The following is a 72,089-nucleotide window of genomic DNA, read 5'->3' as shown; positions in this document are numbered from 1 at the left end:
TAACATTTTATATCCAGTGGGATGAATAAATCCACAAAGAGAAGCCAGGTTACCCAAGAAAACTGGTTTCTACTCATTTCCAAAGACAATTAGGCTCTGAATAAAGCAAGAACAACAATTACTCAACTGAAATTATTTAGAAGGCATCACTTCGGAACCTTTCAAAGATAGACAACGAAAATCTAGTAGGCCTCGCTTATGAAAATTAACTGTATCGCTGCCTTAAGATGGGAACTGGTCTTTTTAAAGGCTGTAAAAGCACAAGGAGGAAATCCTGTGGTTATGAACAATGAGCGAATAGTCCCAGTAGTTTCAATTTTCATGTTTACCAATGAGTCATTCTGATTTCCTGTTATTTTTACCAATATACGCTAGATTGTACAGACATATACTGAGGAACCTGCATTTGTAGAGGAATGCAATTTCATTTTCAGCCGAAAAGCATTTGTGCCTACACAGATGACAGAAGCGTGCCACGCTGGAAGTGTTGCTAAACCCCATAATCTTTGAAAGTAGCTATTTTCGAAGAAATTGGTCTTTTGTGCAGCGCCATTCACTTTCCTCCTATCAGCTCATTTAGCCCATAGCTTTGAAGCACTTCATATTATTGATTCCACTTTGATAACAGTCAGGCAACGATTGGCTCGCTCTCATTCGTTTACGTTCAGAGGCATCAAGGTGCCTGAACGGCTTTTGTTTTCACCATGCCACCTGCACTTGAGTGCACTTTAGAGTTGCAGACATATACCTAAGTGATGGGAGGAAAATGCAGTTATTAATGAATTTCTTTTTTATTAATCGCCAGCACAACACAGTGCCATTTAACTGAAGAGGCCTATTAATCCAGGCTTGCAATTTGATCACTATTTATCATCACAAAAGGTTAGTTTAATGAGAATGCAAACAAGCTTTTGTGCCTGTGCCGTGTGGATAAACTTGGCTTGTAATATACCTGTATGATGTACTTGCAAATAATGCTCAAGTAAGTGAGAGCACAGAGCAGCATGAGTAATGTTATTTTATAAAGAGTTGCTGAAGTGCATTACATAATGTTTGGTAGGCTTCTGTTTAAATTGCTGCTTTTCCTTACTGCAAAGAGAGTTAACTATGCTTTATTCCCTGAAAAGTGCTTATAAGTACCTCGGCAATCAGCAGTGTGTGGACGGAGGAATCGATAACGGCTGAATACTGATGAGGTTCTTCAGTGACGCGTTTAAAAAAGCCGTTGGCTTGCTGAGATAGCTGTTAGCTCAGGGTTGGGTAGGGTGTGTATCACTGGAAATGGTGGCAAAATTGGAGTAGATGATTAATGGTTTGGCTTTGCTGAGGTGTTTTCCTTTGTGTGTGTGTGAGAGAGAGAAATCACACATTGTATAGAGCTTATTAAGTCAAAGCAGACTGCAGATTGGGGTCTGAAAATACCCTAACCCTCTCAATGATGGTTAGATACCAGGCTAACAGCAACACTATGATGCTATTAACACTTCAGTAAAGCATATTCCACTCTGTTTTTAGACCATCAGCACAATATAGCAGTGCTTGCACTCTATTCTTGATAGCCATCTCAAAAACAGTGTGTTCTGTTATACTCCAGAGTGCAGCGTTGTGTGACGTGAATAAAAGAAATGGACGGATGATGACACTGCCACTAAAAGAAAGGCACTGACATCTTGTGGTTAGCACAAGAGCTGCATGGCGGAAGCAGGAACAGGTTCTAACTAGATGAAGAAGTAACTGTAGGTTAGCTGTTAATCTGAAATCTAGGAGAAAATCTTAAATTTGCCGCATTGCACTTTACAAGCACAGGCCGCTTTGCCATTGGAGTTTTTGTGGGATTTGAGTGTGGTGTGAGACAGAAAGCTACATCAGAAACGAGGCCCACACCATTATTCCTGGTTGGCCTATAAAAGCAACCTGTGGTATTGTTGGTATAGGCCAATAATATTTCCAGGTAACATGACAATAATTAGTAGCAGTGGGCAATATGACATTTTATTGTTATCGTGATATAAATGATTTCACATGACACTCTTCTATGTATATCATGGATATCGTCAGTACTTACTTACATAGATGTGCTTCTCACATATAGGCACAAACAGTCACAGGAGACGGAGTGAATGCTCTATAATGGCAGATGCTTTGTTATTTCCCTAAACAGGCGTTTACACAGCAGTTTATTTCATGCTAATGTAAAGGCTTTCAAATATCATTTTAATGTCCACTTTAATGGTTTTCAAAGAAGAAATCACAAAATCCCCCTTTTAAAAGTATCAGTATCAGATATCTTACTTAGTAGCATCACTCCACCCTAATAATTAGAGGCTTTTTTATTTTGTCGTAGTACCACTAGGATTCAAACCCATCTCCTGATGATAGGACGTTAGACTGTTGTGCCACTAGGCAGCTCGAAGTAAGGCACCTTCTGTTTAACTACATGACAGCAGTAAAGACTGAACTGGTGAATCTGAACACCATCATAGTACGTTTTCAAAATCTAAACCTCACCTCACCTCACCATGATAATAACATGCTAAATAACATATACATGAGGTTACGAATGTTATAATTCAGAACCGACAGTCATAGTCAATAAGGCACTGTTTACCTAAAACTGCTGGAGAATGAACCTAAGATCTAAAATCTAAAAATAAAGTTGTTTTGGCTGATATCAGTTATTTTTAACCCTCTAAAATTGGTATTGTATTAGTCACAAAGTGTTTCAGTTGGGTCCTGGTAGAAATGATGGAGTGCATGATATGGCATTACAGCTGCAATATTTGACTTACCTGAAACATAATTGATAACGAGGTTATAGTTATCAAGGTAAGAAGGCTATGAACCGGTCTGTCTTTAATCTGTTTCTTTCCCAAGTGTGTTGTATGTTAATAAAAAGACAGTGCTGCTGTCACAGGAACCTGAATTTTTAGTTGCGCTAATGCTTTCTGTGCAAAGCTGAGCTTGAATATAAGCTAACAGATAGTATCTTTGACCCTAAAAATCCTTGCAAAAACTAGTTAATTCTAGATTCTAGCCAAATAACTACAATCTACACTGCATTAACAACGTAGCACGCTCATTAGATTAGCGTTAGCAAGGCTCCACTTTGCCACTGACTATAAGATACTGAAATTGTTTTATGTTGTCATTGTTAGTTGTAACTGTCCGCTAAAACAAAGAATTTAGACTTAATATAGCCCATCTTTAAAATTGTTTGTTTCAAATCTAATTTCTGTGTTATTATAGACACTTTGCATTTATAACGCACAGAATCACATCTTCACTGCTCTCATTGATAAGTGACAGTTGTGCTTTAGGGGAGGTTGTTAAAAATATATTCAAATGTAATTTTGTAAAACTTGGTTTCTTGTGTTTTTTACAAGGTTTCATCCAAATAGACAAAAGTACATGGTTGCTCTCTTGACTAAAAAAAGTCTTTGTCGATTGTTCAAGTGCCTAATGCTGTGAACATTTGTAAAACATCCAGTTCCAACTTCATTTACCACATTTTAATTAAGGAACTGTTTTTTTACTAGTGATCAGTAGTATCCAAAAACAAACCTATTGAAATTACTATTGTACAATATAAATCTGTTCAGCATTCCTGTGTATTTGCCTTTTGATGCCAACCTGAAATCCAAATTGGCCATGGTCACTGAACATGATTCGTCACACCATAATATTTAAAAGACTAAATTCTTGCTTTCCTGTAATCTTTCATTGAAATGTAATGATTTTGCCTGCCTTTAAAATGTCTTGTGACTTTTGATTACATCATCATGCACAGCAGAAAAGAAAAATTATATTAACAAATCATTTCACTCACTCTTCTTCGACCATCACCTGTCATCAAGAGATAATGTTCAGCTAGCAGAGACCTTCCCTGATAATATTTTAATTTATCCTTAAATCTTTAGTAAGTTACTATATTGTTATATTTTAATGGTTTATTTTATTTATTTATTTATTTTTTATTATTTACTACTGTGATTTATTACTTTTTAGCATTTGTTATGTTTTTACTATTTAACTTTTCAATCTCTGATCTCTGTATTGTCTCGGTTACATTGTAAATGAGGGTCTCCCTCAATGTACTCCGAGTTTAAATAAAGGTTGATTGATTGATGGACCTAATTAATGGTTTATCAAGAGAGGCAAAGATGATGTTGGGGAAGAAAGTCCTTTGCATTTGGAGGCAACTGAACATGTAAGCTGAAAGCAAATTAAAAGTGTGTTTGAACAGTACTCTGGTTTCATAGATGTCATTTCCATTGAGACAGTAAAATCAGTTTCACAAAGTCTTAATGAAGTATCTGGAGCAGAGCCTAAATGGAGCTCCATGTTGTTCAGGTTGACTTGATCACTAGAGGGAGATGTTCCTCAATCTGAAGAGCGTTCTGGTCTTTGCCATATCAGGAAGGACATGTGCAACCCATGAACAGATAGCTCTTCAGAGTGTACTCAAGTGCAAAGAGCATTTAGATGACACTGTGCTAGGATTGGCCTGGCTGTCATAAACTGATAGGGTCAGAGTGAGTGCTTTTCAGATGTGAGATGGTTCCTGGAACATCAGCCTGGAAATCAGAAACATGCATTAAGCCTGGTCAAACAGGGTCGGGAGTACTTGCAAGAACATCCTCCATCCAAACAAAGCCATACCTTTTCTTTCAAGTCACCAAATGGTGCAGTTTCGTAAGTAGGACTGTCAGCATACCATACACACAGTGATGATAGTCAGGCCAGCTATTTACATGATCAGGTGTTTCCTGGGGCTGGGATGGAAGACAAAGGAAATAATGGTGGTTTTGATTTTAAAGCCCGCCCTTTGCCGCAAGAGAGATCCCTAATAGAGGCAAGCAATGAGCTTAGGTGACAGCCACACAAAGGGACAAAACTGGTCTGTTTGAAATGGAGAAGAGCAGTTATGACTTAAGTGAATAATAAGAGCAGCAGTTTGGATGGTGCTTGGTGAATGAGCTGGTTCTGTTGGCAGTGGGTCCAGAAGATCTCTTTTCACAATAAAGATGAAATTGACACACTGCAGCCATCCATCTGAAAGCAGATCTGGGCGTACACCTTGCTGTCACTACATGGCTCTTGTAATCAAAATGCAATTATTAGTAGATGCTGAAATGCTGAGGTTATGAAGCAAAAGTGTGGCACACATATCGTTGGACGTAGGTTAATAAACGAAACATACAAACCCCATTTCCAGAAAAGTTGGGACATTTTGTAAAATGCAATAAAAACAAGAATCTGTGATTTGTTAATTCTCGAACCTTAAAGTACAAAAAAAAAGATTTCCAATGTCCTCACTGACCAACTTATTCGCATTTTGTAAATATAAATAAAATTAGGATTTGATGCCTGCAACACACTCAATACACTTTTAATAGGAGACAGGTCTGGACTGCAGGCAGGCCAGTCAAGCACACACTCTGTGTCTATGAAGCCATGCTGTTGTACAGTGAAGCCTGGCATTGTCTTGCTGAAATAACCATGGAATTCCTGAGAAAAGATGTCATCTTAATGGCAGCATATGTCTCTCTAAAATCCCAATATATGTCTCCGCGTCAGTGGTACCTTCACACATGTGCAAGCCAAAAACAAGCTGAAGCATGGACTAATCTGAGCACACATTTCCACTGTCTTTCGGACCATCTGACTTGAGCTCAGGCCTTGCCGAAAGTTTCAAGTTGCATTTCTTGATGCAGCAGAGGACTGTGTTGAATGGCAGTGGTTTTCCGAAGTACTTCTGAGCCCATGTGCCTATATTTAACACAGTACCGTGACAGTTTCTCATGCAGTGTTGCCTGAGGTCTCAAAGGTCACCCACATTCATGTTTTCTGGCCTGGCCCTACACGCACTGAGATTTCTCCAGATATCCTGAATCTTTTCACAGTATTATGTACGGTGATGGTGATAGACCTAAATTTTTTGGAATCTTGTGTTGAGAAATGTTCTTTTGTGAACTGTTTCAAAATTCTCTAATGGAATTTGGCACAAAGTAGTGAGCCACGACCATCTTTGCTTGCAAAGACTGAGCCTTTGGTGGATGCTTTTTTTTTACCCTCACCTGTTACCAATTCACAGGCCTATTTTGGAATGTTTCAAAATGGTCTAACTTGAATATTCTGTAAGCTTTTCACTCTTATTTTGCCCTGTCTCAACTTTCTTTTTTTTTCAGGCATCAAATTCAAAATTTGTTTATATTTACAAAATACAGTCAAGTTGGTTTGTTTTTCTGTCAGTTAAATAAACATTTAAAAGAATTAATAAATCACAGATTCTTGTTTTTATCGCATTTAACAAAATGTCTCAACATCTCTGGAAATGGGGTTTCTAAGATACCTATCTTACTTAGCTATATGTGTTGATTTAAAAAAAATAACATAAGCATGGTCTAAAAAAATAAGCATAAGCATGGTCTAATTCAATAAATTTTTCAATTCTCAGCTTAGTCATTGCCAGTTCTACCTGCTTGTTAGGTCTTCCCTATCACACAGTGCTACCAAGCTGGGGCAGTAAAGGCTGGCACAAGGTTCCTTTGAGTCACATGAAGGACCACCACATCTTTTGTCCGTCACTGGACAGCTCTGCACACTTGGAGGAGAACACTAACTATTCAACAGTGTTAACAATCCTGTTGCGTGTCGGCTAGCATCACGCTGAGTGACGGGGGGGAGGAGCAAGGGTCATCCAGTTACGCTGTCTTGCACTCCCTGCCATGAATGGCTGTAGCATCACTAGGGATCAAACTGTCAATCTCACGATGTAAATGTTATTCTTTTTGTAAATAACTATGTAATTAATCATGTAATTATTAGAACACTAACTGTTTAACAATGTTAACAATTCTGTTACGTGTTGGCTAGCATCACGCCAAATGATGGGCCGTCCAGTTACGCTCTCAGTGATATCACAATGACTGTGGTATCACCAGGGATCAAACTTGCCGTCTCCTGATGGAAATGTAATTCCTTATGTAACTATGTAATTACTCATGTAATTGTGTCAGTACATTAAATAGAATAACTAAGCAACTCTTCAGATATTAGTATTCAGGGATTCATGTTAAGACTTGGACCCAATCCCATTTCATCCATTGTCCCTACCATTTAGCCCTTACCCCTCTGTTTTGCATGTTCACATCTAGGGGTATGGTGTCCTGATGTTTGTTGAAATAGAGGGATAAGGTGAAGTGTTAGGGCTACATGTCCCTCCAAACTGAGGCAATTAAGTACAAGTTATTTGTTTTATAGCATCAGGAAAAATCTAAACGAAAATTACTTCGAACAAGTATAAGAACAAATCTGTCAGTATTTCTTTTGTCCACTCTTGACTTTTGTACACCCTACTGCCAAGCTATAAGCTGCAAAAAGCTGAGGGCTATAATAAAGGAAAAGGGTGGACACTAAATACTAAAAAATAATTTTTAGTTGTCCAGGCTTCTGTGTAATTTTCTGTTAAATGTATGTTTTTTTCCTGACACTGAAAATGTCATCTACCATAATTTTTTGTGGTCTAGATTTAATTTAATGCAATAATTAAAAAAATTGATTGGCATGCTGTGGGGCATAGAGAAATTGGGCAGTGCTGTCAGTTGCCGAGTGCTAATGCCTAATGTAGGTGGCAATGTTCGCACATTTATATATAAAAAAAAGTTTTAAATGTGTCTGGTGTGCGGCAGCCCTAAGGGGTTGAATTATGTCATAAGAAGTCACACATGCACACACCTGCAATGGCTCCATCTCCATGTTGTGGACATCAGTTAGTCTGGGTAGAGCATAGACACTTTGGTACTACATATACTGTGACTGTCTCTGTGGCCTCTTGTTACTGATAGAGTCCAAACAAACATACCCCTCCCAATTACTGCACGTTCAGCTCACTGCTTTCATCACACATGATTGACTTAATTACAGCTTTGCCACGGCCCGCCGCATTAATCATATTGCCATATCTTTATTTTTCAAGCTTTGTAGCAATAGTGACTTTAGGGCTAAATAAACACCCAATTTATGTTGAAGCAACCCGTATAAACACAATTTACTCAAAATGTGATTACAACTAAATGGATCCTTTTTTTAATCACACTTGTGGTCTCAAATGGACCCGAGGAGAGCCGTTCCCAGCCTCAGTCCTCATTGGAACCACTCGGAACCACTCAGCGGTTGTGTAGTTGTTTACGTGTCAATGTATTTACGCATGGATAACGGGTAATGGTAGAGTGTTCAGAGCCTAGGGTTTCCTGGAATGGCTGCATTTAGCTCATCCTGTGCACAAAGCAGATCCACATGCGTGCGAGATGTATCACAACAGTGGATTGAAGCACCATATAATGGCAATAGACAGACATGATTCATATTATAGAGTATGCCAGGTGAGGCGCTCAAATGCACAACCGTGTGATAGCCTGGATTAATCTTGTCTGCTTGGTTGTTTACCGAAAACTATGCATGACTTTGTAAGGACTATGGGTGATCGCCTTTCATTATGAATGGTGCTCGGAAGCACTGTCCAAACAATGTGCAATTTAGCATTTGCGGCTTAGTCTGAGTGGGAGGTGGTTAAGCTAAAGTAAATCTGTTGATTGCAAGTGTTTATTTTAATGCAGTGTTAAGGACTGGTAAAGGCCTGAATGCAGGTAGTGTGCGACAGGTAAGTGTCCTCTGTCCACATGTATTTCCAAACTCATTGTGCAGACATGGTAAAAAATCTGTTTGGTGGTCTTAAAGTATTCATGTAATTAGAATAACCAGTGTTAAATTGAGTGAAATTCTAAAAGGTCAACATAAGTAGTCCCCATTTCTCATTGCATTGCGATAAATCCAATTAATCCAATTAGACAAATTGTCACAAAACCTGTCATTAATATTTGAATTAATGTTTAAATTATTCTAGAAAACAATAATACTTTCAGGTACAGTGAAATACAAGCTAAAGCCAGTGCAATACATGGTATTTTGTGGCATTCTCCACTTCAAGCTGTGAACAAAGTAATTGAGAGTGGTTTCATGTGAAGTGGGTTAATTTACAGACATGGATTTCTTTGTAGTGGTGCCGATAGGAACCAGGAGTTGCAATGTCTGCAGCACCAATGCAGCCATTTTATTTACCATCCAAAACAACCAGTCTTCTGAGTTTTTGTATGTAATGTTGATAATGGTAAAATATAGGCAAAAATAGCTTTCCTTAAATTCTATTTTGCATTATAATGCCCTGCATTGATATCTGCCATTAATGTGCTTGAAAAACACATTTTAGGCCAAAAGTTTATCTTAAATCCATGGTTAAACGCCTCAGTCATCAGGCAGTGTATTTGTAACTATTTTATGTAATAACTTTCTATGAGGTGACATTTAAAAGCATTTAAACGCATCGGATGTCAGGTTCCTACCACCTCTCAACAGTTCTGACTTGGCAAGTGTCTCTACAATCCTGACCACAAAAAGCATTAGGACACAGAGGTCAGGACAAATGTGGTCTTGGAATTCTCAGTTCTCAAAGCTAAGGGTGTGGCTGTGGAAGGCTGCGTTTCTAGGCTGTTATGCCACTAAAGGCTCTACCATTTTGTAGGATCCTACAAATAAGTGAGTGGTGAGATGCTGCAGCACCAGAGTTTATAGTGAAATGTAAAGATTTTCAAATGTAAGATTTAAATGTGTCATGTTGCAAATGTCTGTAACCTGTAATGTGTCAGTACAGCCTGTCTAGACATTGAGACATTTGTCATCTCAAATGTGTGTGAGTGAACGCTGAAGAGGAGCCTTCATGTACAAGTGTAAGGAAGGTCTCTCCCACATCGACTGCATTCTTTGCGAGACACAGCTAATACATGGAAACAGCGAAGAAACTACGTGAACAGTGGCAACTAGCACTCAGCTAACCTCGGTTTGGCCAGAGACAGGTTAATCTAAAGGGCACAAACACTGATCAGCCATAACATTAAAATTCTTGTTTCTACACTCATTGTCCATTTTATCAGCTCCACTTACCGTATAGGTGCACTTTGTAGTTCTACAGACTGTAGTCCATCTGTTTCTCTGCATACTGTGTGGAGGTGGTGTGTTAGTGTGTGTTGCGCTGGTACTATTGGATCAGACACTAATTGAGTTTAAGCAGCCAAGCAGGCTACAAATCATGCCTGTGAAAGTCAAACCAAGCTGAATTCTAAAATGAGGAAGATCATACATGCCTTAACGACAGTCAGTAAATGATACTCAAATTCATTCATGCACACAAAGGCCTCAGCAAGCTTGTGAATGAACTCCTGAAAGTGCGACACACAGAAGGAAGGGAACAGAGTGAAATGCCACCTTCTACAACAACGCTGATTATACAAATAGTAATAAATAAATATTATAATTATAGATAATTAATTAAGAGCAAAATGCCTATCAGAACTTGGGTTCATGTGCTGGATCTTATAAATATCTTACTCATCACTCATTACACATATGTAAATCTGGCACTGACTTTTGATTAAACTCAATCTTCAAAGATCCAGCACTCTCAGTGAGACTCTCTTGTTCTGGAGGTGGTGAGTGGAGTGCAGGGTGACAACGCTGTTTTGTCAGATGTATCAGGGAAGTATGCGTAATAGTGTGGCCAGTGTTCTAACAATTTGTCCTACTCATTGAGCGGTCCATTTCATTGAGGTTAATTCAGCCTTACTTAGAGTGTGTTTTACAGACTCAACTAAATATTATTTACCATCTGATAGGATGTTTAAGCCTGTCAAAATATACTACCTATAGTTTTACTGCTGCTAGCATTTTCTGGTAAGGTGATTTAGGCTACCAAAATATCCTACTTGTAGATAGCGTTTGCAAAGCCTGGAAAAACGCCCCGCAGCCATTTTGTTGACATTCCATCAGCAAAATGTGTACAAGCAGTTGGTGCCACCTATGGCTTCTCAAAAAAGATAACAAGAAACGTCAGTTTGATCCAAGTTGTTGATCTGTGCCATATTGATAAGTTCTCAATTATGCATTACAAACAACAATAACCTATCCAGACATTTATATCTACCTTGTAAAAACTTCAGCCTACACATCACAGGAGCTAAATGCCTAAAATTCACTTTATGCCCTGACCTGTGGTATGCGTGACATCAGTCGAATACCATGTCTCATTTTAATACTGGTAGCATTTTCTGATAAGGTGATTTTGATCATCAAAATATCCTGCCAACAGTTTTATATAGAGTGCTACCTATATATAAGTAATGATAGGAAATTTTTACAAGGTAGAACAATTCATCACCTGTTACTACACCTTATTTTTATGCCCCATGAAGCTTTGAGGGACTTATAGACTGATCTTATGATGAAATGTAAAGCAGACAATGCTTATAAATACTTTTAACATTCAAACATAGAATTGCAGGAATAAATAAAGATGTAAACAGTCTTTATTGTTGGGATGTATTAATGCTTGCGTGCTGATGTTTGTAATTGACCTGTCAACAAAAACTTGAACTTCAGAAGACCACATCGTGTTCCACCTCTGTCAGTCAAGAACAGAAAGCTGAGGCTGCATTGATCACAGGCTCACCAAGACTGGACAGCTGAAGACTGGAAAAATGTAGCCTGGTGAGGCACACAGATGGAAGGGTCAGAACATGGTGCAAACAACATGAAACCATGAACCCAATCTGCCTTGTATCAACAGTCCAGGCTGGTGGAGGTGGTGTAATTGTGTGAGGGATATTTTCTTGGCACACTTTGAGCCTGTTAATACCAATCACTGCTTGAATGCCACAGCCTATTTGAGTATTGTTGCTGACCATGTGCATCCCTCTATGGCCACAATTTACTCATCCTCTAATGGCCACTTCTAGCATGATGATGCACCATGTCATAAAGCAAAAATTGTCCCAAACTGGATTTATGAACATGACAGTGAGTTCAGTGTTCTTCAGTGGTCTTCCCAGTTACCAGATCTGAATCCAATAGAACATCTTTGCGATGTGGTACAACAGTAGAGTCTCAGCATGAAAGTGCAGATAAAAAATCTGCAGGAATTGCATGATGCAGTCGTATCAACATGGACCAGAATCTCAAAGAAATGTTTCCAACATCTTGTGGAATTTATGCCACAAAAATTAGAGGTTGTTTTGTGAACAAGTGTTCCTAATGAAGTGCTTGGTGAGTATATTAGTAGCCTACACAAATTTCTTATGCAAGTAAAGTCATTTAATTTCAGTTTTTAATTTTGTTGACACTGAGAGTCAAGTACATGCAGAAAAACACAAAGCACTTGCATTACATAGCAATGTTTAATGTGGAAATCTGTTAATTCAGCACCACAACATGCTCAGTTTAGCTTTAGTTTAAATTAGGACATTCATTTATAAAGACAAAAAAGTACCCTGGTCCATATATGTGATTTACACCTTCACTGTAAACTATGAAGTTAATGGCAAATGCCTGTTTTTTACAACAGGTTCTGTCAAAACTTTAAAGGCAAAGCTGTATAAAAGTCAGAAGGAAATAAAAGATTACATTGTTTTACTCAAATAATCAGTGGGCATTTTGTGAAGACATTTGAAGTTTCTTTACCCTAAACTCGATGTCATCACATACACTCTATTTCTGTTGGTGCTTTTTTTAGGCCTGTAGTAACATCCACATGTCAAAACACATGGTTTCTCGATGCCACAATCATTAATCAAACCAGAAGTGCCAGTCTGAACGACGGCATTCCATTGTCTTGATTACACGTAAGGGCACTCAGTGTGATTACAGAGCTTGGATGAATACTGCCTTTTATAATTGGAGCCGTTTTCTGCAAAGCGTTAGCAGTTTTGTTTTGATTATATATATTTTTATAAGATATTATGAATTGCATTTAATTCAGAGAACATTTTTCCAAGAAAGTAAGTACAACCTTCTAAACCTGTCGTGAATGCTGACATATTCCCTTGTATTTGCCAATGCGTGTTTCATTATCAGTTGCCATTCAAATGAATACACAGTAAAACAATATGCCTACTTTTGTTGCACTACTCAGTACCTACTGTTCAAATCGAGAGCTGACTGGAAGTAGCCTGGGTGTGGATTTCACTGTTTCTGAGTGACAACTGATTGAAACTGTCAAGTGGCATCAAAAACTGCGCAAATGTGTGACACTGCTTGATGGAATTCAGTTAAGGCTCAAGGGTTCAGAGAAACTGTCTGAAAGTTGTTAGGGTAGTTTATAGACTACAAAACCCCAGGAGTTAGAAACATGAGCTGACGTTGAAGGCACACATAATGATGGAGCTTCAAGGGGGGAGAATGACAACTCTGCACTTGCACTCGCTAAATTGACAAAGAGAATTTTCCCATGACAGCCAACAGTGCAACTCCAACCTGGACATTGTGTTTCTATAATTGGAGGGCCAGAGAACAACAGAAGACACTTAAGGGTTCATCTTGGGTCAGGTACATCTCATGTTTCAGGGCGAATTTCAGGTGGATGAATGCAAGACGACTTTGATTATTAGAGTTTCTGCACTCTGTGGTCACCAAACACGGTTCTTTGGAGTGATGCCATAGGTAGAAAGCTTTATTTTCAGGAGTGTTATATATTGAGATACAGATACTGTGGAACAACATAATGGCTCAGTAGAAGAAAATCTGTGTCTAATAACAACTGTACAGCTCTTTTAGATTAAATTCAAAAATATACAAAAATAGATTTAATTTAATAAATAAATAATAAATAAAAAACATTATTAATAATAAATAAACCCTGGGCACCTCCAGTTTAAGTAAAGAAAATAGCTTGAAAATTGTGCTACATACTGCAAACTGTATACACTACAATCATACACAAGTTATCAGTTTTTGTTGGTAAGTGTGTGCTTGTCAGACTTGGAGTGCCACAGGGTTCAGTCCTTAGGCCAGGTGTTATTATATTGTAAGTAACTGGAGAGTTTTATGCCAAACTGCTGTATTATGCTGTCAATTTGTGACAATTTTAGATAAAAGTTTTTGAAAATACTAATGGTTGGTGTATAATGGAAAACATAATTTTCTTTCTCTAGTAACGATGATATTAAACATAATGTCACATTAGTATTTCTTGTATGGGAAATGCCCACTCCCAACAACATATATCATGAAAAGAAGATTCATGAAAGTGGTCTATTTGTTGGAGAATGAAGCCCTTCAGTTACCGTATAGCCCTTAAATGGAAATTATTTTGTCTCCTGGCAAATTTACTGTAAATTTGCATTACCTTACTCTTTGTTAGTGATTTTCAAAGACTTCTTAGAATTTACTTGTTTAAGTCATAGCATAATATTTGATCCTAGCTTGAACCCTGAGCTTCATGTTAATAAAGTTAACCAGGAAATAATTCTATATAATAATTGAAATAATAGGGATATACAGTGCTATGTAAAAGTATTTTATGTAAAGCCATTTATCTGAACAGTAGGTCTCTTTGTTTAAAAAAATAGATTAAGAACAAACAAATGTGTGTGTTAGCTTAACCATTTCTAAAGCCCTCCTTTATGTAGTGTTTATTCTGGCCAAAATACACTTAATGTCAAAATAAATGGTTTTACACAATTTTCTTGGCTGCTGAAGACATTTGCATGGTACCATATATATGGATATTCTTATTGTTTATTCATACTGATGAAAGCAAATGTTTACATGTTTTGTTGATTTTCTAAGTGAAAATAAGTTGGCACATCCTCTACACCTCTGCACATTTTAATGCAGTTACTGTTTATTTAATGAATTTAACATTAAGAAAAAAAACAAACTGTAGCCTGTGCAAATATTAAGGCACATTTTATATAAACTTTTTTATCCTTTAAAAATGAACTACTTTTTAGTGTTACAGTAAGTTGGAACTGTGAAGTGTATGCAATGACAAAGGCTTTTGGATGAGCCCAAACACCACTAAAACTTGAAATGTGATATGTTTCCTGACTTTTGCCAGTGAATCTTATGCTAGTTTTTGAGTGGCTCTAGCATCTTTTTATACAGGACCTACCAAAGATTTCTCAGGCTCTCACATTGCTCAGATTTAAACATCATCACTGCTGAAGATAGTCCTGCACTCCATTATACACTACAGCTTTCAGAGCCTTATTTCAGTAGTAAATCTCTTGGTTCAAATACCCTAAACAAAATAAAAAAACTGAGGAGGTCCGAGCTCTTTCTGTAAGGGCGTTACTCTCTGGGAATTCTGTCTTTCAGCATTAAAATGGCACGTTGTACATTTTAAAATGATCATTTGTATATTTTGTATGAAGCATTTGCTATACTTTATAGTGACTGTCCTCTAATAGAGCTAGATCTGTGCTTTTTTGCATGCATGATAAGCTCTTAAGGTAAGCTTTACAAGTATAGTTCAAACACTGTTTTAATATTCCCTTGGTGTGCATATTCTAATAGTTTATGCCTCATTTTATGATGCATACGTGTGTTTGTGTGTGTGTGTGTGTATGTATATATATATATATATATATATATATATATATATATATATATATATATATATATATATATGTGTGTCTGTGTGTGTGTGTATGTATGTGTGTGTATATATATATATATATATAAAATATAGTATAATATACTAGTCATATATTTCACTTGCTGAATTACCTTAACGATATCTATCCACTTATACACCAGTTATAGGTGGTAGAACACTTTGAAGCTGTTTCCTAGCTTTTTTTGTGGCTAACCAAATTTACAATAAATATTTGTCTCTCTTTCTCAATTCCTGTGGAACAAATCCCAAATATAAAGTAATAAAAGTGTAAGGTATCAAAAATCCTAAAATTATAGAGATGCGTCTAGTATAGGACCAGAAGATGTGTGTATGATCAGCCATGCTTTCACCACACTTTTTCCAACAAGAACTACCAAAACTGGATTGCCTCTTGCTTGTTTAGGTGTTATAATAAAATTCTTCCAGCAAAATCCCCTCCAAGTCCAAGAGAGCATGGGTCTGGACTAGGGCTTAAAAACTAGGAGCCAGGCCTTGTCAACATTATTCACCCCAAGTTCCTTTTCATGTATTTCTTAATGTAATTTGTCGAAGAACTTGTAGAAGATAAGAGACCCATGTAATTTGGAGATTGTTCTGCTGATCATTCTGAAGCTATTTTAGCAGAGGGTCACTGGGTTTGCATTGACATTATTTAATTATCATCAGTCAAAATTGTTAAATCTTCAGAATAAATGTGCTTGTTATGGATATGTATTCCATAAATTGTCAGTTCAAACCTCTTCCTGAGACTGACACTCAAAATGTTTAAGATTTATATGTTGTAATATTAAAGCATGTTAGGCCTTCATCATATTTAAGCACTTTGCTCAGGTGAGTATAAACCATCAAATAATGTTACATTGCAGCGAATCCTTTCAATCACTGTATCTTAACCATTCCAGATATAACGGTTGACAACTTCAAATTACGCTTCACTACTTTTTTTCTCTCACTCATGTGCTAATGTGTCAGAGCTTGCATGCCAAACAGGCAACACCTACTCCTAATTGCAGGGATTACTACTCATAAGCCGCACAGTCTTCACATTCACTCCATGGTGTCATGACTAGCATCCATTATAAAAGGAGGAAAAACAAACACCACTATTATCCAGTGTACATACTGAGAAACAAATATACGGTTTTATCATTCAAATGCCTTGATAATAATTGGACCTCATGCATCATTGCACTACTTGTATGCTCCATGTAAACAGACACTGGAAGTTGTGTAATAACTAATGCCAACAGAAAGTCTAAAATAGATTGGAATTCATTCTTTTGGTCATAAAAAATGTATAAAATTTTAGGCAACAATTGTTGTTTTTCTCTTTGCCCTACATTCTTCAAAATAGAGCAGACAGAAAAGATTTTTTAGAGCAATTCCATAGAAACAACATGGTAAAATTTTATTTGATAGCCCCCTGTAGACACTTTTAAAGGGAAACTCCACTGATTTTTCAAAATTTCTGTATGATTAAATGGTTAAGACGTAAAACCAGGTCAAAGTGGTTTGATGTGAAATGCTCTGTTCTAAAGAAACTTACCGAGACAGAACTGTTTGCAGTGGTGATAGGAACCAGACGTCTGAAGAGTTTCCTCACCTCTAATGACAACCTCACAGACAGTTATTAAACAAAATGGTTAAGACTATGCTGCCTGATGCCCGAGACATTGTTTTATAATAGTTTTGAGATGGCCTAAAGTGTATTTTTAAAACACATGCAGGGCAGACAGGTACATGCAGGACATTGTACGGCAAATTAGTCCCTAAAGCAAATTTATTACTTCAGATGTACCTTCAGATTTTTCTTTCACCACCACTGTAAAGAAATCAGTATGTTTTCCTATCCCCTTTAACTTCTATTCAGCTAAACATCTGCTAAATGTACCTTAACTTTCCCTATCCATAACACCAGTCCTAATCCTAAATAGGCCTGTCACAATTATTACATAATCGTCTGATTGCAGTTATTTAAGATGATCACAGTTATTTGAGCTGACGGCATTTTTCCAGATAGTCATTAGATTTCACAATCATGTTGTACTGCAACAAGCATAATGTAATATGGATGCAATTTTTATCCGCTGGCTTGAGACAAATAAATGTAAATACAATAATTTTGTTCTTTTTTTCCCTTTTGTAGTTCTAACTTAAAATTCAAGCTTTTAACCGGGTGCTATGTCACTTTTATGGGAATGTCTGTTTATTTAGTGGTAGATATGTCGCTAACACTCATTTTAGCATGTATGCATGCAGAACAGGTACTTATTGCTTATATTTTCACAGTTTCAAGAGAAAACTGTAAGCTTTGGTTGACTTGTTTAACTGTAGGCACTGTCATGTCCTACAGGCCTAATCCTAACTTAAACTTTAAACCAAAACCTAAACCTTGCCACAGTTAAGAATCAACTGAATTTCACCTGATAGTTTGTTACCAATTTTGAATGTCTATATGGGGCTATCCAAATAAAGTGGGACCAAAACTAATTTTGATTCTGGAAAGAACCGTTAAATTGATGGTTCTTCAAAGACTATTTTTTTTGTATGGATGCACCCGTGATAGGTTTTTATAGCAAATTTAGATTTACACTAGAAGATGACAGATTTTCTTTGGTCACTGCCATTTTAAATTTATATACCAAGTTGCCTATTTAAACAACATGAGTCAAATACAGTGCTACATTAAAAGTAAGAGACGTGGCAGTTTAACACAATGAGTCATACATTATTATGCTATGACGTGGTATAGCTGCAGCAGCAGCATTCCAATACAATGGAAGTTCACTTACATGCCTCATGTTGTTTAGGTCATAACTGCAACAATCTGCCAAAATCAAAATGATAAATTGGCAGATTGTGCAGTAGCATGTTTTAGCAAAAATCTGCTGATTTCTATTGTGCATCCTTAATTTCGTTAAAGATGTGCAAGAGTGAAGAACCTTTTAAAAGTTAAACTTCAATATAGTTTTGAAAGAATCTTTATATAATGTTTAAAGAACCACCAAATAATGAATCTCCACTTATTGCATGAACTAAACATTTTCCACTTTACATGCAATCTAAGAACCACTCAGGAACCTTTATTGTTAGGAGTGCAGTTGCTTGCTTGTGGATGGAAAAGGCATAGAAAACTTAAAGGAACTCAAAAAACAAACAAAGAAATTCCTGCAAAAAAAAAGGGAAACAATGATTTATTGTGCTCTAGAACAGAGCTCTGCATCTCAGCATTTTTCACTAAATACCACTTACACTACATTGATGAGTACACTTTACCTTTGGCCCTTTGCTTTATTTCATGTGGACCTCGGGCCTACAGCTAGGCCAAGAGCATACTTGTGCTGAACTTGGTGTCAGTGTCAGAGCTGTCATTGACACACCTGCTTCTTGAGAGTTTGATTATAAACCTCTGCATGGCAGCAGACGATGGTCCTTCCCCATTTTTCTTCCAGCAGATAGAAGAAACCCCTTATAAATCACTTTGAAAACCTTCTTCTCCTCTACAAGGCGAAAACATGGAAAAGGAGATTACAGTGCGCGCCGGTGATTTAGTGGTGGCATCGTCCTCTGCTCTTGGAGGTGTTAGGTGAGGGTCACTGCGTTTTAAGGCTCTAAATCACCAGAGAGATGGGATAATTGTAGGGCTTCTGGCCAAGCGTTCAGCCTCCTTAATACCCACGTGGGTCCGCAGTGGCGCCGCGCGTTGTGAAACATCGCGCTTGTGTTCCAGGGAAGAGTCACATAGAGAGCAATGGCCCTCGGCACCATCAAGGTTAATCTCCTAAACACAGGGTGACAACACCATACTGTGAAATGAAGAAGGGGTGGAGTGAAGAGAGCAGAGAGTGAAGGAGGAAGAGTGTTGTTTCTTGAAGCCGAGGTTGGCTATTCTTGACGGCTTCGCTTGTTTGCTGTGGTGTCATCCAGCCCACGGGCCAGTTTGAACAGTGGATAAAGCAGAGAATTATCTCTGACAAAAATAACCCTGCTGAGGGGGGTTATTAGTGCGGTGTACAATTTTTAGAGTGCCGTTTTCAAATGCTTTCATAATTGCCTGCATGGCTTGTTTCGCCCCAGGCAAACACAAGTATCAAAGCTGCAGGTAATTGTGTGGTTTTATAAGCGGCATTTCTTCAGTTTCCAGTCCTGCATTCTGTGCTCAGAGTTTCATCTCTCTGGGAAGAAGTTTTGGCTTTCCCACACTTTTAAATATAAAGGGGTCAAAGGAGTTGTTTGGAGTGATGCCTTGGAGCAGGCATGTCAAACTGGAGACCTTCCGGGCCAAAGTGCTACAGAGATTAGTGTTTACCCTCATCTAATGCTCTGAGTTCAGTTAATGAAGGCCTTGCTAATTAGCTGATGAGCTGAATCAGGTGTGTTTAATCAGGCAGTGTGTTGAAGTCTGCAATGTTTTGGCCCGCAAGGACTGGAGCCAGACACATGTGCCTTAGAGGAACCACATTTTCCCCTAAATAGATGGATTTCAGCAAATTGTTCTCAAAAGAACTGTTGTTATAGATATGGGAGCATTAAGAACCATTTAAAAAAAAAAATCACATTCACATTCAGAGTGGTCGGATCTAAAATGTGCTGATCTAGAGAAACTTACCTACTCAGAATTGTTTAAGATTGGTGATGGGAACCAGCCATCTGAAGCCTTTAACCCCTTAAATGGCCAGTGCCCACCGGTGGGCCCAAAGTTTTATTACACACTTCTATAACCTAAGAACAGCTCTGCCAGTCTGCATTGAAGTCCCTATAGTTCCTGAATAACACGCCTTAGCCTGAGTTTTTAGCTGCCAAGAAGCTGTTACTGAGAAAGAGACCAAAAAGAAGAACATTTGCAGAACCAACAAAGAAGCTCCTGGTGTTCTCAGGACAATTGACTGGCCACCCCAGAGTCCAGATCTCAGCGTCATTGAATGTGTTTGGGATTACTTGAATCATGAGAAGCAGAAATTGCAACCAACTTCTAAGACTGAACTGTGAAGGTGTGGAAAAACATGCCTGCAAGGCTTTGCAAGGCAAAATAGTCCTCAAAGAAAACTTTTTTTCAGATTCATCACTAATTTACCATTATCAACATTAAATTTAAAAACTTGCATGTAGGTTCACCGGTGGTTTTGGATAGAGAATAAAATGGCTACATTTGCATTGTAGACATTGTGACCCCTGGTTCCTATTACCACCACTGTGAAGAAATCTGAGTCTATAAGTTTCTAGAGAACAGAGCATTTCACACTAAACCACTCTGAATGACTGTTTACATCTCAAAGAATGATTAATGCAGAAATCAGTGAAAAATCAATGGAAGCACATGTCAAAGCCAAGAACCTTTTAGGAACCTGTATTTGAGTGCATGCAAGAAAGGAGATTTCACAGGTGACGGGGCAAAAGAGCGTGCAGTTTATAGTGGTGCCTGTCTGCCCGCCCCAGTCTTGTATTAAGACATTTTATTTCCTTCAACCCAACCCAGTACAGTAATTGGTGTCATGCATGGGTGAGTTCAAGGGCAAACGTGACTCACATAGCATCTACGTAATATCAGCATTATGAGCCAACCACATCAAACGGTTGGAGGAGGTAAAAACAAAACAAAACAAAAATGCCAATACAATTACAGGCTACCTGGAATGGTTTGCCTGAACTGGTCCTGCATTTTCCACTCGTCCTTATCGTCCCTCATCTATATCATTAAAGCTGCATGCAAAGGTACTGTTGTATGCAAAAGTTTTGGCACCCCTGGTCACATGACATGTTTTGTTGAATTGCTGAGTGAAAATAAGTTAAAACATCCTCTACAGAGAGCGCACATTTTAATGCATAGCTACTGTTTATTTGCTGAATTTAACATATTGGGGAGGATGAGTTAACTGATTGAACTGAAAATCAACAAAACGTAATTGACCGAGGGTGCCAAAACATTTGCATATGACTGTATTTTTTTTGGGAAGGCATGTGCCATGTCACACACTTATCAAAAGGCTTCATTAGAGTAGCTGTACGCAGTAGAGCTCATATCTGTGTATAGATCATTCTCCCCAGTTGATTCAAAGTCAGGGTTGAAAACCTTCAGCTGACTTGGATCTTAAAAGCCTAAAATCCTTTTGCTTTGAAAGACCCGATTTCTTAATTATGTGTATCTTCTTAAAACAAATAATTGAACGTTCTATTTTGTCTGTACCAAAACAATCATCACAATCATTACTGAAACTTTACCAAATGTTTCGTTAGAGACAAAAAACTCAGAAAAACACTAGCCTGTACATGACTAGCAAGCACAGCTTTAAACAGTTGTGACACATAAAATCACTAAAACACAAAAAGCTCACTTAACTGCAAAAATATTTGTTTTCGTATTGACAGTTCTTAAGATTACAGTTAACTGCGTGTGGCCATGAGGGACAGGGAAGCAGTCTCACTTCCTGCTCTAAAATGCAGGGGTGTGGCTAAAATAAGCCTCCACATATGGACTAAAACTCTGTGTTTCTGTAGTGACATGTAAAATGTGGGCCTTTTTTTTGATTTTTTTTTTTGTCATTTAAAAATTGAATCTATGAGAAATCTAAATATTTCAACTTCACTCGAAAATCTTGAAGATCTTTAAAAAATAAACACTGAAAAAAGGCAATTATTTTTTACCATGGGACCACAGTTTTAACCGATTAGGTAGAATGGTCTGTCTAGATTCTGTGGGCTTTATTTGCAGCAGTTGCATGGAGTTTTTATCATGGAAGGCATCAAGAAGAGGGCATGCCTCATTAAAATGAAGTGATGTCATTACATTTATTGGCAATTTCCGTTCTCATGTTATCGTTGTGGCACCAAAGCACCCTATTTCCTTCTATTTCCTCTCTCTCTCTCTCTCTCTCTCTTTGCTGTGATACTTTGAGCAGGATAATTACCTGCACAGACATGGCGCTGAACAAAGCAATCAGGGAGGGGCCCTAAATAGGAGGTCTAGACTTGGCGTCTCTCTCTCTCTCTCTTTCTCTCTCTCACTCTCTCTCTCTGTGCTCATTTACCCCAGCAGGTTATTTCTGAGCTGAAAACAAACAGCCCATCAATTTTAATCCGCTGTGGATGGATCGAGGAAAGTAAAGAGGAATCCGAAGACGCCGTTTCTGTCGTTAAAAGGCTCAAACAGAACACTTCCTGTCCATAATCCCCCCTCCCCCCCCACCGCATACTCACCATAACTCACGCTAGCTTCTCACAGCCCAGGTTGGAGTCAGGTTGACCACGCTAGCACCTCCCCTCAGCTGAGCTCATCTGTGCTGCCACACCTCAGAGAGAGCTAACCCTGCAATAGGAAACTCTAAACAAACACTTGGGAGAACTACCATTTGTCTGTCAGCGAGATGTCAGGCGTGCATGTACACTGACATTTCATAAGCTCCATCTCAGCTACTGTATACGCTTCCTCTGAGCAAGGCTGGGTGGATTTAGTCGTACCTGACAAATAACAGTCTGCAGCACCCCATATTATTACCCAAACCCCCTAAACGCCACATCATTTCAGCTTTGTATTGCACTTACAAATAATCACACTCTTCGCATCCTCGCCCTTCAGCGGAACTTCGAGTAGCGCATTATGGAAAATAACGCACACAAAAATGGAGTCTGGAGGAAATTGTTGGGATGAAGTGCTCCAAACGCTCTTTGAGAACTTCCAGTCTGTAATGAGGGCACTGTGTTTGTAATTAGCCCAGTTCATTGTAGAAAGGCACCAAAGGCAAACAGGCAAACGGAAAAGGATTTGGAATCAGAGGTGTTTCTGATTGAACTATAATTACGTTAACAACCGCCATTACTCGAAAGCAGCACGATGAAACAAGCTGTTCAAAGTACTCCGCTCGGCTGATTAAACGGCTCCTGATAGCGTTATGAGTCAGTCTTTTATGCTTCATGTTCCAACATCTTTTACCCCTTATTCTTGATCATTTTTATGATTGGTAGTTAGTGGCTGGTCGATATGGCAGAAATATCACAATACTTGAAGACATTATCATGATATATAATACACATCACATAGTTTAAAAGCCCCCAGTAAACCAAAATAATGAGTACAATGATTTTTGTTCAACTTTCATATACGGCGCTAAATCTAGCTGCAGGGGAACTGATTTTTCAAAATGTCTGCATAATTCAATTGTTAAGATGTAAACAAAGTCATTCAGAGTGGTTTGATGTGAAATGCACCAGTCAGAATTGTCCACAGCGGTGGTGATAGGAACAGGATGTTGGAAACATTTAATGCCCTAAAAGCTCTGAGATGGTTATAAATACGCTGCCTGATGCATTAGACACTGTTGTACGGCAGCTTTGAGATAAGCTCTGGGCCTAAAACATTTTTTTTTTCAGATTCACCGCTATTTTACCATTATAAACATTGTATGTACAAACTCAGAAGACGTGAAAGTTCAGTGGTCATTTTATATAGTAATTAAATGGGTTATATTTGTGTTGTCAACATCACAACCCCTGTTTACATCACCTTTGTAAAGCAATCAGGGTTTTCTTTGAAGAGAGCTTTTCACTTCAAAATACTCTGAATTAATGTTTTCACCTAAACCACTGACTTATTCAGACATTTTGACAAATCAGTGGAATTCCTCTTTAAACAGGACTAATCTTGTAGTCTTTATAATGAAATCAGAAAAGCATATTGTGACATATTATACAACAGTTAGTTCCGGCCACACAAGCTGATTGGTTGAGGAGCGTTCTAACCGTGCTGTTATTTCGCCATAACATCACAGGTTTTTCACAAACGCTGTATCACTCCGCTGAGACGCCGTTGCTAAGCAACGACTTTGATAGGAGACGCTCAAGCTATTTGAACGTTTTTACTTCTTACTTTGCCACAAACAGAAAGTGGACACTTTTAAGATTATATTTGACCGACTGCTGATTTGGTCAGACTCTGAAGATGAGACGACACTAAATTCCCAAACTGGCAGTTGGTCTGGAGAGCTGGAGAACGAACTGTCGGCTGTGCAGCGAGTGAGCGGAGCTCGTTACTCTGACGTAGCAACAGACTGCTTGTTAAGGAACTATAATTTGGCGGAAGGAACTCCGAACATTAAAACATATTAAACAACGCGTTCACGGCCCAGTTTATTGGTTTATTACTTTATTTATTTAACTGTTGTATAAAAGCAACAGAACACTCGAGGTCGTGTGTTATCGCGAATAACGTCATGGCTGTGATGATCTACGGCGACCAAATCACAGCCGTGATGTCATTCCACGATAACACACTCCCTCTCATGTTCTATTGCTTAAATATATCATGATAAATTACTCCTTAGGCAGCTGCCTAGGGCCCTCATGAAAATACAAATTAGACATCAACAGTGGGCAATATGGAAAAAATAATCATGATACTTAGACTTTTTCATCATACATGATATGCAGCATGATACTTTTTCATTTTAATAAGATTTAAATTTAATATAATATTTGAAAAGTAAATATTAGAACTGGTAACTTAGAATTATACATAGGAAAATACCATAATAACTATTGTAAACTATAATTACTATAAACTGCATTGATTTTTACAAACTGCACTGCACTAAATCTAATTAAACAGGCTAATTATGCTCAGTTTGTAATGAAATGAAATGAATGTCCTTTAAGTACTGACAAAATCCACGGTGTGCTCAGGAAAGTGTATTGCGAATAATTTATCATGGTAATAAAATTTCATCATGGTTATAATGAACTATTCCATGTTGTTACATGATGACACAAACATGTAAAGACAGATGGATATGAACAAATGTGGCCTTTACAAAAGTCAAAAGTCAGGCATATTTTATATTTCATATATATATATATATATATATATATATATATATATATATATATATATATATATATATATATATATCATTTCTTTCCAATGTAATTTTCCCAATGTGATATAACATGTAATTTGGTTGTGTATGTAAAGTGTTTGTGTACAGCTATACCTAATTCAGAAAAAATGTTTTTTCCACTGAAAAGTTCTTTAGGCAGTCAGTAGTGGTTCTTTTAATGCATCTGTTCCAAAAGCTTTGTTTCCCACTTTAATTTTTATTGTTAAGAGTGTAAATGAAAGAAGAGTAAAAAAAGTCATTTGCTGACTCAGCAGGGTACCCCATATATGACTGTTGCAACTGAAGGAGACCACTTCTTGAACAATGAGCTAAGCCAAATGATGTGTCAGCAAGTTCTCAGCAAGATCATTGCTATTCTTCAGGTGAGCTCTGTCTGAAGCTTCATAGTTCTCTCTCTCTCTCTCTCTCTCTCTGTCTCTCTCTCTCTCTCCCTTTCTTTCTTTCACTCCCGCTCCCTTTGGATGTCCATCTGGAGTTGATCAACTCATTTCCTGACTAGTATTACAGTGAACAATTATCTTCAGATCAGGAGACAGCGGAACTTGAAAGGGCCTGAGTAGCAGGGGGCCGGCAGCAGATGAAAACCGGGGACACGTGTGTCCCATCACGTTAATGAAATCAACCTGACTGTCCCACTGTGGCTCCCCACACTAACACGACAAGCTGTCACCACTCACTTATACATGGAACGGCAATAATGCCCACCGTCCACAGCACAAGCCAGTGAAAATACGCCTAACATAACCTGTCACAAGTGATATTGTTCCCACTTTACAAGTTCCAGATCATGAGGGTAAACAAGCTACTGCTGGATTTCTGACCGCAAGCACTTTGATGCACTTGGCACAGCGGTGAAGGTGCTTCTCAAAAACCAAACATACTTGCTCCTCTTTCTGTAACACCTTATTCCTTTTAAGAGACAATAAATCTGAGAATGAAAAAGAATGAAGTTAGAATGTATAGCCACCACTTGTTAATTTCTTGTGACCACCAAAACAAGTAGGGAACTGCTCCTGCTAATCAATTAGAGAAATGCCAGCAATCCAGACGAGGTCTTTTTTCCCCTCTTTCTTTCTTCTGTCGTTTTCTCTGAGGGCGCATGCCGGGGCGCTGACATTTGAACTTGTGGGTGGAGGGCTCCCAATAGGCCCTCTGTGGCTGTCTTCTCTCTGTGAGAGGCCTTTCCTTGTAGGGTGGAGGGGAGTAGGCTGGGGGTTCCTCCCACTCAGGCCAGCCCCACTGTGCCTGGCGTCTCTCCCTCATTAAACGTGGAGGGGTCAGAGGCAAGCGTCTGCCCGGGGCCGCAGGGGCAGGAAGGATCGCATTAATGAAGGGGACGCCCGCTGACCGGGTGTCGGGTGACTCGGATGCACTCGGTTCAGTGTTTTGGGTCTCTTTAGTCTGGAGACTAGTCTTGCAGTCTCAGCTGTTGTTGTTGTTTTGCATCACAAGTAACTGCATTTGTTTTATGGCAAGTCGTGTTCAAAGCCGTCAGACCTTTAACCCTGAGAAGGTTACTTTCTGTTTGCTGACTGTTCAACTGTAATTGTGTAATTCCATTTAATCTGTTAATTGAGTAACGCAATGAACTGCATTTATATTTTTGATTTGCATTCAGTTGTGGAGTCAATGACATGATTTGCATTGTTTGTGTCCTAACACATGACATATACAACATTGTTCTACAATATCTCCTTTTTGTGAATGCGTTGCCTTAAAATAAAAATAATGTTATGCTTCCCAAAAGTAATTTACATTTAATAAATACATGACATGTATAAAGTTATTAAGCAATTATGCCTCCCAAAATGTCAGGTGGTGCAACCTTCCAATTATATATCCAAAAAAGTAATTTAGCCATGTACAATTCTACGTTAAAATAGTTTGGCATTAATTTTATATTTGAAATCTTTAAAATCATAACATGTTGACAAATAGAGCAACTTCAACTTTTGTCCATAAATTCAGATTTCTTTAAATGTCATGTGGTACAACCGACAAGAAAGGACTTTTATTCTGACAGTTTTTTAAGAAAGAATGAGCAGAGCATTGCACCTTAAACAAGACCCCAAGTGACCTTCATGATGCAGTGCGAAGGTCAGTAATCCTTCCACAAATATAAAAAAATTGTCAGTTTTGAGTCATTGTTAGGCTTCAGTTCACCAGGTCAGGTGGTGCGACCCCAGGCATATCATGAACATGAGCTAATATTATTAGAATAATGCTTATTTATTTGCAAAAATGTGTTTAAAACTTGAGTACAGGGACAAAGATGTATACGGGTGCAAGTACAAAGACTAGTTTGTGCAAGATTTCAGTAGTGGTAAATAGCTTTAAAATACAATAGTCTTACTAGGTGAGCAGTAGTGCCAGATGACATTTTCTGGATGGTGAAATTGATGATTCTGTCTACAAATGAATTTATACCATTATAAAAGGTATGAAATAAATATTAATATATTGAATATATTTTCACAAATGCACATCATATACTTTTTAATATTTTTTTTTCAGCTTCATTTTGAAAGCCTTATTTATTGTTGATCCATTGACAGCTTCTAGTCTTCTGAATTTTTTCACCTTTCACCTAATTCAGTTCATCATAACTTCTCCTCTTCTACTTACAAACACAAACATGTTACTGATTTGACAAGTTTAGAATCTCCTAATTGTTTCAATTAGTAACAACTGAAAAATGATTCATTTCAAATTACCCCATGCTTTAATTCCCACCAACAATCACTGCGACTTCTAAGGGTTAACTTTAATTGCCTGCTTTGGAATTAAGAGTGGATATACAATAGATAATTGTACATTTGTGGCTGTGTCATGTCCTCATGACCACAGGGGAAAATTGCAGCTTGCTTTTGCTTTGACAGCAAATGACACCTATACCCTTCCCTGCTTTTAAAGAACAATTACAGCACGTTGGTGCCTCCACCCGAATTAAAAGCCTGTCTCAAGGTAGTAAAGCCTCGTCATAAATCGAGGCTTCCGTGCATAGCATGGTCATTGTCTGTGAAAAATGAGAGGTCGGTAAAAGGGCCCCTTGGTTTACTCATGGGCGTTTACATGGAAACTCCAGTCATGAAGGTTGATGAGTCATGAGGCCTAATGGCTTCATCAGTGGAAGAGGTCTGGCATGGCGGTGATCCATGATTATAGAGTGGCACATCTCCAGGGCTTTAATAAGAGGACCCAGACCCGGGAAGAGGCCCGGTTAGGTGCCCCTGCTAAGGTCTAGCATTCTGTTTGAGGTTTGACAATGAGATTTTGATGGGACTTTGGTTAGTCATGACGTTTAGCAGAATTGTTGTGAGCTTGTTTGCTGGCTGTTCTTGGCAAACAGCACTTGTTTCTAATTGTGTGCATTGATTTAGCATGTTAACATTCAGCAAAGTTTGTTGTTGCAGTGCGTCTCATAAAAGGCCTCTGCATTATAGTGGGTTTACTTTATGAACTTCTTGGTGAAAACATGGTTTATGAAACCCCTCACGCAGGTACTTCCAGAAAGCTTTTGAAGCGAAGCTACCACTAATAGAGCCTTTGCCCTACCTACTGTCATCGCAGTCAGCGATAATTAGCATGAACAACAGAGTTGACTCACAAAACAGGTCGGTTCCCCCATTGTCAAGTGTTAAGTCTATCATTTTTTGCATTACACAATAATTTCTTTGCCTCTAAGTAATAGGCCTCCTCCTTTGAGCTAATTGAAGCTGGCGCCATCCTCCTTTAGTGAGTAGTAATTTTCTCTCATTACAGCAAATGCTCGCTCATAAGAGAAGTCTCCGGAAGCCTAATACTGCGCTTATAAAAACTAAGCGATGACAGTTGTTGTCACCCTTGCCAAGCCTTTTCATTCAGTGTAATCAGCGTGACAATGTCTGTGACCTCCTGTTGGTTGTGTTTTCTGTCTGCAAAGACAATAATGCTATTATCCGAGTTTCCCTGCTTTGCATGGGGATTATTTTGGCCTTCCCTGCACGTCCCCCCCTCCCCCCTTTCCTTATTTTGAAGATTTGGGCAATTTTTGCTTGATCATTTTCACCTTTAACCCTTTTACTGGATGCCAAAAGCAACTTTGGCTCTGCTTACAGTTTCATCTTTCCTTAAAATGTCAGATCAGTCACGGGATGAGCGATGAGCACGATTAGGCGGTCCCTGTAGCTATTTTAGTTAATAGCGAATCACATTGAGAAGATAAAGAGCATGAAAGCATGAAATATAACCAGCTGTTGTATTTGGTTTGGTGGGTTTGCGGAGACGGTAAAGTTGGCCAAATGGATGTGTAAACAGTGCACGATGGAAGAAACTTGAGTTATTACACAGTCCAGCATTCCACCACTTCAAAGCTGAGCCCATAATTACAACGCTTGAGGTGTGTCCAAACATACGGACAAAAAAGCGAGCATCTCTCTCTTTCGACGTTTCCTCCCAATCTGCGGCCAAATTGTTTCCTTTCTTTTATCGAGGCCAAAGAGATTAGGCAAAGGAGGAGGATGTGTTGGTCAATTTCATAGAGGCTCGTCCTCAAGGGGCTCCGGTAATCTCACTCTTTCTCTTGCTGTGTGTCTATCACTTCTGTTCTCTCTTCTCCCTTCTCATACGTCTTCCATCGACTCCCGTGGCCCCTCAACTGTAAATGCCTCATATCTCTCACTCCAGTTGGGCAGGCTCTCTCAGCAGATCTACGGAAGAAGCTCGATTGTGCTCGACAAGGTGCCTGAGGGCAAGGGGCGTGACGGGTGAGCGTGTATGTGTATGTGTATGTGTGTGCGTGCGTGCGGGGAGGCGACTCCTCCTGAGTGGAGCCGCCAAACTGCCACAGTTTCTCCCCTGAGGAGAGGCTCCTTTCATCTCCCCGCTCACTGGCGCCTTCGCAAACCTCAGATTGTCTGTGAAATCACCCTGCTTAATAAACGCTGAGGCTCTTGGGAACGGCAGCCTCATAGAATCTCACCCTGCAGCTTTGGCTCACACACAATCACGCGAACGCACACACACAGACCAGTCCAACAGGCAGCTGATTGCTCTTTCTAACTATTCATTACAAAGAGAAGAAGGCTGAAGTTTATTTCAAGTGTGATTATCCAGATACACTAAGCGTTATAGTTACAAACAAATTCCCCTCCCCGGCACAGGACCAAAAGCAATTAGTCTCTCTTAAGTACCTTAATTACATTTACTGCTGAACGTGATGGCATAAGAGTTCACAGGTTAGGAGAGAAGCATACATTTAATCATAGACGTGTTTTCTTTCTCTCAGATAGTAAATATCTCTTTTGTTTGGAAGTGGGTTTTTTATGGGCCTGAAGAGTAAACAGCCTGAAGCACTGTTCAACAGCAAGTTAGTCATGCAGGGAACAAATGCTTCTTCTAAGGCAGGAAAATGCTGGATTTCACCAAGCAGTTGCTTGTAGTCTACACAACGAGTCTGTTGAGTGCTGACTAAAGTAATTTCAACATAAAACCAGTGGCAAAATTCATGAACCCCAGTTGCTTTGACTTACTGTTACTTGACAACTGTCTATATGATGATGTTGGATCAGTGGTGGCCATATACAAACAAAACATAGCATAGTCACTGACAGAAAAAACTTGACACGAAGCACTGAAGTTTAGTGTAGTGTTTTCGGTCTCTATGTTAGTAAACTGGGCTGCATTACTTGATAATTTTGCCTAATTCAATCACTGAGATGTAAACAAACTCATTGAGAGTGGTTTGAAGTGAAATGGTACATTGTAGAGAAACGTAACTACTCAGATATCCTAACAGTGGTGGTGATAGGATACACAAATTTACTATCCAAAATGACTAGTGGGTCTACATGTGTATTTATATGTAACATTGATAATGGCAAAAATCTGAAAAAAAAAATGTATTCTTTGAGAACTTCTTTACCTTATTACACCCTGCATGTACCTCTCTGTCATGAGTGGATTTTAAAAGCATGTTTTAAGTGAAAATGTTACCTCAAAGTGATCACAAAACAATCTCTCAGGCATCCAACAGTGTATTTCTAACCATTTCTGTGAACTTTAAATGCTTGGTAAAAAGAACTGGGCCATCTACTTCCTGTCACCACAGTTGTGAACATTTCTGATTCTGTGAGTTTCTCTAGATCAGAGCATTTCATATCAAACCACTCAGAATGACATTGTTTAAGCCTAAATCTTTACAGTTTACTTATGCAGATTTTTTTTGGAAAATGGGGTCCCGCTTAAACCTACTCTGTATTATGTTGTTGTACTAGTAGTCGGCATGTAAACACATAATGGCTATTCCAGAATTTGTTGTCAAAAATGTATAGTCACGAGTTTTCTGACTTCTGAAACTGGAGTGCAGAGTTGTGTTTTTAGTCTTTTTTCCATTGAGCAGTAGTTTGCTCCACTTTCTAGGGTACTAAACAACAAGAATGGTCAAGTTAGCCTGAGAGTAATTCTATACTAACGATTGCGCCGCTAATGGACGTGTGCTATTTTGACGTACTGTTTCGATTTTGGACGCAACCATAGACAAAATTCAGGCTAAGATTTGATGTGCAGTCAGTCACGGTAACTGCAATGCAAAACAACTGCAGTACAGTGCTGTGCTGTCGATTATGCCCCATACCTTTAGTATCACTCCGCCAAACAGGCCTCATTATTTTAACTACAGTGGTCTAATTGCAAACATTCGCGAACCAATCAAAAGCAAGGGAACGGAGCGCGCGGCGCTGGGACGCGAGTGTGGCGGCAAATTTGGCCGCATTCCTATTGGCCGAGAGTTTTTGGCGTGACGGTTCGTTGCTTGAGGGCAGTGGAGGGTCGGAGGCTACCTGTTACTTGCAGTAACAGTCAGGCTGACTTTGAAGGCGGGGAACTCTTCTGGTTTAGTTAAAGAGGGGCCGTCCATCACAGTGAGTTCTAGAGAGACAGGAAAAGAGAAGGAGCGAGGGAGAGAGAGCTGCGGAGCTGAAGAGGACGGACGGACGGACGGACGGACGGGTTGGGCCCGCAGCAGGACGATGGAGGAGCGCAAACTTCCAGTGACAAGCCATCCTTTCAGCGTGGAGTCGCTCATGGCCAGCGACAAAAGCGCCAAGGAGGGCCGTCAGAGTCCCGGGGAAGCGTCTTGGGCGACATTCGCGAAAGCTCAGCTCACGTCGTACCGAAGCGAGGACACTTGCAGTCCGGAAGAAAGTCGAAAGCACTTTATCCAAACTTCGCCGGTGAAGTCGGAATCCCCAGAGCCGGAGGACTGCGCGGCTTGGGTTATGAACTCCAGATTCTCTCAGTCACGTAAGTGAATACTGCATCATTTATGGCTTTGTGGCTTCAGAGTGGCCTGTCATTCTGTGGAATTTTGGGTGGTTCTACTTGTAAATGAAAGAGATATCAGTCTTTTCGAAAAGAGGGTCTAGGCACGCAGTACAATCTGTGAGAAGTTCGAGTAAGTAATTATCGTGTGTAGCAAAGAGAACAATGTCATTGGGCTCCATTAAAAGCAGAATACAAACTCCAAGTAGTTTCACAAGCAACAGGTCAAGTAATTAAAGGTAATTTTATACATTTTTACATGCATCTGTGACAGCTGACTGCTTGTCATGTAGCTACTAAATTTTGACATAAACATCTGCAAGTGATTTTAAAAGTGCTTCCATAACATGACGTCAAATTCACGCTTAACCTTTTTAAGTAGTTATGAAACCTCTAAATGTGATTTGAAGTGATTTACAGTGTTCTTTGGGAAATTACATTTTAGGTTCAGTTTGGACCAGCTGTACATCACATTTCAAAATTTTTCATGAGGAAATTTGTCTCCAGTACCCGAAATTTAGATGATTCATGTGCTTCAGGAAGTGTAAAGGATAAAACAAACCTGCAATATACACATTTTTATTTCCATTTTCTTTTATCTTTTTCTTGTAGTCTAAAAAGTTCATTGTCAAACTGGCAGATTAATTATAAATTATAATTTATATTAATTATATATGTATATATATTTTCTACAACAGTTGTGAATTTCAACAGTTGTTCTGTTATTCGTGCACAGAAATGAGAAGCGTGGTGCACTCACTCTTCTCGGTTACATTTTGCCAAAGTGATATAACGCGTTTGTTTTCTACAGGCCAAGTGAGTCCGCCCTGCGCCCTGCGCAAGCATAAGACCAACCGCAAGCCGCGCACCCCCTTCACCACCTCGCAGCTCCTGGCCTTGGAGCGCAAATTCCGGCAGAAGCAGTACTTGTCCATCGCTGAGCGCGCTGAATTCTCCAACTCCCTCACACTCACAGAGACACAGGTCAAGATCTGGTTCCAGAACCGGCGGGCCAAGGCCAAGCGGCTGCAGGAGGCCGAGCTGGAGAAGCTGAAGCTGGCCACTAAACCGGCGCTGCACCCAGGCTTCCCCCTGCCCCTCCCCCTCGGTACGCAGTTCCACTCGGCTGTGTCGCTCTACGGACAGTCGTACCCTTACCAGAGGCCTCTGCTGTCCGTCCCTCCTGTCGGGCTGTACGGCACGCCGCTGGCCTATGGCATGTATCACCTGGCGTGAGGGGGTGCGGCGTGGACTGTACTGTGGAAATACAGTGAATGGAAAGACAGTATGGGTGGAAAGACAGTGTTTACCTGCATGGATGCAGCCAGAAATAACAAATATAATGTGTGATGCAAAACAAATGTTTATGCACAACCCTCAAAGTGCCTGATACGGATATTCCTGATACCCTTTTCATCCACCGGTGATGCAGAGATTAATGATATCATTATTTTGGGGATGAATGCATCCATTGTCTAGTTTGTGTATATAAGTATGTATGTGAGAGTGAATGTGTGGTACAATATGTCCTTCTTATTTGCCCTAATGTAATATATTGTAATACTAATTATTTCTTTGTACACAATATTGGCTTATTGGTTCAGAGAAATTCCATTGCAACAAGTGTTGATGTAGGTCTGCTGGTTAAAAAAAATGCTCAGACGAAATCGCGCTTAATTGGAATTGATCGTCATTCTCGTTCATTTTTGTTGTACTAACAGATTTTTTTTTTTATTTTGTTCATACCTCAACATAAAAATGGTAGGATAATTGTCACAGTTGTTTTTTCAAATATAATTTAGCCACTTTGTGTGCTAAACTGCAAAACATTAACTTATTTTCCCTCCAGACTCCTACCAGTTTTGCTCACCACTCACTGTGGAAAGCCAAATGTCCAGAGATACGGCTTTGTAGCTGAAATGTGGAAGTTCTATTTTTGTATCCTGTTTTGCCTATGCATATCTTTCCTCAGATCCCTTTGAAAGGGGTCACTTTGTACAAATAATATGTAAAACAAATTCTCAAGGGTATTTTTCTTTTTTGAATGGAGAATAAACCTATTACTTGTTGTTTATTACAACATAGTTAAATACATTTCTTGTTATTTCACTCTGTGATTTACTTTGTCATGTTAAAACCATAGCTCACTTTGTCATGAGTGCACTTCATAATCTTTAACCCTAGCTTGTTGAGACAGAGCTCAGCTCTTAAATACAACATAGATCTCTACATACTCCGCTAATGTCAAGCTGTTTAGGGTCCAGCTGATTGTTTAAACATGCTCTTTGGTCCGCTGTGTGCTCCAACCACATTATGTGGCTTTGGCTTTGGTTTCGGAGTGGTGTACATTATTCAACGCTATTAGTCGAGCAATTAGCACTTCAAACAGTCTCTTGAGGAAGTCGAACGCTTACAGTTTATTACTCTTGCTTCTTTCCCGCCTCGTTCAGCCTCGTTCATCAAGCTGCGGCTCTATAAAGGTGGTGCCCTCATAAGTGGTCAGTGTGGCACCACTTACAACTTCCGGGTGACTTTGATGTAATGAGGAAATCGTTTACGGGCTGTGCTCTATTTACGAGTTTCCTTCTAATCAAAACAAGACTGCCGGGCAAGCGCCTCAGACGCGTTAGAGCCATCAGCCTAATGAAGTGCAGGTTCTGCCAGGCTGCTCGTAAGGACAGGTTTTTATAGTGCCAAGTTAGCGCAGCTTGCTAGCGAGGTGTGTCTGACTCATTTGGTAATTTATTTATATGGAAGGTGTGAATTCCAGATATGCAAGCCATGTTTTTGTTTAGCTTCCATCAGTCTATCAGGCTCAAATTGTATGCAGCTATATTATGTCAGGGGATTCATGTCTGGAATAATGAAATCCAAGAGATGAGACAAAAATCTAGGTATTAAGTGGATCATTGAGAAGTGAAACAAAGTCATTTGGAGTGGCTGGATGTGAAATGGTTCATTGCAGAGAAAATTACGGACTCTTTTGACAGTGGTGGTGATAGAAACCAGGGGTCCCAATGTATACACCACAAACATAGCCATTTTATTTATTATCCAAAATGACAAGTGAACCTACACCTATTTCCTGAGTATTTATCATATGTTCATAATGGTAAAATAGTGGTAAATCTGAAATAATCATTTTTCTTTCGGTATTAGTTTTCCTTACAATGCCCTGCATGGACCTTTCCACCATGAATCTGTTTTAAAAAATAAATTTTAGGCCAAATGCTTATCTCAATATTATCTTAAATCAATGTGAGCAATTCTGTGAGTCTGTCATTTTCTCTAGAATGGACCATTTCGCATCAAACCATTCTGAATAAATGTTTATATCTAAACAATTTAATTGTGCAGGTGTTTTGAAAACTGAATTCCCCTTTAAGGAAGATGCTCATGTATTGACTTTAACTTTTACAGACTTTTCAAAATTTCTGTATAAAATCGTTAAGATGTAAATAAAGTCATTCAGAGTGGTTTAAGATGAAACACTCTATTCTAGAAAACACTTGCTGTGTCAGAATTGTTCACAGTGGTGATGATAGGACTTGAATGTCTGATGTCTTTTAGAGTTTGTCACTAAAAGCTCCCTCACAAAAAGTTACTACATGAAATGATTGTGAACATGCTGCCTGATGCCGGAGATCTTTTTTAGTGATAAGTCTGAGATTAGCTAAATCTTAATTATTTAAGTACATTTAAATGATAAAGAGGTACCTTCAGGGCACAAAAAGGCAAAATAGTACCCCAAAATAATTTACCACTATTTTACCGTCATCAACATTACATAAAAAACCTCAGAAGACTTGTGTAGGTTCACTCTGAATGTTTGCGTTGGAGCCCTGGTTCCTATTACCACCACTGTAAAGAAATCTGAGTTGGTAAGTTTCTCTACAATGAACCATTGCACATCAATGCACACTTACATAACATAAATTGGTGGAATTCTTCTTTAATTATGTCTGAATACTGTGCTTCATTGACATTTGATACATTATCTTAAATTTTTATGATAATGGTAAACTGTGGTGAACTGTCTTTGTAACAAATTTCTACTTCATGTCATTTACATCCTCTGCTGGTCACACATAGAATAACACCCACTCATCACCACCACAGATTTCTGTTCAGGAGGTGACAATTCAATCACTTATGCCCAGTGTTGTTCATGTAGTTGATAGCAGTACTGCAATTTAGACTAGATAATTAGACTTACATCATTAGAAAAAAATGCAGTACTGTGCAAAAGTCTCAGGCACCTACACACATCTCTCACAGTATGTTTTTACTTGCAAAAACACCATATATGATTATAATAAATGCAAATTGACATAAATATAGTTCAGAAACATTTATGTTGTGAGTTAGTTTGAAGAACAAAGTCTGGTTCCAGATTTCTCCTCTGTGCCCCCAGCCATCACATGGATTTGTTAAATTCCATCACTAGCACATCCCAATTTAGCATGAAATAAAGTATTGATAAGCCAAAGCGGGTACTGGATGGTAGCTACAAATAATACCAGGCTTTTTTGAGGTGAGGTTTGGAAATGTTTAAATGAACACAATGACATACACAAAATCACTACTTACTGTATTAATGCTATTTGTATTTATTGTAATATTAGTGTTTATACGTTTCTAAATGCTTACTGCCAATTAAATAGTTTCTAAATTATACATTTCTCAGGTGCCTAAAACGTTTGCGCAGTACTGTTTAAGTCGCAGTTAGACATAGATGTAATTTAGATGCATTTAGACAAAGTCATCATAATAAGCAAGCATCTTAATTTGCAAATCAGATTTTAAATACAATTTGAACAAATCCAAATGTATAATAAATACCTACATCTCTATAAATCTGTTGGAAGTTTACCTTTACATCACCAATTGTAGTGGCATGCAGGCACATGTAAACTACTTGGATCATTGCACAGGCCCCACAAAGAGCCCAGGGTGAGGACCTCTAGTGGTCAGTTGCAGGACAGCAGGATGTCCGGATACCATAACAGCAGATAGCTTTGAAGGACAAAGCCAACTATAACAATAACTAACCAACTACAATGCAGCAAGAGGCCTGCTTACATTTACAATGCTTTCTGTACCTTCACGGCTAATATGTGGGCATCTTTTGCCCTCTTCTGGCTGGCAGGAAGAAAAATTACAAAGCAGTCATGGCAGGTTTATACTTGTTTTCTGGTAAATTTTATTCAGCAATAACTTGGTACACTGAGCACAGGCTTAATCAGAAATGGAAATCAGCAGGTGCTTCAGAACACTTAGACGTGATCTTTTATTCATCGCCCTTACCTGCCAGCTATGACACTTCAGCTCAGGAACGGAGGTGGCAGCAGTGAAAGTGTTGTGTATTCAGGTGTAAGAGACACAAGGGCAAAAGCCGTTTATTCATTTATACACAATAATGAGTTTTAGAGGCATTCTTCCAGTTCAGTGCTCAGTTTCAATGTATTTTCAATCTCCTTTTTCCCCTCTTCTATCCTTTGTAATGTGAACACAACTAAGAGAGCTGTAGCTGAGGTATAGAAAATAAACCTAGTGACCAAAAAGCCAGGATTAGCACGATAGACAACTAATAGCAGATCGGTTTCTGTCTTAGCCAAGCTTATTAATTCTCTATTTCTGTCACTCGGCTTCATTAGCCTGACGACTTGCTTAAAGGAACATGCGGTTTGGAAAATGAGGCCTTTCAAACCAGAATAGACTCGCTGCAGTGTTATTTTTTGAGTATATTCAAACTAGAGATTGTTGTGTCTAGATGCTGAGTGGAAAAAAAGAATGAATCCTGTTCTGTATTACATCTATCTGGGGTTAGTAACGTCTGAGCAGTTTGAGCATGATAGACTGCTTTTACATGCTCATCTTAAGTGAAATGCTTTGATTCAAAAGTTCATTTTAAAGCTTAGTAGTTTTTAAAGGAGAAATTTCAGGTCGGTACCGGCCCGTACTCAAAATTTCAAAAAAAGATAAAGTAGCATCGCTAATTCAAACCCATTCTGATAAGCCTAATCAAATTAACTAGAACTAGCACAAAGGCTGTGTCCAAGAACATGTCATGAATCTGACTTAGACTTTTTCTCAGGACCTTTGTCAGAAACAGTTTTAAGAACAAATGTAGGATGATATTGGAGTATGAGGCCATTCTTCTCTCCATTGTGTAGTAACAAGAGACTTGCACTACACATTAGTATACATCCTGCTAATGTAGTACTCCACAGTGTTCACTAGAAATTCCAAGTGCATTGTGAGAGAGATTGTAGTGCCCTCAAAATCACTCTGGAATTTTACAATAAAGACAAATAGCTGACAGACTTGATAGAAACCTAAAGCGCAAATAGGGATTCATTACAGTCACAAGTTGCTGCATTAGTACATACAAAACAGACAATGGACACATTAGATAACTCCTATAAGATAATATTTGTCTGGGAGCCCCTTTGGTCAGATTCTCAGGGAAAAGTGAGACAGCAAGCCTGCATCAAATTCCAAACTTGTTGTTGCCCCTAAGCAAGCTTTTTTGGTTGGCAGCTGTGAATTAGCCAGAAATAAACAGAATACAATTCAGCAACAAAATGGTCTGTGAAATGTTTTACAGACTTGCTGGAACAAAATGACATTCAGTTAATCTGGTAAATACTGATGACTAATACTTTTTTATTGGAAAGAATTTGCAGAACTGTTGTATTAAAACAATAGAACAATTGAGGTTGTGTGTTATTGTGGATAACATCAGGGCTGTGATGATCTTGATTCACTTTTGGCTTGTGTCTGCAACCAGATCACAGCTGTGACAGGACAGGCTCCCTCTCATGCTCTATTACTTAAAAGCCCAGGGAACCTAAATCCATGTTTCCCTTCCAAGTTAATCTTGCTGTTGTGGACACATTGCATGCAATGTCCTCGAAATGGCTGATGTAATTTGCCATCCTTCTCCTCTTTTGATGTAAACCGAAGAATCTTGGGTATCGTTTACGTAAGCAGTCCCTTCACCAATCACAAGGTTCATGTGGGTTGTTAAAGTGCACACAGCTTTTACAAAACCGTGTCCTTTTGTGTTAGAATGTTGGACTGAGGGATGTCAATCAGGTATGCTTATTAAAATATTAGGCCAATATAACACTTCATTTTGTCACTCATGACATGAGTATTGCATATATGTGGTTTTGAATGCAATAACACAAACGTGTGGTAGCTGAGTTAGTAACAGTAGGCTAACTAAGCCCACTGCTTCAGTCTTAGAAATGCAGCCTCGGTAATGTGCTGTGGTGAATGAGATATATTTCATGAAGATGGTAAATCATGCATCAAAACATGGCTAATGGCTCGGTCTGAAAATTCACATGACCCTACGAATTAGAGTGAGAGGACTGTGAAGATGGAAGGCTGCCAGTCTTCTGTCGCCTCATCCTCAGGCAGCTTGTGAACTACTGCCGCTTGCGTTTCTGCTAGCTGCCCGCGGCACTTCAAATCAATGCAGCTGCCACCGTCTCTCAGGGGGAGGGCACGAGTGGGGCGGAAGTGGAGGGGATGATGGGGTAGCAGCGGATGTGGCAATGGAGCTTACATAAGAAGCAGTGGCATGGTGAGAGAGCACCCATACAGGAAAAAAATACACGTCTCTTTATTTTAACAGATACATTGCGTTTCAGTCCAAATACGAATATAGTCTATATTAAGCTAAGCCATTTTTTATCTTTAATCAATTGATTGTAATCTATTCCTGGTGGAGGAAAACTTGAAGGATGTTCTAAGGCAAAATAATCCCCAAAAAATTTCTATTTCAGATTTACCACTATTTTACCATCATCAGCATTACATTAAAACATTTAGACACGTGCAGGTTCACTGGCAGTTTTGGATGGTAAATAAAATGGTCATATTTGTATTGTAGACATCAGGACCTCTGGTTCCTTTCACCACCACTGTAAAAAATCTGTAAGTTTCTGTAAGTTTCTCTACAAATAATCCACTTTACATCAAACCACTGTGAATGACTTTGTTTACATCTGAACCACTGAATTATGCAGACATTTACACTTTGAAAAATCTGTGGTATTCTCCTTTAACAAATCCATGCATCATCTTTTTATTTATTGTATTTATGTTTCTGTATATTTATTTGAATGTCATATAGAGTTTTTACTATTTTCACACAATTTTTCTTAAATCCTCCATAAATTTTAAGATGTCTGAAGAGTTTAATGCCACTCTAAGCTCCCTCACAGAAAGTTATAACATGCAATTGTTATTAATACTCCTAATGTCTGAGTCATTAATGGCAGTTTTGCAGTAAGCTTTGGACCTGAAATGTTTTTTCTAAATTATGTTCATGGTGGAGAGGTACATGTAGGGCATTTTAAGGCAAAATAGTCCCCAAAGGAAGCATTTTTTTGTTTTGTTTTGTTTTTTAGGATTTATCACTATTTTACCATCATTACCATTACATATAAAAACTCAGTTTAGTCTCATGTTGCATATTAAATAAAATCGCTATATTTATATCATGAACACCACAGCCCCTGGTTCCAATCACCACCATCAGAGGAGTCAGAAAGTTTTTTTACAGTGCAATCTGATAGCAGGCCTGAAGAATTATTGATGAAGAGCATGAAAAGTGTTTCTGATAGAAGTGGGCTATTCTTTTGAATTTAATTTCCAGGTATTCATTTTTCAGGAGATATTTCTGAGGAGACTAGATGTAAGATATTCCACTTTTGTAAGGAAGAGGAAAGTCATAGGAAAAAACAGAACTTTCCAAAAATATATTACTAAAAGACAAAGAGAAAGTGTCACTCCTAATGACCATGCAAGACCTGGTAGACCACCTAAACTGTCGCCATCAGATAAACACTACTCGAAGCTTTCATCTTTGAGAGAGACTATTGCTTCAAATCTGAAAAAAAAATGCAAGTGTTTCTGTCCATCCTTTAACTGTGGGAAGACAACTCAATACTATGAATCTGAAAGGATGAGTAGCTGTCAAGAAGCTGTTACTGAAAAAAGAAAATAGACAAAAAAGAGGAACATTTGCAAATCAAAGAAAGAAGATGGTGGTGTTCTCAGAAGAATAGACTGACCACCCCAGAGTCCAGACTTCAACATCACTGAGTGTGTTTGGGAGTAACTGGACTGTCAATAGCAAAAAATTCAGCCAACTTCTAAGACTGAACTTTGGAGATGTGGAAAAATATCCTTGCAGATTTCTTTGAAAAACTGAAAGCAAGACTCTTTTAAAGAATAGAAGCTGTAATAACTCAAAATACTGAACATTTTACCTTGTATTTAGTTGTTGAGGCTTCTGAGTTATTTTCTGTTAAATACATTTTGTGTTTGTGCTTAGTGACCATTTTAACTGGAAGTTAAATAAATGAAAGGTGGTCTCTGACACTGTACTGTAATTGCAGACAGCTCAAACAGTTATGATCTTGTGAATATGTAATAATTATCACTTGCCTAATAGCATACTCTGCACATCTCATTGGGTCACACCACGAGGCAGCAGAGACTATATTAGGCTCTATATTTTGTGTGCAAATGATGATGAAGGCCACTGTCACGGCTGACCTGCTAGAGTTGAGCCGAAGGTTAGATGTTTTTATGTCATGCAAAATTTCCTTTGCATTGTGTAATCACTTGTTTTCAGAGTCACAGTCAGGAATGGCATCCGATGACCATAGATGTATTACACGTGACTAATAGTACAAAATGTCATTTGACATGCCTGATGGACCACAGATGTAAAATCTTACCAAGTCCGGCAAAAGTGTTCTTATAGAAAGGGCTAAATAGTTTTTAGTGTAGTTCTGGCAGGAGTGAATTTATTTCAGGCCACTTGGCTTCAGTCTACAGCTGCAGAGAACGGAGTTCACTTTAAAGCAAAGCCATTAGGCTTGCTCTCACCTCGGGCCAATGTAGTTTTTGCCAAGAAGTAATGGACTTTGTCAGTGAAATTATACAGTGCTACCAAATCTTGAAGGCTGAACCACAGCATCAGTACTCCTGGTGGCCTTTAGGGGGTTCTAATTAATGGGTGTAATTTGGAAAGGGAAGGAAAAAAAACGCACTAATCCGGCAGTTTCTGAATTAGGCCTGACAATGGTTTGGCTTAAAAAAGCTTTCAGTGATGGTCCATATGCTCTTTACTTAGCCTCTACATGCCAAACATGCACAAAGGCACTCGGAAATGAAGACAGGCTTTTGCAACAGAAGTCATTTTTTAGAGTTGTCAGCAGAAACAAAATTCCTTGGATGCATTCAGTTGTTTTGAGCATATGCATGTGTTTCACCAGTAGATGGCAGAATGTCAACAAAATTGAAACTCATGTTGTATTATAAGAAACTCCAGCTGTTTATCAGACTTTTTTCCCTTTTTTTTTTGAACAGCAAAAACATGAATGAGTAATGAATTTTCAATGGCAAGGCCCTGGAGCTAGACCAGCTTGTAGTCATATCCATTACGCACACCCCAGACAAGGACGCTTCTTGGACGGCTTTGAAAATTTAGACATATTTCTGATGTCTGTTTTTACATGCAAACCATCATATCTGTATGAGATACAACAAGCTGAAAGGCTCCAGCCACATTTGACCTAATGAGCTGTCATGTACTGTGACATCTCATTCATTTTTGTCCAACTGATTAATGCCTTACGTGCAGATAAACAGATGTGACACGGTGGCCAGCTGTTGGAGGTGCAACGGAGGATTGCGTAGCAGCACTTTCAGTCCAGCAAACATCAAGGATTCCATTCACATCTATTCATATACAAATGTAGTTCATCAGCCAAGACATCTTTGGTGTCTAAACGTCACTTCTTTAGTGGTGCATTGAAGCCATGAGGCTAAATTAGCTAAGAAGTAATGGAAGTAATGGAGTTGTCGAGGTTGCTTTTTCAAAATTTCTGCATAATTAAATTGTTAAGATGTAAAGAAAGTAATTTTTAGTCATTTGATGTAATGTGAAATGCACAATTCTGGAGAAAGTTCACAGAGGTGATGGGAACCAGAAGTTTTTAATGCTTCTAAAAGTTACTTTGCTTTACAAAGGTAGTCAAGAATATATTGCCTGGTGTCTCAGGCATTGCTTTACAATAATTTTAAGCTAACCTTTTGTCTTAAAAACATATTTTTAAAACACAAAAGTGGTGGAAAGGGTACATGAAGTGTGTTGTAAGGCAAAATACATGTGGTGGTTCACTGGACATTTTAGATATAAAATAAAATGGCTGTCTTTACATTGTATACTCTGGTTCCTACCACCAGCAATTAAAAAAAAAACTGAATTGGTAAAGTTCTCTACAATGCACTATTTCATGTCAAACCACTCAGCAATTATGCGGTTGTTCATTTTTATGCACAAAAGTATGTCATACAATGTCAGAAACTATATTAGAAAGTCTATTTGAGAAGCAGCCTTCAATGTTCTGTCCTCTGTAGGTGGAATTCTCCTGTTTGCCCAGTTGCGTCATTTGGATAAGGGTGGCCAAAGCTGATCTACGGGATTATGACTCTCCATGGCTCTTTCAAATACAGTACTTATTTCTTTGTTCATGAGATTGTGGCTGTATAGATGTGCCTTGCATGGCTATGACAATTGAAGATCCTAATTCTACCATTGTTTCATGTTAAGGTTCATACTGTGTTGCACTGTGGTTGTGAACTGGGAAAGTGGGGCTTTAGGACTGCATCTGTACTTTAGTGAAAAAGTACTTTGTCAAAATCTTCCTCAGTTAAAAGTTGACATACAGAGCCAAGACCAGGCCTGTAAACATACTCAGCTATGTAAAAGTAAAAGGTAAACAAAGAAAAAGGGGTAAAAAGTAAAAGGGGTGACTAATTGATACTAGTGCTCACACAAAGACACATACATGTTTTAATAAAAATATAATTTTAAATGCACAAGAATGCAACTGATTGGCAAGGGAAAATGAGAAAAACCTTCTGGTTGCTTAGATTTGTAATGAGCACTTTGAAGGTCTAAGTGATAATGTAAAGAGTAAAAAGTGCACTATATAGCCAAATATAAGGACCCTCCTCCTAATTATTGAGTGCACACTTCATAGGAGTTTCAAATTTTCTATATCTGTTAAACAATTTTGAATTTCATTTTTGGGAACGTCTTTTTTTTTACTTATTTTCCTTTGACTCTTACCTTCCTTATGCAAGTGCATTGTCTTACATGTAATCTTTCCAGAAATATCTCCTGAAAAATGCATTTCAAGGTATACATGGCAAGGTATTTTGAGGCATGTATAGCATACGGTTCTAGGAAGGTTAACAAGATTGTTATGAAATAAGAACCAATATAAAAGAAAAGTATCATTTTATCTTACTAAACTGAATTCATGGAGGGCAGGCCAGGCTTGGTGCAACAGACTGAAAGCAATGCCACACATACATTCCCAATTCTATATCTCAATTCTTGTTCACTCTGCATTTGTTAGACAACCTCATTCCTCAGATAACAGAACCTTGATCTTTTAACCTTGTCTTCATTCACTTAGCAGATGGTGAAGGAGCTTCAAATCTGAGTAGAGACACTTGCTGAGCTATTTCATTCTGTCTCAGACGACTGAACACCATATACTGCACCTGACTAGCAACTAAACATCAGGTTTCAGTGCCAAATCTCAACTAAAATGTCAGTCTCAAAATCTCATTTCATCTTCACAGCTAGAAGGGGGGGTGGGGGAGGGGCAGCTCTTCAAGGTGACTGTTTTAAACCCCTGAACAAAAGAAGAGAACACTGGCATTTTTATATTATTGCTGGTGATGATGCACAGGCTGTCCTTAAGGATGGTTTAAGCCACCAGATTCTGGATGAGCTTCTTCAGGGCTTGGAGCATTTGAGGAACCATTTAATACTAGATTCTGTCACGGGAACACAGTAGCCTTAAGGGACTTTACCATCACCTAATTTGGCCAAGACCGAATCCAGCATGAGTTCTCTTGGCAAAATCATGTACCGTGTGGCCTCTGCCAAAACCTAACACTTGCTCATGGGCACAATTTATCTGTGAGTGACTGTCATAAATGAACTGCGAACAGTGAATGGCATTTTTCCCGTAAAGCTTTGCTTATCCTCAAACGCTGTGCAACCAAAACAAACTTGGAGTACTGGTTCACAAGCACAGGAGGATAGAGGATGATCTCCTTAACTTGCTATCTGTGGTTTCAAACACAATTCAGGAAAAACATTTTAAAATGGGACATCATGGATGTTTGCTGGTCCCTGATTCACTCTAAAAGTTTATTGATGTGGTAATGATGACTAGTTGAGTAGTCAGTTACTTTGAAGGACTAACCAACTAGTAAAACTTAACAGTCATGCAACCCCCACCCAGGGGTGGAAAAAGTACTGAAAATCCCTACTTAAGTAAAAGTACTGTTACTTTTTACTTGAGTACAAGCGTACTACAAAAGTATTAATAAAGTAAATTGCTCAAGTAAGAATTAATAAATAGTTAATAAATAGGAAGAAACCTTGAGAGGAACCAAGACTCAAAAAGGAAATCCATCCTCCTCTGGTCGACACTGAATAGCAAACAGCGTTAGTATGAAGTATTAAAATACAGAAATGGGAAAAAACAGGTGAAGCAATGGTTATAATTAGGTAGTTTGAGTCTGTGCAGCAGCAGCAGTATCATCAGAAGGGTCAGTTCATGCAGGTGAGGTTTGCACAGCGAACCAGAAGGCTAGCCAGCAATGGGCACCCAATCAAGGAAGAAGAAGCAACAGCATCAGACCACACAGGATGGGCAGCTATTCAACTCGGCAAAGAAAAAACACAGACAGTTAGTTCTGTAAAGAGTGACTGATCACAGATTACAGGGTTAACAGAGTGACTCTGGCAGGTCTAATTATTACAGTCTAACTAAAAGGGAGAGCCAGAAGGTAACAGAGACATGAGGACTCTTTACATTCTTATAAATATTACTTGATAAAGAGTCAAAATTTAGAAATCATTAGCCACAGTAGCAGTTATTCAGTTTTGATCTTCTTTACTGTGGAACATTTCTCTGGTAATTGTACTAATCACTTGACATACAATCAGAAATGTATGTTTACTTTATTTGAGTGTTAAACAGCTAAACAGCCTCTCACCCTGTTAAAGACACAAAGGCAGAGAGAGAGAGAGAGAGAGAGAGCAGAGCCGAAAGCAAAAGTCTCTGATGATGTAGTATTATCAGTAAGGTGAGCTTGAAAAGTAAATGTATTTTTGCAAATCATTTCTAAGTAGCTGACAGTCCAAGTGCGGTACCACATATTGGTACCACTTTAGAATAAGACTGCCTTCATGAAGCGGTTATGAATAATTTAAAATTAGTTTATTCATGCTTTTTAATTAGATCAACAGCTTAAAATCATCAATAAGCAGTTATTAAACACAAATAAAAAGGGCAACAGTGACCTGCTGTTTGCCTGCGACTGAACTCACATTCATTTATACTGTTAAACTTTAGGATTTTGCTGGTTATTGATCTTACTTTGTCTTCTCCATCAGTCAGCTTTGAACCTGTCAGCTATATCACATTCATATTCATATATGAATATTAAAACAGGTCACTTTTGATCTTTTTTATTAATGTGTTATAACTGTTTCTTAATGATTTTAAGGTGTTTATGACCTAATTAGAAACCATTAATAAATTAATGTTAAACCATTCATACAATCTTTATAAGGATGGTCTTATTTTAAGTGATAGCCACCTTTTTTTCTACAGTCAGACTGAACGATGATCTGAATATTATAGCACAACACTTTTTAAACTCTGCTTGAGTGAAGCTTTCGTGTCTATAATGAGTTGTTTTTTTGATGCGAGATCTGTTTTGTCTGTGTACAGCACATACGTGACAAACAAGCTTCATACTCCACCACCTGCAGTCTGGTCTGATTACTGTTTAGGCTACTGTCCATTTTGGAAACGTGAAAGTAGCATGAAGAGCTTCATCACTTCATTTAGACGCTGAAACTTTGAGGGCCTCCACATATAACTCGATGTTTGTAGGCCAGTTTGAGCTGCTTTTCTCATGTGCCCCTGCCACCATATTGTTGACATCATCACCACCTGTATGTTGAGGCAATGACAGCGGTGCTCGTACAGCATACACGGTTAGTTAATATAGCATCTTTACAAATAAAATATAGCCATATAGCCGTTTGCTGTGTGGTTCACGGTTGTAGTAACAACAGCAACAGAAAATAATACATTGTAAGCTTTTATAGCATCCCAGCTGTCTGTCGTGTGGGGAAAGAGACTGAAGAGCTGAGCCAGCAAAAGAGAAATCTTTGGATAGTGAGAATAAACAGGAAAAATTTCCATCTCACCCATACCAACGTCTGCTCTCATCATTCTGTCCCAGGCAGATGAGTGAAGGATGAATGTCAAATGCTGACATAGATTAATGATTCACTTTTGGAATCAAACTATTTATGTATAGATGTCTTATGCTTTAGCAAGACAATGAATGCAGTTGAGAGAAATGTTACAGGACTCATGTAGCTCAAGCTAATGTTAACACTGATTAACCCATCAAACATACATAATGTAATGTGATTGCTCACTTTTATGATTACCATGACATGTGATGGTGTAGTTGATGGTAAAGACAGATTATAGTTGACCCTTCCACAGACCAAATAATTCTATTATTCTACTGATTTGCATGTCTTTATTCTCCTGTGGTGTGTATGCTGCATGCAGTATTTACTAATTAATTATAGACGTCTGGATATTTTACTGCAGGCAATAATGTGTAATCAGGACTCATAGATAACTTATGGAGCAAAAACAACCCCATAGCATTATCCCTCCACCACCACAATGTAGTCAGGCAGGTAACGTTCACCAGACTTGTCCATCAGACTGCCAGATAGACAGCAGGATTTGTCACTCCACAGAGATTATAGATTAGAGAGATTGCAAGGCTATGTGCTTGAATTAATCCACCTGTTAGCAATGGGTGTGGCTGAAACACTTAATCATTCAGAGGTGTGTCCCAATACTTTTGTTCATATAATGTACGTTCCTCATGTGTGCCTGTACCTTTATCCTTAGTCTTTCTCCTCTAAACTTAACGTCTCTGTAGTGTTTTTTCCGGCTGGGAGCTGCTCTGTTTTGCTGTGTTTTTACATTGGTTATCAGAACTGAATATTTTAAATTTAACCAGTCTTTCTTCTGAAGGCTCTATTCTGTCCTACAGAGGCGGAGGTCAGTTTTCTTATTCCCTGCCAGTTATAGATTAGCACACTGTTTTGGGTTAGCACATTGTTCTAGACTAGGGTCGCCTGCTGCTGTAATGCCTTGAATTGTATTGAGGCTGTCACAGACCTGCTAGCATGAAATAATTGTTCACATGTGGAGCAGAGATACTGCTTTTACTGTCTTTCAGGAATAGTTGAATTGTTCCGTTTAGAGACAATGTTTTCCTTTCAGACTTGTGATGGGTTCTTCCTGCCGGGCTGTTAGCTTTTGAAGCGCTTCATGAAGATATTTCACACAGACAGATGGAGCAACATTGCCATACAAATTGCCTGAACTAGGCCATGACTGTTGCAGTGGGGTTGACGATAATTGTAAAAGGGGAGCGTGTAATGATCAATGGGAAAGACTTAGAAAACTCAGAATCATGTACACAGACTCTCAGTAACATATCAACAACATATCAATGATATAGCAGCAGTGAATACATTCAGTAGATTATCAAAAGACTTTTAATTAGCCTTGTAAATAAAATTTGTTTATAGTCTGCTGAATTCAGCTGTTTTTCAACTTTATTTGAAGTGTCCAAGTTTATATCTGTAGATGTTAACCTGAGGAACATGTAACAGGTCTAACACAGACCATCTCAACATCCTCAACAAGCTGTTATAGACGTGCTGCTGACACAATTCTATAACGGGAACTTAACTGGATTAGGTTTTGGTTAAGGTTAGAGTTAGGATTAGGGTAGGGTGAGGTTAACATTAAGTCAACCTCATGTAACATATCAACAATACACCTATTTTATGTATGTATCTACAGTTCATCTTCAAGATATTTACCCCGATGTATTCAGATGCTTCACTACTGCTACTTCACTGATATGTTGTTGACGTGTTACTGATGCTCTGTTAAGAGTTTATCAATTATCTACAAAAGACCACTCAAAATAAAGTGCTACCTTAATTAATCATATTATAATATAAATGCATAGCAAAACTACAATAAAAATAGCCATAGGTGGCAATCTGCAGGGTCCAAGCACTGTAGGTCCAACTGTGCAATTACTGTTATACTGTTATAGCACCACTGATTTTTATTGCATCTAGATGTGTGTAAGTATTTTAAGTTCTGTGACATTAAGAAAAAAATTCTCTTCTTTTTACTTCTGACGGCTAAATGTATCGGTTGGAAAAGTTGTTTGGACTAAGGAATTTGACACCTTTTGTTTTTGTCTGTTGTAGGCCCTTGAATCCAAATTATATCCAATTTGGCATTGCCCCTCAAAGTAGAATAGTATATACATATGTGAAGGTCAGTATCAGATGTGAGTAGATCAACTTATGGACAGCTCAATTCACACTCAATTGATTTCAATTGATTGCCTGCATTTTATTAATAATCCATTAAAACTATTAACTGCATAGGCTGATTTACAACCAATTTTGAGAAAATCCTAGGGCTAAGAAAAAAATATTTCCATAGAACCCTGTAATAAAGCAAGTCTAAGTTGGATCTGTATGTAGGACTCTTGGACAATTGATAACAGGCAACTATATATTTCAGCGTTTTTCAGTGTTTTGGTGACTTACAGTTTGGTCTGCATGATTTGTTATAATGACAAATCAGAAGAACAACTACTATAGGATGCCAGCACAAAGTCCTTGGACCCCTAATAATTCTAGACCTGCAAGTTTCCCATTTGGGAACCACTACTTTAAATAAAGTCACAGTACTTCTTCAGGCCAGGCAACTGCTCTTTTCGTGAATTGGCTGGAGCTCAGGTACTTGTCCTCTTTAATATTCGTTTTCATATCCTTTTTAAGAAAACGATCCCTCTGGCTAAAGTCCAATAGCTCTTTAAGTGATTCTTTGGCATTAGGAGTTTTTCTAAGCCCCATAGCGTATGCTGGGGAACAGTTTTAAGAACAAATTTCCCTCTTAAGTGTCAATCTGTCTCCTGTCCTCTTTTGGCATACTGCTTTCATGAATATTGGCACAATAGAACTTCTGTTATTTCTGAGACTGACACATCTGCAGTTCAGATAACAACTAAAATGGCTAAATTAATCTGATAAAGTGTTTGTTTTTTTTTTTTTTTTTGGACTTTTAACCCAATTTTCTCCCTAATCTAGTTAAGACTCCCCCAGTCACACGATACTATCAACGCTAGGAGGGTGAAGGCTTACACAGGCTTCCTCCGAGACCTGTGAAGCGCCACCGCTTCTTTTCGAACTGCCGCTCACGCAACGTCACTGGACAGCTGAACGCGCTCGGAAAGCGCCAACCGCCAGATCTGTTACGTCAGCCAACAGACGCCTGCACTGACAAGCATCGCGTTAAGTGATGGGGGGAGAAGGAGGGGCCATCCCACCCACCCAGAGAGAGCGAGGCCAATTGTGCTCTCTCGGACTCCCGGCTACGGATGGCTGTAGCATCACCAGGGATCGAACTCGCGATCTCCTGATGATAGGGCCAACGCTTAGACGGTTGCGCCGCTCGGGAGCCGATAAAGTGTTTTTTAAACATCACTTATTGCATAAATGAGGGAAAGAAAAAGAGAATAGAACATTTTATAAGAAATATCAATGTTAATATAAACATTCATAAATGCTTTTTGAAGGTTTCAGTCACTTCAGAGCACTACAGCTGTCGTTTTTCATTGGTGTTTCATTTGTTTTGACTGGTTTGGAGTGACAGCTCCCATACATTTGAGCCAGTTGCCAGTAGAGAAAATCCCTAGTGCTAAATGAGCTCTAAATTAGCTCTTTGGGTCCAGTTGGACATAAATAAACGTGGTATGTGTTAATTCAACACTGTATGTGTTAATTGAGTTCTAGGGATTTTACTATGTGGTGGTCTATGATAGCTTTTGCTCTTCCTGCTCTTGCCTGATGCAATAATCTGGACTGCTCTGTCAATCACATCTTCAGTTGCTCCTGCTCTTTGCCAAAGCCCTGCAGCTCAATGAGCTGACACTATACACTAACAGGCTCTAAAAAAGGCTTGATGTTTTTCTCCCTTATAGTGGCCATACATTCTGCTGTGTTTCTGTGCTAATAACCAAACTATGGCTATTTGCTTCTACTGAAAAAAAAAGAAATATATATGAATGCTGAATGAATATATATATGAATGCTGCTACACCTATACCAAACTATTGTAGCATAATTATGCATAGAGTTGAGACGGTAGTATTTGGAGTATGTATTCAGAATACAGAAATTAAGTATCTGTATTCGGTCCAAGTAACATTTAAAAAATGCAGCATTCAGAATATACTTTTTAGAATACTTATCACTACATTTTTATATATATATATATATATATATATATATATATATATATATATATATGTGTGTATATATATATATATATATATACATACATACAGTGGTGTGAAAAAGTGTTTGCCCCTTCCTGATTTCTTATTCTTTTGCATGTTTGTCACACTTAAGTGTTTCAGATCACCAAACAAATTTAAATATTAGACAAAGATAACACAAGTAAACACAAAATGCAGTTTATAAATGAAGGTCTTTATTATTAAGGGAAAAAGAAATCCAAACCTACAGGGCCCTGTGTGAAAAAGTGACCCCCCCCCCGGTTAAAACATTAAACCACAAATTAACTGTGGTTTATCACATCTTTCTTTGGACAGCTGAGTTCAATTTCCCTAGCCACACCCAGGCCTGATTACTGTCACACCTGTTCTCAATCAAGAAATCACTTCAATAGGACCTGCCTGACAAAGTGAAGTAGACCAAAAGATCCTCAAAAGCTAGACATCATGCTGTGATCCAGAGAAATTCAGGAACAAATGAGAAACAAAGTAATTGAGATCTATCAGTCTGGAAAAGGTTATAAAGCCATTTCTAAAGCTTTGGGACTCCAGCAAACCACAGTGAGAGCCATTATCCACAAATGGCAAAAACATGGAACAGTGGTGAACCTTCCTAGGAGTGGCCAGCCGACCAAAATTATCCCAAGAGGGCAGCGACGACTCATCCAAGAGGTCACAAAAGACCCCACAACAACATCCAAAGAACTGCAGGCCTCACTTGCCTCAGTTAAGGTCAGTGTTCATGACTCCACCATAAGGAAGAGACTGGGTAAAAATGGCCTGCATGGCAGAGTTCCAAGATGAAAACCACTGCTGAGCAGAAAGAAAATAAAGGCTTGTCTCAGTTTTGCCAGAAAACATCTTGATGATCCCCAAGACTTTTGGGAGAATACTCTGTGGACTGACGAGACAAAAGGTGAACTTTTTGGAAGGTGTATGTCCCATTACATCTGGCGTAGAAGTAACACAGCATTTCAGAAAAGGAACATCATACCAACAGTAATATATGGTGGTGGTAGTGTGATGGTCTGGGGCTGTTTTGCTGCTTCAGGACCTGGAAGACTTGCTGTGGTAAATGGAACCATGAATTCTGCTGTCTACCAAAAAATCCTGAATGAGAATGTCCGGCCATCTGTTTGTGACCTCAAGCTGAAGCGCATTTGGGTTCTGCAGCAGGACAATGATCCAAAACACACCAGCAAGTCCACCTCTGAATGGCTTAAGAAAAACAAGATTAAGACTTTGGAGTGGCCTAGTCAAAGTCCTGACCTGAAGCCGATTGAAATGCTGTGGCATGACCTTAAAAAGGCGGTTCATGCTCGGAAACCCTCCAATGTGGCTGAATTACAATTCTGCAAAGATGATTCGGAAAAAAATTCCTCCACAGCTCTGTAAAAGACTCATTGCCAGTTATCGCAAACGCTTGATTGCAGTTGTTGTTGTTAAGGGTGGCCCAACCAGTTATTAGGTTCAGGGGGCAATCACTTTTTCACACAGGGCCCTGTAGGTTTGGATTTCTTTTTCCCTTAATAATAAAGACCTTCATTTATAAACTGCATTTTGTGTTTACTTGTGTTATCTTTGTCTAATATTTAAATTTGTTTGGTGATCTGAAACACTTAAGTGTGACAAACATGCAAAAGAATAAGAAATCAGGAAGGGGCAAACACTTTTTCACACCACTGTGTGTGTATATATATATATCCTCTTTGGCAAATCTTTCATAAGTATAAACACAAGTGGGCGTTGTAAACTTGCTCAGGATGTGGGTGACAAATAAGCCAGTATGACAGAAACAATGTAATTTTTTAAATTAAGTGTAAGCCATGAAGTACATTATTCATTTTTCAAGATATTTTTCTGGGATTAAATATGAGATAATCCACTTGCTTGAAAACGATTAAAAGGTCTATAGAAAATGGTACTCAATTGTGCAAGCTGCAACAATGCTGTTATCATAGGAAGTAGACAAAAAAAAAGAAAATTTTTAGATCAAAGAGGCTACTGGTGTTCTCAGAACAATGTAATGACCATCCTAGACCCCTGACCTCAACATCACTGAATGTGTTTGGAATTACGTGGATCATATGAAGCTGAAAATGAAACCACATGCTAAGACTGAATTTTGGAGGTGTGGAAAAATATCCCTACAGATTTGTTTGGACTCTGTAAGCTGCGAGGTGGAGATGCCACAGATCAGACTTGCTGTTCCAGCACATCCCACAGATGGTAGATTGGAATGAGATCTGAGGGATTTAGAGGCCAGGGCAACACCTTGAACACTTTGTCATGTTCCTCAAACCGTTCCTGAACAATGTGTGCAGGGTCGCAGGATATGTTATCCTGCTGACAGAGGCCACTGCCACGGGGGAATACCATGGCCATGACCTGCAATGATATTTAGGTAGGTGGCACGTGTCACACTCCCTCCACTGACCAGTCTTCTTCCCTCAATACATCTTGGTGCAATCACTTCCCAGGTAAATGGTGCACACAAACCTGGCTGTCCACATGATGTAAGAGAAAATGGGACTCATCAGACCAGGCGATCTTCTTCCATTGTTTTAATGTACAGTTTTCCCATTTGTCCGGTCTCCAGTTACGCAGCCTTTCACAGCAGTTAAGATAACGAGATAATGAATGTTTTTCGCTTCATCTGTGAGTGATCATAATGGTTTGGCTCATCGGTGTATGTTACATTTCACTGCCGTTGGAACAAAACCTTGTATCTCCATTTTTTGTAGTTTTTCAGTTTTTGACAAGATTTGAAAATTGCATGCTGAATGGACCAAAGGAAATGGCCCAAAAAGACTTGGAAAAAAGTCTGGTTCCATTGACTTACACTGAAAATAAAGTGGGTTTTTTCCTACTCCTGTAAAGTTGGCATTTTGGAGATACAATGTTTTGTTCCGACAGCAGCGATTTGTATTATTATTTATATGTTATGTAAAGTTTTTCTCTGTGGGTGCTGTTTTTGTTGTATATTTTGTTTTGAATGAAAAAGAAATGCTTAAAATGTGAGTTCATTTTCAGAGGAATTCAGATAAGCACTTTTGTATCGTGTCATATTTTATTCTAAGACTTTAACTTTAGAAAGTTTTAGCATTTTAATTATCAGTGTTTTCATTTATTCTAAATTGAGTAATGTTTCATAGCAGTATTAACTGTTGTGAATTAGTGAACAGAGCAAGTCCCAAATATAGAACACTTTCATCCAGCCATATGGCTTGTACTTACTTAATAATTTGGAAGCCGTATGCTGCTCAGTTTAGATTAAGTTAGCTTCTAAAACCTCACATTGCTCTGTAGGAAGCGTAGGCAGGATTAAATTCTGTGAAAAAATCTGCAGAGTTTGAGGCTGCCAAATGTCTCCGCAGTGAAGGACGAGTACAATTCTGCAAGGAATGTGTTAATTGTGCTGGATGAGATGGTATTACAGGCTCCCCTGCATAGTAAGCATTTTTGGAATGTAGATGTCTCATCTTACGGAACAGAAATTCAACTCAGCTTCTTTGCCTTTTTGAAACAGAAAAACATTTTTGGAGCCTCTTTAATAAACAGGACTTTATATAAATATTGCATGCAGAGTGTAAATGAAAAAAATGTATGGTTGCCTCTTTCATAATATCATCTCGCACAATGACAGAAAATAATCAGCCAGGCTGGAATGCCTACATGAGAATACTGCAAGGCCTGATATGGTTTCATAATTCTCATTCTGTGGAAGAAATGCATTAAGATTGCTTCTTCACTTCACCACTTCTTGGCTGGAAGAGATGAAGACAAGCAACCAAACCACAATAACATATGAGGCAAATCAAATCAGCCTTCAGAAGTAATAAAAAATTTGCATCTCTGCTTTTCTTTTTTGTTGTGATTAATATCACAGAAAGCCATGGCATATGTTTATTTCTGAAATTATAGTATGAATTATCTTCTATTGTTTGTAATTGTACTGTTATTTTGTTGTAAAATTGACATTTTGTAACAGAAAACCCTACTGTGTGGTGGTCCTGTGGGGATCCTGACCATTGCAAACAAGGTAAAAGGGGACTAAGAAAGTATGCAGGGAAACAGATGGACTACAGTCTGTAATTGTAGAACTACAAAGTGCTCCTATATCGTAAGTGGAGCTGATAAAATGGACAATGAGTGCAGATACAAGGAGTTGTCCTTAATGAAGTGGCTGGTCATGCAATACATAGTTATACACCTGTTATAATATGCTGATGTATTTTATTGTCACCTCCTCTCCTTCCAGCATTTCCCAAGATAACTTTAAAGAAATATGTACATTGCAGCTAAGTTACATCAATGCATCCTTGAGCAGATTTAAAAGTAGCTAGTCCCTTGGAAAGCGTAAAATGTCATGCAAATGGGCAAATCTCTTACCGTTGGCAACTAAGCTATCGAAATGGAGTACATGGATGCAGAGAGGTTTCAGAAGAAATTTGAGGTTTTAACAGTGTGTTAAGAACTAAATGAAGTTCTGTAAATCACTTTGATATAACCTGTAAAGTATGGCTGGACTGGGAACTTAATTCAGCCCTGGATTTATCTACACCAGCCCACTACAACCCCAACCACAGTGACCCCCTCACCACCACACCACAACATCCCCCCCCACACACACACACACATTACTAAGCTATCTATCTTAGTTACAGTGAGTGGATACATATTATCAAACACAATAAACACAGTTTATCTTTTTAAAATACATCTGGGTGAACATGTCAACAAAGCTGTAGGTTGACTAAGAACTGGACTGGCCAGTTAGCTAGCTAGTTAATTAGCCAGTGTGTGTTAACATGAGGTTAGTCATATATAGCATATACTCACACTGATATTCATTGCTTTCATTGCTTTGCATCTTGTTTAAGGAACTTTGTTTTTTTTTCACACACCCCCCTCTCCCAAATGCTGTCTGGAGGTTTCTCTATCTCTCTCTGGCTAGCCTTTCCTGGTTGTTATCATTAAACTTCAGTCTGGGGTGGTGGTATTTACGTGATTGGCCAGTTTCCACACACTGAGAATGCACTGGGCCACTAACGTGTCTAGATATATGCACTTTAGTATTCGTCCGGCAAACATCGTTTCTCCCTGGAGGTCTCCATTTTTTTGGATAGTAGTACAGTAGAATCGACCATGTATTTCTCTGTTTCTCACTCAGCGGCTCAGCAGGAATTCTCCCTAGAGTAGCTCCCCCTTGTGAAAAATCTTGTTAAATGTTAGTGAGTGAGTGAGTTACAAGCCAGGTGCTCTGCATCTAAAAAAAAGCAGAAAATATATATGTAACAAAAATTACACAAAAACAACTAAATGTAATGTCAAATTTCTTACTTCAATTCAGTTTATTAATACTTCTTCCTTCTTTTTAGGAGTTTTGTTGTCTGTTTTTCAAAGAAATCTGCAGGGAGATTTTTCCACACAAGCCTGTAAATGCAGGGAATATTCATATCTAAAGTACTATAAGAGCTAATATCATTGATTATTGCTATTCATGACTTCATTAATAATGAGGCAAATCTTTAATTTGAGCATGCATGAAAGGAATTTATTATGGTTTGATCTACTAAGACACAGAAAGTCAAGATATGCCATCATAAACAGAAAAAGCAGAGTGTATTAAGCAGCGTTCATTTTCCCTCTACCTCCATCATGTCTGTTTACGCATCACAGGATTTAAGATGAGATTTGGTGAGGATTCATTTCAGATCCATGTTGGTGGATAAAGGTGGAAGGGTTTAATTGTTGTCTCCTGTGATGTGGTGTGGATTACTGATGGATTTAGGGTAACTCAACTCGGTTTTCTCAAGGGGCCTGGATCATCATTCCGAGATTATGACACTTTCTGAAGGATTTTGGCATCTGGCTCTTAAAGGTTCCCAGTGCTATTCCGTAAATGTGCCTTCGCACACACTTTTTCTGTGATGTGAGCAATAATCGAAGCGCTAGATTGACCAATAATCATAGGTCACTCTTGCAGGGGTCACTTGGGAGCTCACAATCAACTCCAGGGTTAATCTAGATCTATGTGGTTTTCTTGACAGTACAGTTCCTTAGATTTAACTTCTTGTTTCATTTTGTAGATATGACTTTGTGTGATAGGACTGGATGGATATATACATTTTATGACTGATTCTGATTTTAAGGTGCTTAATTCTCAATTGCTACATTTAAACAGCAGAAACTGTTTAAATCTCAAATAATATCGACATTGTAGCAGTGGGGGCGGCCATTATAAAATGTTATCTTCATGCTAAAGCTCAGGCTTGGATGGATTCCTTTCTCATTTTAACACTGATAAAAATTAAACTAATGATAAATCTAAATTTTTAAACTACACTTTAAAAGATATCAAAAAGACCTTTAAAAAAACATTGAAAAAAACAGAAAAATGTAAATATTAATTTCACCAGTTGAAATTTAGAGGTTAGGGTTTGGGAAAGCCACCCCCCAGTAGAAAGCACGCCATTCATGATGATATACATTATATAGACAAAAGTATTGGGACACACCTCCAAATTATTGAGTTCAGGTGTTTCAGCCACACCCATTGCTAACTGTTAGATAAAATTAAGCACATAGCCTTGCAGTCTCGATAGACAAACAGTAGCAGTAGAATGGATCATACCGAAGAACTCAATGACTTTAAACGCGGCACTGTCATAGGATGCTACCTCTGCCACAAGTCAGTTTGTGAAATTTCTGTCCTGCTAGATCTGCCCCGGTCAACTGTAAGTGCTATTATTGTGAAATGGAAGCTTCTGGGAGCAACAACAGCTCAGCCACAAAGCAGTGGACCATGCAAAGTCACAGAGCAAGGACGGTAAGTGCTGAAGCGTACAGTGTCTATCCACTGTTGAATCACTCACTAAAGAGTTCCAAATTGCCTCTGGAAGCAACATCAGCAAAAGAACTGTACATTTGGAGCTTCATGAAATGGGTTTTCATGGCTGAGCAGCTACATACAAGCCTAAAGCCAAACTGCACAATGCCAAGCTACAGAGGAGTGGTGTAAAGCACACCGCCACTGGACTCTGGAGCACTGGAAACATATTCTGTGGAGTGATGAATCACGCTTCTCTATCTGGCAGTCTGATGGACGAGTCTGGGTTTGGCGAATACCAGGAGAACATTACCTGGAGGAGAGATAATGATATGGGGTTGTTTTTCAGGGGTTGGTCTAGGCCCCTTACGTCCAGTGAAGGAAAATGCTTCAGCATACCAAGACATTTAGGACAATTGTATGCTTCCAACTTTGTGGGAACAGTTTGGGGAAGGCCCTTTTTTGTTCCAGCATGACTGAGCCCCAGTGCACAAAGCAAGGTCCATAAAGTCATGGCTGGGTGAGTTTGGTTTGGAAGAACTTGACTCGTCCACACAGAGCTCTGACCTCAACCCCATCAAACACCTTTGGGATGAACTAGAACAGAGATTGTGAGCCAGGCCCTTTTGTCCAACATCAGTGCCTGACCTCACAAATGCTCTTCTGAATGAATGGGCACAAATTCCCACAGACAGACTCCAAAATCTTGTAGAAAGCTTCCCAGAAGAAAGAAATTTGTTATAGCTGCAAAGGGGACCAACTCCATATTATTGTCTATTGATTTAGAATGGGATGTCAGAAAAGCTCCTGTAGGTGTAATGTGTAGGTGTCCCAATACTTTTGTCCATGTAGTGTATTTAGCTTATTTGAATCTCAGTTAATCCTTTGAGTTTAAATAGATCATAACATAACCCTTGTAAATATCTAGGGTTTGAATACACACACACACACACACACATCATCTAAACCACTTATCCTTCTGGGTCGCGTTGGGGTGCTGGAGCCAATCCCAGCTGTCGTTGGGCGGAAGGCAGGATACACCCTGGACAGGTCGCCAGTCCATCGCAGGGCGGGTTTGAATACTTATTTATTTATTTAATATTTATTTATTGTTTACAGTGGGGCAGCAGTTTGAACTAGTTTGGTAGAGTGGTCCATAAAGCATATATTGTTACATTTCGTCTTCAGAAGCTTGACAGAGTACACACCTCTATTACACTCACAAGACAAATTGTGGGGCAACATTAGCAACACTGACCTCCTAATGTGAATGTACGGTATTATGCCTGATGTCTAGTTATCTGATGTAATATTTACTTATTCATAATTGCAAAATACTTCAAAGCCATTGATAGAGCTTGCAGTTTCTCAAGATATGCCTTCCAGTCTAGAACTGATCATGTTACTGTGCCAAACAGTCAGCTGACTTCAAAGGGACAGCTAGCTTTCATCAAGTGGCTTTCCTTACCTGCGTGATCCTCTTCACTGGATGCCTGTTTTAAAGCCAGCGATTCAAACGGCCATTACAGGCCGAACCTTTGACTGTGCATTTAAAGCTCATGCATTATGCACAACTCCCCTGCCTTTTTTCTTCAAGTTACTTGAGAGGCATTTAATGTCAGAGTTTGCCATTAACATGTGAAGTGCTAGCCAGGACCGTGCAACTATCCAGTTTTTAACACCATTTTGAAAGAATTGTTTTTTAAGCTTTTGTCTGCCAGCTCACACACTTTCAGGTCCATATGCTTAGGGCATGTTAAAGCGTCTCTCTGGATATCTCTTTGCTTTCATTGTGTCAAATCAAGGGAGTAGCTAGGGGCAAAGCTGGCACTTTATTTGGGAGGGATCCATAATTAATACAGACTTGTCTCTCATGAGTTCTTTTTTCTCCCTGTCTGTGAAAACAGACTTCCTTCTAATGCTTAATGCCAGAAGTAATGGAGAATCTTTTAACCTTTCAAAGTCATGTTTGACAAAGTAATGACCTGTTGGTTTGTAACCCTGCGGAAAATAACAGATTGATGCTTTTAGATCTGGCAGAAAACATTTATTGAATCTTGATTTCTCACCCCACCAGGGAATAAATGTTGGAGTTACTGGTTACCTGATTAAAATAATAATCAGCACAGTTATCTCTAAGGGATTATGCAATCTCAGGGATGTATGCTGATTGCTTGCCCAGACCTTCAAATTACTTGCTTTAAAACAGACTATAGACTCCTCTATATACAAAATGATCAGTGCCTTCTACCTGGATGCAGGCCCAGTGTCAAGGGGTCAGTTAGTGGAGCAATGCCCCACCAATCATTCATCATGCACCGCAAAACCCACTAGTTTGTACATGCTTCTGTAGTAGGAGGGGGCAAAAAACTAAAACTAAACTTTAGCTGAAACTAAACAAGCAGCAGCCACGTGTGCCCAGTAGGCTATATCTGCAAAAATAGGAGGGTTTGTATGCATCTTTTTGTATTGGCTGCATTGGCCGCAACATGCGCTATATGCTGTGCAAAGATAAATCAGTTGACAGACTTACTAAATGGGTAGATCTTTGGTGAATTGCTGTAAATGTGGCTGTCCTGTTGATTCTTTCCTGAATGTTAGACAGATCTATCATACATTTTTCTACGCATTTTTTGCTTTGTGTATGTGGCACATGGCTAGCCACATAATTTTTCTGTTAGTCATAACATTCTGTTAAATGATATATTGATTTTAAAAGGTGCTTAAGCATTTAAATAAATTCATGTAGCGATTCATACATTTGATCACAAATTCTGCTTTTGACTGTTGCTGCTTTAAATTCTTGTCTTTAAAACCAAACCAAATGAAGAACTTCCATTTGAACATTTTTGCTGTTGCAGGCTGTGTTCAACTAGTTTTCACTTTATTTTCTCCGTAACTGAACTATATTCAGCCTTCATAAGACGAGGCCAGCAGTTTACTAATAGTGTAATAATACTGACGAACAGGCTTCAAATTCTGTGCCAGTTACAAGCTTCATGTTTTTAAGATAGAAATGTGATTGCTATACACTGCTATATAAAGACATGCAACTGGCAAATCTTCATGATTCTACAACTGAAATTATGTTGTGTTTGACTGAAGCTTGTAACAAGAAATTTCCAGCCTTTGACTAGGAAAAATGAAAGAAAACGCCTCCTGAGCTAGGAAATCCTGCTTGCAATGGTGTTCTCAACTCCGAGCTCAGTGTATGACGTCAAATCAACATGGCCACTCAAACCACCCAAAGCAACAAAAACTAATTTGAAATTAAATTTGCTTCAGATCAGTCAGACATGCAGACAGAATAGCTGGTTAAATCTATAACATCTATAAAATCTATAAATTGCTGTTTTGAGAAGGTAAATACATCATGAACGTTAAAGCTGTCACTCATATCACTGACGTTGGCTGGCTAGTTTGTCAAGGTGTCCATGTTTTTTCCATTTTATAGCTTGAACAGAGGAAGAAAACAAAACAGTTCCAAGCTCTGACGTACTGCTTCCGAGCCAAGTCAAATGCAGCATTGGTTCTCTCCTGCTGTTCTAGAAAAGAGAATCTGCTGTGACTGTTGCTTTCTTCATCTCTATATGTGATAGCAATTTCTCCAGGTTTTATTACACAGTCCACTTCATAAGTTATGGATATTAAATATTACTTTTCACATCACACTGCACTGTACATAAGCTGCACCCACTGGAGTGCATCTTTAACATATACCCTTTCCCACAGTCAGGCTTCCGGACTGTAAGCTAGGGAATGCCAGTGCTAAGTGCTTTCCCAAGATTAACACTTCATTGTGATTTATGCTGGGTTTTCTTACAGCTTAAACCTCAAACCTCTTTCTCGACTCGATGGATTGTGTCAGTTTTTCTCAGTCTTTTTCTTTTGTTTACATTTTCCTTTGCAATGAGAACTTGAAATATTTGTCCAAACTTTAATTGACATGACTGTATGGACAGGTTAAAAAAATCACTTATTAATCTCAAATGTGTGTTTCTCTTATTCAGGCCCGGATCATCCCATGGGTTTTATGAGTGCGTGCCTAGGCACCCGAGCCACTAGGGGGCTCCCACAAGTGACTATGACAAAATCTAAACAGATGTTTTAACTTGCGGTGGAAACTTTGCAACAACACAGTGAAAAACGAATATAAGTCTTGTCAGTGTGACACCACCAATTAAAATCCTGATGCTCTCCACATTTTCCTTAAGTGTCCACTTCATTTTGTCCTCCAATCAGTGATTAGCAGCCAGTTAGCTATCCACCATTACCTCTGCCAAGCTTTCAGTTTTTTACATGTTTAGCAGTGAGTTAGCCCGTGACTGTACTTTGAAATTTGAAGCTCCAGATGTTCTAAAGATGTGCCTGATTGGTAAAAGCAAGACTTGATTCTTTGGCAGAGTAGAGTATGCCCGTTTTCCAAAGTCAGAGAAACACTGCTGCAGTGATCTGTAAACTTCAATGTATAAAGTAAAAAAAAAATCAGTTGGTAAGGTAAGACTTGATGGGAAAAAAAAAAAACAACACATTTTCCATGCCCACCATGACAGTATGCTTTAGCTTAGGTGGCTTGATGGCTTCATTTTTGAAGCTGGTGGTGTTTATCTTCATTTTTCTTATGTATGTCTCAATTGTCCAATTTCAATTTTAATTTTAATGCATCGCAACCAAGTGTTGCATTGGTTGTTAGGTTTATGTTTAGGGTTTATGTTGACTTGTGTTCCTTGTTAATGTGTGCAAAATTGTGCTATTGCTTTGTTTGTTTTGTAGTACTATATGGTATATGTATATATATACACCGATCAGGCATAACATTATGACCACCTCCTTGTTTCTACGCTCATTGTCCATTTTATCAGCTCCACTTACTATATAGGTGCACTTTGTAGTTCTACAATTACAGACTGTAGTCCATCTGTTTCTCTGCATACTTTGTTAGCCCCCTTTTACCCTGTTCTTCAGTGGTCAGGACCCCCATGGACCCTCACAGAGCAGGTGTTATTTGGGTGGTGGATCATTCTCAGCACTGCAGTAACACTGACGTGGTGGTGGTGTGTTAGTGTGTGTTGCGATGGTCTGAGTGGATCAGACACAGCAGTGCTGCTGGAGTTTTTAAACACCTCAGTGTCACTGCTGGACTGAGAAGAGTCCACCAACCAAAAATATCCAGCCAACAGCGTCCTGTGGGCAGCGACCTGTGACCACTGATTAAGGACTAGAGGATGACCAGCACAAACTGTGCAGCAGATGAGCTATCGTCTCCGACTTCACATCTACAAGGTGGACTGACAAGGTAGGAGTGTCTAATAGAGTGGACAGTGAGTGGATACAGTGTTTAAAAAGTCATATATAACTGTACATATATAGTATATATATATAATTATATAATTCAGGAGAATTTCTGGAACTTCTTAGATAACTTGGTTATAGTTTTGTATACCGCAAGCCACACACAGATTTGTCAGGACAGGAAAAAATATTCTTTCAAAAAATCATGTCAACAAATAAATAAATAAATAAATAAAAATGTGAGTAGCGGTCACATGCCCAACACCATAGTTTGCATGCTGAAATCATGACACTGCCCAGCCCTCATGTAACATACTATGTTATCATGACTTCCAGCAATGGTAACAAGGTTAACATGTTAATAACATGTAAATGCAAGAAGTTATTAATGGCACTAGCTTTTTTAACAGTATTAAGGCATTCTCCTAATTTGACCCTTTGAACCAGCTATAATTCCAGCAAAGCTGCTTGCACCGTATTTCACTATAATTATTATTATTTTTTGACACCGTTGCTATGACTGACTCCACAGTTGTATTCCTTTCTTTCAAATACAGCTTTAAATGACCAATCCCATCTTCTCTTTTTTTGTTCTCTCTTGCAGTGCCTGAAATACCAAAGTATGTCAAGTCTGAAGTATCATTTACAAGCAAAATCCAACACTGATGTGCCAATTTCTGTAATTCTGCACATTACACTGGACATTGCTCATGGGAGAGAAACTGATTAAGCAATAGCAAAGCGGAAAGCTTCAGTTCCCCTTGAAACAAGACGTAACAATAACAGAGGAGTTGGAACATGCAGCCACTGTTGTAAGTTGGATGTTAGGGATGAACAATAGAACCTGCATTCTGTGTGTTTTATGTTCATCCTGCATTTACATTAGTTGAATATTCAGTTTCATGTGAACCCTGTGTGAAAATCAAGTTACTGGATTATTGAAAGTAATAAATACATTCTGATGAGGCTCATTTTGTCCACTCCTATATGTATAAGAAATTGTACTGGGAAAAAAACCCTCTCTTTATGGTCGAATTTGACCAAAAAGACAAATGTGATGAACTACACAAAATACTGTGATTAAACATGAATTGCTCAAATCTTTTTTTTAGTAAAAAATATTCAATATTCATCATTGTGGCTAACTAGCCACTGTTAACTAACATCAACTAGCTGCCTGCCTTGAATATAAACACTATTCACTTCATGTCTAGTTTATGGAAGAATATTAACAATTTTGGGAAACTGTAGCACATGAAGACAGTGTTATTCTTTTCTAATCTTGTTTGCTGGGCACACACTGATGCTGCTGCAAGCTGTGAAGAAATAGTTAAACCACTCAGTGGGGATGTTGTTTGGAGGCACTAATTGATGAATGCGTTCATTAAAGTGGAATTAAATTTTTTAATTTGGCTAGCCAATAATAATAGGCTATTAACTTTTTTTAATGATTATTATTTTGTTCATCTTTGATCTGATATCACCTGACATTGTTCCTAAGGTAACTTAACAAGCGCTATCATTCAAAATGTGGAGTTTTAGTCTCTGGACAGAATTTTTAGATCAGAATTTCAGGTTATATCCAGGTGTAGATCCAACAATTCCATTTGAAGCTCTAATTGAGAGAGACAGTGCAGTCCTTCATTCTCCAGTCTCTTCAGGGTAATTCTAATTTCAGTAATCTGTTTACTAATTACAGGTATCTGCCTCGCTATATCTTCTACATCTCATATCGGCCTTGTGCAGTAATATTTATTTTACTTAAGGTTTTAATGGAAATGTTTTGTACCTTTTAACATCGTAACTGTTGCACTTATTCCACCACTCCCCAGCACTGTGTTTCACCACCGTGTGCAGAGTTCTTCTTTTCCACTAGGTCCTCTTTTTATCTCCCAACCACTTTCCTGCCTCCATTGTCAGCTGCTCCGACATGAAAGCTGCAAACAGCAGCATTTTGAAAAAATCAATGAAGAATCCATTATACATATCATGGCAGCTCCCTTAGCTGTGTGAAGAGAAATCAAATAGTGAGCCTGCATATGGCGAATACAGCAAGAGCCACCAAGGCCGTCTTTTAAGCCAGGGCCCTCCAATTGAAATTTGTAAGGGATTGTTCTTTTGGGAATTGGTTTCTGGCAGACTGATGCTACTTAAAGGGAAGATGCCTGAACTTTCCATGATGTGTTTATAGTACCCAGACAGAAAGGGATGATGATGGAGTCAACATAAATCGAGAACTTTCTCCTTGCATGGAAAGAAGCTCATTTAACCCAATTTCCTCCAAGCAGGAGGCATCCAAGCAGACAGATTAAGTGGGTGGGCAGCAGTTGAGGTATCTCTTAGCTATTTCCTAGCAAAGATTATAAACTCACTATAAGACCCAGATGCAAGACCAAATGTTTGAAATCTGTTCAAGTTAAGTTTCCCAAAGTTTGGTGTGGTTCTTTAAATGCCTTGAACTGCACAAGCTTGTAATTCCTCACTTTCAAAACTATATACCTTACATAGTAGTTTTATAATTTAGTAGCCTGAATAATTTGGAGTGGACTATAACAAATTACAAATTCAGACTCATCAATCCATAAAACCTTGCCCCAGATGTCCAGTTTCACTGTTTCAGTATAATATATTCTTTTTTCTTTCTTTCTTTCTTTCTTTCTTTCTTTCTTTTCTTTCCAAGACAGCAATCATTTTTAAACAATTATTTTTCAAAATGATTGTGATTCTGTTCTCGTTGTGCATCTGTAGAATTTACTCAGTTACCACTGACAATAATTTCCCTGTAAATTGTGATAGAAGCCAAGGCTTCAAACTCCATAATCTGCCCACTGGCTACTATTATTAGAATGTGTTGTCAAGTCAACAGGTTTTATGTTCTTTTCCAAATATAGTGAAGAAGTGTCTGTGGAAATTAACCATGTGCCACAGATACAGCAGATTGTTCCTTAAGTCCTATAGTCAGCCTTCCTCTTCTTCACCACACACATTCCTACACTCCTAAGCAGAGAGAGAGAGCTCCTCTGTTGAGGGGCCATGTGTATTCTGAGGTGGGAGTAGGGGTCACATCTCCCGGCGCTGTGTTTTCCTGTCGAGGAAGCGTGTTGTTGGTAATTAAGGCAATCCTCCGGCCCCCGCCACGACTTTATTTTTAACTCGCCATTATCTTTCCGACGGTGGCATGAATAATTGGCATGACCGATGGAGGCCGAGCTGGGAATTGATCCGGGGACCCAATCTGTTTCCATTATTCTGCTCCACTTCTGCCATCCCGCCGCCCGCCACGCCGCACCATTACACTCTCCGAGTGGGAGCCCTGCAAGGCGAGTGAAATATTTACAGGGGTACCTCGAACAACCCGTACCAGACGCTGCTGGTTTAAAGAGAAGATCGCAATCTGACCTGAACTGTAAAGACTGTGAAACAATGGCTGTTTTTTTTTTTAAACTAGTCTGTACCTCAGTACTAGCATATGACAGTAAAAGAGCAATTCTTCTATTTTTTAAAAAATCTTTGCATTATTTAGTCGCATCATTTGTGGTGGTTTGATGTAAAATGGTCCCTTTTAGAGAAACTTACCATTGATTTTCTTTACAGTGGTGGTCAGAACCAGTGGCCACAACACCATTTTATTAACTATCACCAGTGGTGGACAGTAATGAAGTAAATGTAATTCGTTACTGTACTTAAGTAGTTTTTTCATGTATCTGTACTTTACTGAAGTATTTCCATTTTGGGCGACTCCACTACATTATGCGAAATCTTACATTCCTTTTGGCTCATGTGTGTATAAAAACGTAACATGTCAAAACGAAAGAAGCGTGAAGCAAACGCACCAATCAGGGCACAGTGCGCACTTTGTTTTGAGCTTGTTTTGACCTATTGGACATACCTACAAAGTGCAAGTATACGGTTCAACGTCAGTGCAGCAGCATAAAAGTTTGAGAGTGCATATGCCAACATAAATGATGGAACTAACCTAACTTTGTGTAAATAGACCACAATATAAAAATGTGTACACATATGCAGTTGTGACTGACGTGTCTTTTTTCTGAATTTATACAAACATTATTTCATTTTATAGTAAATTTGTTTTGGCTAGTTTATGTTTATGAACAGAGACCTACAGATGCAGTTTAGTAAAGGAAACTCGTTTGTGAATCTGAGTTTAAAGCAAGTTTTTATTAAACTTAAACTTGTAACTAAGTTGCAAATAAATGTTAAACTGAAACTTTGCTTGTCTGCAAAAGATCATTTCAGAGCCACTCGGTTCTACCTAATGGAAATTGTTTGCCTTCAGTGTTTTGTGCTTTTGATAATTTAATAGACATCAGTGACTAATTAATGACATTCTGTTAAAAGATTGGTTTAGCAAGAGTGACACTGGAGTATTTTCACCTAAAATGAGTTAATTAAGCAAAGTCTTGTTACAAAAATGGTAATAGGACATTAAAGTCATAATTAATCTTTTAGTACTTCTACTTTCGATGCTTACATTTGTAAGTTTGAAGACAAATACTTTTGTACTTTTACTCAAGTGGAGGTCTAAAGGGAGGAACTTCTACTGGAGTAATTTTTACCTTGGGTATCTCTACTTTAACTCAAGTACATGATTTGTGTACTTCGTCCACCACTGACTATCACAAACAACCAGTGAACCTACGTTTGTCATTTCAGTTTTATATGTAATGCTGATAATGGTAAAATAGTGGAAACTCTAGAAAAAATTTAAACAATTGGCAACTAATTTGCCTTACCACACCCTGTATGTAGCTTTCCACCATGAATGTATCTAAAAATACATCATAAAGCAATCTCAGTCCCAGGCATCAGGCAATGTATTTGTAAACATTTTGTATAATAGCTTAAGTTTTTAAATTAGCACTTTTTTAGCTGCATTACTTCACGTGTTATTTCACAGTATTAATATTCCCAAAGTTTTGATTGTTCCTGCACAGTAATGTGCAAAAGTCAGAGAGTACTCTTTCATTTATTTAATTTCTAGTCAAAATGGCCAAGTTGTTCCTTTCTCAGAAGATACTTCTTTTAGATATAAGACAATCCACTTGTTTAAGAAAGAGGAAAGTCATAGGATAATAAGCAAAACTGGAATTCCAAACTGAAGTTAGAAAGTACATTTTTCAGCACTTAAACAACTAAATACAATTTCAGCATTTTCAGCATTTAGTCTTCCAACACTTTGCCTTTTTTTTACAGTTTCCACTCTTTTTGGAAGGCTACTTTGAGTTTTTCAAAGAAATCTACAGGGATATCTTTTCACACTTTCAGAGTTTTAGAGTCTTAGAAGTTGGTTGCATTTTCTGCTTCTCACTATATCCAAGTAATCCCAAACACATTCAGTGGTGTTGAGGTCTGGGGTTTGAGGTGGTCGGCCCATTGCTTTGAGAAAACCAGCAGCTTTTTTGTTTGATTTGTAATTTTTTCAGACCCATAGTGTTGAGTTGGACAGATGGAAGGTCGGACACAACTTTATTTCTTTCAGCTCTGAGGGAAAACTAAAGCTTGATTTTCTCTCTCAAAGACAAAAGCTTTAAAGAACTGTTTAACTGAAGGTGACAGTTTTGGTGGTCTACCAGATATTGCATTGTTGTTGGAAGCCTCATTTTCTGTATAACTTTTAAGCATTTTTGAACTCCAGTTTTGGAACTATTTTGTCTGATCTCCTCAGAAATAGCTCTTGAATAACTTGTACTAAATGGCTGTTTTGATTAGAAATTAAATAAATGATGGGTGGTCTCTGACTTGTATTTCATTATGGTTTTGGCTTATATTAGTACAATTGAGATGTCAGGATGTTTTCAAGGTTGCCATATGATATAATTTAATGCTTGCTGGCATTTGACCAGAAGAGGCATTTAACTCCATGTTCCCTGTAGTGTGATGTTAGAGCCATAATATTTGTTAGTGATTTTACAGTTAAGTAGTACACTGTAAAGGTAGAGGAAAAGTTTCCACTCTGTTTCAGTTGGAACCTCATCTTTCTCCTGTGACCTGAATCATTCTCATGTGACCCAAATTATGAAGAATAATAGGCATAAGTAATTACGGACTTACTCTTACAATTTGCAACCCACATATAGCTGTTCAGACCCATGGTCCATGATCCACTTGGGAATAAGGAAGCATTACAGAAAGGTATGGCGGAGCACAAGTAGGACATATTTGTTTAACACTGCTGATAACATTTTGAAATGACTATTAATAAGAGAATATGGTTATAGCAGTCTGTCAGCACAGCCTAAATATAGAGGATACTTTTATCCATTATATGTCTTCCTCTTTGTAGGGACTTCTGAAGCTGATTCAGGGAACGTGAATAAGGGAATATTTCCGTTCACTCTTCTCAAACAAAGTACACTCAAGTCTGTCAAGGTCAAAATCATGTTTGACACCAATTACACATTAAAATGCTTTAAAAATACAACTGATTATATTTAGGCGTAGGTAACTGAGCTAATCCTGTAAAAGGCTTGGACGAGCAGGTGGACAGCAGGATGAGGACACTGCTAATGAACTTTTGGATGTAAGCCACAGCCGTAAATACCTGAAACGTCTCAGAGAAACGTCACAGATTTCACTCACTCTATGGAGGCGTGTTTTATTGTTGCTCAGTGAATCTGCACTTCAGCAAGGACAGCTGAGGGTGAACAGAAGACATCTTAGACTTATTGAAGCTATAAAAAGAGACACACAGCGCCTTGTATTTCAAAGCCCCATTTGAAGGTTATCTTGATAGAGTGGTTAGATGTAGTCTTCCCACTGAAGTGAGCTACCATGTCAGTGGTTTCTCCACTGGTCATTTTCTGTTTTATGGCTCATTTACCACTTTTGGGGTCTACTCAGGGGAGTGAAATTAGTCTGAGTTGTGTACCCAAACAATAGTACTAGAAAGCCATTTGATGCTATTCTGCTATTCACTCATACCTCCACCCACTTAGTTTAAATTGCAGCAAATCAGTGTGGGTTCTGCTCCCTGACATCGAGCAAATACTTCAAAATAAGCAAGGATTTAAGACTACAGTGTCAGAAGGCATCAACATAAAATCCTCAAAGCAAGTCAACTCGGTGTGAACTGCATATCTCCGAGAAAACACAAGGGAGGACAGACATGGGAGGGAAAAAAAGAATCAGTGGTTACAGAACACGCGCGGAGGCTGGAAACTCCTGGAAATAATCTTAAAAGAACAGTGGATCTGGCAAGCAGTAAGAAAGCATTTTCCCACAGTGCATGCACTTGTATCCACTATGATTTAATTCACTTAAATCACCTACTGCATACTATAACAAGTCATCTTCATCGTAAAGAGCCATGAAAAATCTCATTATCTATAAAATACTTTTTCAGCCCTTTGGGAAAGAACTGAGTGGTTGCGAACTGATGACCCTTGGCCCCCCATCTCATAGCTTTGACAAATAGGGCCCTAGATCCCTGCAGTTCTGTCCATGATTTTTCTTTTTATTGTCAGTGTGACAAATGCTTTAGGTGTCCCACAGGGTGCAGTCTTTGGTCCTTTGCACATTACATTTCATTTGCCCTTCTGATTTTTTCTTGGAGGGCCATTCAAGCCACCGTTGTGGCCATGGTACAGGGGTCCATTTACCCAGTGGCTGCCTCATTTTTCATGCCCTCTCTGAGGGCTTTGATGCATTCTCACACAACTAAATATAGGCCATTTTTTCCTTACGGCACACTGGC

At 38.6% G+C, this 72,089-nt stretch overlaps 1 protein-coding gene across 1 annotated transcript; it reads left to right on the top strand.

The window, feature by feature from the left end:
• The first annotated feature begins 32,192 nt into the window (after nucleotides 1–32,192).
• Nucleotides 32,193–35,610, top strand: msx2b (muscle segment homeobox 2b). Its single transcript, XM_036588235.1, has 2 exons — nucleotides 32,193–32,673; nucleotides 33,503–35,610. Exons 1-2 carry the CDS (start codon nucleotides 32,400–32,402, stop codon nucleotides 33,925–33,927), a joined length of 699 nt encoding a protein of 232 aa, XP_036444128.1. The 5' UTR covers nucleotides 32,193–32,399; the 3' UTR covers nucleotides 33,928–35,610.
• Nucleotides 35,611–72,089: the final 36,479 nt, after the last annotated feature.

This window comes from Colossoma macropomum, unplaced genomic scaffold (genome assembly GCF_904425465.1).
Source record: "Colossoma macropomum unplaced genomic scaffold, Colossoma_macropomum, whole genome shotgun sequence".
NCBI lineage: Eukaryota > Metazoa > Chordata > Actinopteri > Characiformes > Serrasalmidae > Colossoma > Colossoma macropomum.
This window is presented reverse-complemented; position numbering and strand designations above follow the sequence as displayed.

Excerpts from the sequence above, each read along its gene's own strand:
- msx2b (XM_036588235.1), top strand. The coding sequence starts at position 32,400 with ATGGAGGAGCGCAAACTTCCAGTGACAAGCCATCCTTTCAGCGTGGAG. Across the intron at positions 32,674-33,502 it reads CTCCAGATTCTCTCAGTCAC|GCCAAGTGAGTCCGCCCTGC; the intron begins GTAAGTGAATAC and ends TGTTTTCTACAG.